At 40.0% G+C, this 72,089-nt stretch overlaps 1 protein-coding gene and 2 long non-coding RNA genes across 10 annotated transcripts in view; 2 read left to right on the top strand and 1 right to left on the bottom strand.

The window, feature by feature from the left end:
- The first annotated feature begins 52,146 nt into the window (after nucleotides 1-52,146).
- Foxg1 (forkhead box G1) lies at nucleotides 52,147-61,326 on the top strand. 8 transcript variants are annotated; one of them, XM_085697684.1, is made up of 5 exons: nucleotides 52,147-52,283; nucleotides 53,167-53,219; nucleotides 56,253-56,349; nucleotides 57,610-57,882; nucleotides 58,787-61,326. In XM_085697684.1, the coding sequence occupies exon 5, from the start codon at nucleotides 58,972-58,974 to the stop codon at nucleotides 60,409-60,411; it is 1,440 nt and encodes a 479-aa protein (XP_085553810.1). In that variant the 5' UTR covers nucleotides 52,147-52,283; nucleotides 53,167-53,219; nucleotides 56,253-56,349; nucleotides 57,610-57,882; nucleotides 58,787-58,971; the 3' UTR covers nucleotides 60,412-61,326. The 8 variants fall into 8 exon arrangements, with proteins under 8 accessions (XP_085553810.1, XP_085553805.1, XP_085553813.1 ...); XM_085697679.1 differs by having other exon boundaries at nucleotides 57,177-57,882; XM_085697680.1 differs by lacking the exon at nucleotides 52,147-52,283 and adding an exon at nucleotides 52,315-52,510 and having other exon boundaries at nucleotides 57,177-57,882.
- A 2,493-nt stretch (nucleotides 61,327-63,819) lies between these two features.
- LOC125387965 (uncharacterized) lies at nucleotides 63,820-69,463 on the bottom strand. The gene is made up of 3 exons (XR_007228054.3): nucleotides 69,334-69,463; nucleotides 66,291-66,442; nucleotides 63,820-63,927 (listed from the first exon to the last, which is right to left on the bottom strand). It is a non-coding gene; the product is annotated as an uncharacterized LOC125387965 (long non-coding RNA).
- LOC125387964 (uncharacterized) overlaps nucleotides 63,908-72,089 on the top strand; it is a 17,023-nt gene continuing 8,841 nt past the window's right edge. Inside the window, exons 1-2 of the long non-coding RNA XR_007228053.3 lie at nucleotides 63,908-64,402; nucleotides 64,861-64,934. This is a non-coding gene — a long non-coding RNA (uncharacterized LOC125387964). The remainder of the gene's footprint in view (nucleotides 64,403-64,860; nucleotides 64,935-72,089) is intronic.

The following is a 72,089-nucleotide window of genomic DNA, read 5'->3' as shown; positions in this document are numbered from 1 at the left end:
CCTTGTTATTTGGCTTCTCTAGGCTTAATGTCCTTTGTTTATGGCTAGAGTTCACTCATGAGTGAGTACATACCATATTCATCTTTTTGGGTCTGGGTTATCTCACTCAGGATAGTGTTTTCTATTTCCATCCATTTGCATGCAAAATTCAAAATGCCATTATTTTTACAGCTGAGTAGAAATCTAATGTGTATATATTCCACACTTTCTTTATCCATTCTTCCATTGAGGGGCATCTAGGTTGTTTCCAGGATCTAGCGATTACAAATAAAGCTGCTATGAACATAGTTGAACAAATGCTTTTGTAGCATGATTCTGCATCTCTCTCTGAATGTGGCTGACAATGAGGGCGGACTGAGAAGCCAATGATAATGACACCGGATTTGGATTCTACTGCATGTACTGGCTTTTGGGGAGCTTAATCTGTTTGGATGCACACCTTCCTAGACCTGGCTGGATGGGGGAGGGCCTTGGACTTTCCACAGGGCAGGGTACCCTGATTTCTCTTAAGACTAGAGAGCAAGGGGGAGGGGGGTAGTGGGAGGAAAATGGGAGGATGGGAGGAGGTGGAAATTTTTAATAAATAAATAAATAAATAAATAAATAAATTATTTTTTAAAAAGACTTGGAATAAGAACGAAAGTAGGAGATCCAAACAGCATATACATATTCTGGGCCCAGACAAAGCCAGAACTACATAAACCTCCTAAATATTAAAAGAGGCATGGATTGGTTACTTAATTCTTTATAGAGAATAGAATACTTTTCATCCCATATTAATTCACCAGATATTTGTATCCTGCTAATTAAATGCAAGATAAAAGGTATCAATAAAGTAAAGTTTATATGTTTGTAAATCAAGTCTATGAATGGCAGTCTAGCTAAAGAGAAAATTGATGATATTACAGATCTTTGGATTTTCATGATCCAGAAAAATTAAAGTTGATAAATAAAAACAGTAAGTTTGATTTGTAGAAAAGTGCAGATCAAATTTCTATGCTAAACTTACGAATATAAAAGAACATTTTAACATATTCTAAGTAACTTAGTAGTGTTTTATGAATCATCACAATAAAGTGTCAATAAAACCAGAATGCCAGGTTCCTAGATTGTCTCTACCACTCACTGCAGATACCTTTAAACAAATTAATAAATTTTCCTAGTCCCAATCTTTTCATCTGCAAAATGGAGGTGATAGCACCTATTACCTTGATATAGTAGCCAACAGCTCAAGTGATCATTATAGGAATTAAAAGACAGAAGACTAATGTTTTTATAACATTACACATACATAAATGTAAACTGTTGTATGTATCCTCATGCATAAAAGTATCCATTATACATGCATAAATGAAAATCATAACCTAAAGTTTTTCAATTTTAACTTTAATTGCCACATATATGATAATTTCTTCAAGGAAAAGTTGAAAATCTTCAGTCTCTTTTCTTACTGTCTAAATGTTTATTTCTTTTGCTACATACTTTTGGAATAATAAATATATTAATCACAGTAATAAGGCATAAATTAATTTCAATTAAATAATTGCATTGAATATATTTTTCCTAATTATTTTGTACTTCATCAGAAATAAAAATGGCAATGTTTACTATGTATTTCAACCAGTATTGGGATATTTTTTCTTCACTTAATTCAGATTGTTTTTAGACAGCTGCTCAACCATTATCCACATAAACAAAGAAATTTATTACAGGGGAGCTTAATCACATTGACTCTGCTTTCACAGTGTTATATTATAATATCACAGTTTTTCCAGACTACCAGTGTTACAATCCATAGGGATGTCAACATTCTTCATAATCATCCAACACTTAGTGAGAAGTGGCCAGATTCCATACATCTTTGTCCAGGGAGCACTAGACACAGAAAGCACCTTAGAGCACATGTTACAACTCCCTCTTTTATGGGCCTAGAAACTGATGCCCATCGAATGACTCAAGAATAGAGAGAAGTCTTTCAACAAGAGGAGAATTCAGGCTTCACTTCCCTACCTATCCCTGCTTGATGTTTACAGGGGCCTGTCCTCAAGTTATGGCCAAGTTGCTAGAAAACTTGATTCATTGTAGAACTAATGGATGTGATTCTAAAGCATTGTTATGGCCTTTTGTAAAGTTGTATTGAGACCTGAAAAACGCCCTGTCTTCAATTCCACTAAAGATACAGCACTGTTAATAGATAAAAAAAAAGAAAATTGATGATATCCATAGCTCTATCTAAAGTTTGTGATGGAATCATTATGTTATCTTGATTAAAGAAATTGCTCTCTTTTGGTCAATCTGCCCCAACTATTATCTGAGAACATATAATCAAAAAGTACTAGGTGACATGTTCTAACAAGAAAAAGATAGATTTATAAGTTATTAGAAGATATTACTTGACCCTTTATTTACAGCTGAAAAAAAATAAAAAAACAAACTGCAATAAGATCTTTTGCAAGAAGACACTATTGAATGTTGAACATCTCATAGATGACAGGCAAGCAGCTTTTGTCCTCCAATCAGAATATATGTATAACCTAATACACTTTGACTTTACACTCTGACAATCAAGAATTGTTTGTAAAATTAGGAACTTAAGCACCCACCCATGAATATTATCATAGTAGGTGTAAATCTTAGAATTTCATGGGATTTCTTTTTTCAGTATTTTAAGTTAAAATTTCTGATTATTTGCCTTTTCTCAGATTCTTATTGTAAATTCAGCCAAAACTAACCAGGCAATGAAAGAATGCTTAAATTAGAATTTCTGCATCCCAACTTCAATTTGGGAAAAAAAAAACAAAAAAATAATGTCATAGAGTCTCGTATGCAGTCCAGGCTGGCTTCAAAGCAACATTCTTGTCTCTGTGTTCCAAATATTAAGATCAGGTGTGAATTCCCCTCCCACCAAAACACATACACATACATTTTTCCCAGTACACTCTAGCATTGAGCTGCATCATTAAATGTTTACTTGATTTTTAAATTTTTCTATTATTTTATTAAAATAATCTTTAGACTTAAGAACAAAATTGGCAGACTGTGAACATTCAAACAATCAGAATATAGAGATTTCTGTTGTGCTACTTTTCTTTGTCATAATTGAAAGATCATTTCTCAGCTTCTTCATTCAGTAAACTGATTATTTCCCCAAGAGCAATAGGCTGTCCAAAATAAACAAACAAACAAAAACTCCCAGGCCAGGCAAAACAAGTCCCCTTTTGAGTTGTTGGTGATAAGGTTTCAAGGGACTCTCAAAATGTAAACTGTTGTTGTTCCCTTTTATTGCCTCTTAAAGTAATTTCTTATTACTAAAGACACCATGTATTTTGTACACAGGATCTGGAAGATCCCTTCTGATTATGAGTTGAAAGGGTTTTTTTCCCCCAATGATGCCTTGAAACTTTCTAAGGGATGAAAGAAACCAATAGCCACACACATGAAATATGTAATATTCATATATGTAATATGCATGAAAAACAACAATGACCAGCATGATACCATAGCTCTCAAGATTCAGTAGTGGCAAATACACCATGGCAGTAACCTCACAGCCATCTAACTGGTCTCAAGGATTCCTCAATAGGAGGGAATGTATTCCTGGTATTAGAAACCTGGCCAACTACCTGGTGCTAATGAAACAGTGAATCTTGGAGAGAACCTACAACTTCCATTTTACTAAACCAAGGTAATTCTTAACTGTATTCTACATAGCTATTCTTATACCCAAAAAGAAGTGTAGGTTTCTCCCCTCATCAAAGCAACATCTCCTTTGATGTGAACAGAGTTCTTGAAAAAAAAAAACCAAAAAACAAAAAACCATGACTGATAAAAATACAGAGAGCAAGCAATTGTATGGTTACTAGATGCACATGATGCATCATCAACACAGCTCCTGCAACTAAGGCACAGAGATCATAGCTGAAGAGGTAGGTGTGATTGTGAAACCAGAGGACACCACACCAATGAAGTCTCATCAACATGACTTCCTAAATAGGACCCGAATGAGGAAGAAACCAATAGACAGACTATCATGGAAGGGGGAAATCCCACAGAACCTCAACCCTATACAAAGAACTATAGACAACCAAGAAATGCTGATAACAGGAGAAATAGTCTTCCCCATGGAAAAGCCCCCAGATTTGTTATATAGTACAAAGTGCTCAGTTTTGAAATCCTAAACATACAGGTAAGATTATACAGACTGAACAGGTTGTAGTTATATATTTAGCAATACATATATGTATATTGTATATGTAATTTTGAGGTATATATGTTGATATATATTTCAATAATTTAAGAAATAGAGTCCATACATTGAGAGGGGAGAGGGAATGATTAGAAAGGAGAGAAAAGTGGGGTAGAATAATGTAATTATATTTTAATTCCAATGTTTTAATTCATTTTAATACTTTTGATTCTACTTAAAGCTCACTCCTTATGGTTTATGAAAGGTAAGCAAAACAGTGGTGATAATTCAGATTATAGCTTTAATTATTCTCAAAACTAGAAACCAGATGTAGAGTAGAGATGCCTTTGAACATGAGGTAACAGGAGTCTGAGAGCCGCATAGCAGTGAAGGAAGCTCCCCATTATTCCTGATGGACTTCCTGAGAGAAAGCCCTGAGAGCAGGGAGAAGCCCAGTGGAGTCTGTCTCGGAAGGTTAAAGCAAATGCATAAATCAGCTAAACTGAGGTTATTCCTGAATTGAGAATTGTTCTGTGCTCTAAAGGTGGTACACATCCAGTGTTATGCACTGTTGGGCCTGAAAGAGTATCCGTATTTATGATAATCAGTACTGGTAGAAAACTAATGGCTTGATAGTTTTCTGGTGCATGGTATAATCCTCAGACAGAAAGAGAGGACAAGCTTTGTCAACCATTCACCGGGTGATTCAGGCTATGCTGCAGAACAAACATCACACACAGGCAGCCAAAGTTGAACAAAAGTTCTCCCCCTAAAATAGATTAGTGCATGGTTTAAGATCTAGATCCGGACTGGATGCACAACACTGTCAAAGAATGTTGTATTTACTTACCACAAGAAAGGGGTTAATAAAATGAATCCAAGCCTATGCAATGTGCTAATCTACCATGGCTGACAGCACCTCTCCATCCCATTCGATGCTTCAGTGGAGGATTTTTGCTTCCCTCTGTGAGATATGAACTGCAGAATGCAAGGACATGTCTGAGAACCACCAGCATCTGCACTTATGCAAAAGAAAAGCACACATTGAGTATAAAACTAGGGAGATAATTCCAGAAAAATCCAAAATTTTTGGAATTTGTATTTTAGACAGCCTATGTGAAATATCTCAAGAGAGAAACATGGCAAGTCCAAGTTCCCTTCTTATGTGACCTACAGGTTAAAATAGTGCACATAGGGTCTGCCTTTATGAATAACTTTCAAAGACTGTAACTTGGACACACCCTCTCATAGCTTCATATTTTGTTTATTACTTGTGACACCTTGAGGCTATCATTTTCTTATAGTTCCTCCAATTTTTTCAAACCTACAAATTTTCTAAATGAGAATGCATACATGATGTATGGGTGCATGACTGTGTGCACACGCACACACACCCACACATACATAGAGAGACAGAGGAATCTGTCTAATTTGAATAAATCATAAATCATTTACAATGACTACTTTTATTGAAGGAACAATTATAATTATAATCAAAGCATTTAAAATTATAATAGTATCTCGAAACACTATAAATTTACAATATCGTATAATTAAGCAGCCAGTCTTTGCTGGTTATAAATGACTAAATCTCTGACAATTTTGAAATATACTCTCGCTTTATTTTAAGTCAATAAAGATCATGGAAGAGTTCATCTATGACGGTAGAATCAACTGGTTGTCCTTAATTATTCTCCCTTTGACAATGAGGGATTAACCACTCTTTAGCTTCCTCTTAATTATTTATTTGAACTCTTTGCTGTACATTCCCTTTAGAAAAAAACTTTCTATCATAAAGCACAAAAATAGAAAATTTGTCGCTAAATCTCTGAGGCTCATTAGGGAAATTTACTCAGCCAACATTCGATATCATGGTGTCCAGATGGCAAGGAGCCCTGACTTTCCCGTTGGTTGACTTCTGGGTGCTGAACTAGAGGCTGTTGAGAAGGACTTAAAATTGTAGCTGTTTTTATTAAGACAACTAATTAAAAATGTTTCTGTCAAAATATAATTTTCTTTCATGCCATCACATCAGCATGCAGTATGTCATATGGCCATTATAGATATACTGTGTCCTGTGGAATAAATGTGTTTCTAAAAGTTGAAGTATTTGAAACCAATCTGATATAGATTTCAGGTTAAAGGGAGCTACACAATATTTTTCTCAATGACCTCTTGAAGTAAACAGCTATCCCCTAATGGTTATGCTTCTTAGAAAGTGATTATGTACTTTTCTGTGTCGTTGAGGAAATACAAAAGTAATAATAGTCTATTAGGCTACAGAGACCAATGCTATGACAAAGATCACAGTGTAAGACAGCAAAGTGATTAGATTTTCAAAAAATTGAAAAACATCTGAAGCCTCCGTGAGCAAGTAGGAAAGCTGTCAGTGAAAGGTACTCCACCCAAGTGAAGATGTGCTTATGAAAGATATCATCATCTCCCAGTTAGCCTGCGAAGTACTAGATGTGTTCTTAAAGTGACTACCAATTTTAAAACTTCAAATATCTCTAGACACATAGCACCAGCGATCTTATACATTTGGAGTTTGTTACATTTTCATTATTTAAGAATTTTTAAATTTAAGTACATTTTTATCACGTTCTTCCCCTTCTCCAAGTCCTTCCAAATTCTCTCCTGATCCCTACCCACCTAACTTAAGTTCTTTCTTTAAAAGAAAATAAAAATCAAATACAACAGCAAATCCCTCCTAAACCAGAAAACAAGATAAAACCATATCCCCAAAATAAACAAACCATAAACCTCCAAACTATAACTTAATAAAAGAACACAAAAATACCATGGAGTGTTCTATATATTGGTCAACTACTTCTAAACATGAGACCTGTCCTGGGGCATTTTGATATACCCAGTGTCACTCCATTAGAGAAAACTAATCTTCCCTCTTCCAATAGGTAAAAGTCACAGTTTAGTTATTAACCTTTACCCTAATGGGTAGGTTTTCATTCATTCAATCACTCATTTAAAAAAATAACAAAATGAATATGTTAAGATAAACAAAAACTGTCACATCGATTTCTGTCCAGCAAGGGGGACTGATCCTGTAGTAGAAGATCCAGCAGAGGGGTAAGTGTGCTCCTGACCCGCGGCAGAAGCCCGGCAAGGGAACACAGACTTTCCCCAACACCCTTATCTCCCTGGTCATTCTGCAGGGGCTGCTTCACCCTTCTAAGCCCTCTCCCCTGCTATCCCATCCCAGCTTTCATCCAGGAACCCCTTCTCTTCCTCCCTCCCTTCCTCAGGGCCATAAAATCCCCCAGCTCAGCCTGTGGGAGCACTGGGATGGGGTGGTGAGTGCAACCAAGAAGAAAGGAGTTCCTTTGTTTTAATAACCTGCCTGTAGCAAGGTAGGCCTTTAGTCAGCGAGATTCCTGGCCAGCAAGGGGCTCTGATCCTATAGCAGAAGATCCATTAGAAGGCAAGGTCCCTGGCCAACAAGGGACCTTACCCTGTACCAGAAGATCCATTGGACAGCATTTGAAGGAAGGGATGGGCAGGCGTCAAGGAAAGAATTCCTCCAACAATCTGAAAAACAACATGAAAACACCAGATCCCAGCGATCTTACAACAGAAGGACTTGCACATCCTATTCCGGAAGAAGGGGAAAACAGTGTCATTATGAAAGCAATAGAGTCCCTTAAACAGGATATGAATAACTCCCTTAAAGAAATGGAAGAGAAGTATAACAAAAAAATTGAAGAAATGAGTAAATCTGTAAATGACACCCTGGGAAACCAAGAAAAAACAATCAAACGGGTAATGAAAACAGTTCAAGAATTGAAAACTGAAATGGAGGCAATGAAGAAGACACAAACCGAGGGCCAGCTGGATATGGAAAATCTAAGTAAATGAACAGAGACTACAGAATCAAGCATAACCAATAGAATACAAGAGATAGAAAAATGAATCTTAGATTCTGAAGACACCGTAGAGAAAATAAATGCTCTTATCAAAGAAAACAGCAGATCCAACAAATTCTTATCACAAAACATTCAAGAAATCTGGGACACAATAAAAAAATCTAAGAATAATAGTGTAGAAGAAGGAGAAGAATTGCAGATCAAGGGCTCAGAAAATATATTCAACAAAATTATAGAAGAAAACTTTCCCAACCTAAAGAACGATATTCCTAGGAAGGTTCAAGAAGCATACAGAACACCGAATAGACTGGAATAAAAATAACCATCCCCTCACCATATAATAATCAAAACACAAAACATTCAGATTAAAGAAAGAATATTAAAAGCTGCAAAGGAAAAAGGTCAGTAACTTATAAAGGTAAACCTATCAGACTTACACCGGACTTCTCTATGGAAACCATGAAAGTCAGAAGGTCCTGGATAGAGGTACTGCAGAAGCTAATAGACCATGGATGCAAGCCCAGACTATTATACCCAGCCAAGCTATTGCTCACTATCAATGGAGAAATCAAAATATTCCAGGATAAAAAAAATTTAAACAATTTGTAGCCACAAATCCAGCCTTACAGAAAGTAATAGAAGGAAAATCACAAACCAAGGAATCCAACATTCCCAACACTGCCTACAATAACTCAGACATCTAGCAACCCTTCACAAGCACAACTCAAAGAAGGAAAATACACAAACTCTAGTACACACAAAAAAAAATAACTGGAGTCAACAACCACTGGTCATTAATATCACTTAATATCAATGGACTCAATTCACCTAGAAAAAGGCACAGACTAAGAGATTGAATACGAAAACAGGATCCAACATTCTGCTGTTTACAAGAAACACACCTCAACCACAAAGACAGACATCTACTCAGAGTAAAGAGTAAGGAAAATGTTTTCCAAGCAAACGGACCTAAGAAACAAGAGGGTGTAGCTCTAATAAAGCTGACTTCAAACTAAAATCAGTCAGAAGAGATGGAGATGGACATTTTTTACTCATAACAGGAACAATTCATCAGGAGGAAGTCTCAATCCTGAATATCTATGCCCCTAATATAAAGGCACCCACTTATGTAAGAGAAACACTTCTAGAACTCAAGGCAGTCATCAAACCACACACACTAATAGTAGGAGACTTCAACACACCTCTCTCACCAATGAACAGGTCAATCAGACAGAAACCTAACAGAGAAATAAGAGAATTATTGGAGGTATTGAATCAAATGGACTTAACGGACATCTGTAGAAAATTCCACACAAATAGGAAAGAATATACCTTTTTCTCTGCAGTTCATGGAACCTTCTCGAAAATTGACCACATACTCAGTAACAAAGCAAACTTCCACAGATACAAAAAAATATTAGTAACCACCTGTGTCTTGTCAGATCACCATGGATTAAAGTTAGAATTCAACAACAGTGCTACCCCCAGGAAGCCAATAAACTCATGGAAGCTGAAAAGTCAACTACTGAATGACCCCTGGGTCAAGGAAGAAATAAAGAAAGAAATTAAAGTCTTCCTTGAATTTAATGAAAATAAAGACACAACATACTCAAACCTATGGGACACTATGAAAGCAGTGCTAAGAGTTCATAGCACTAAGTGCCCAATTAAAGAAAATGGAGAAAGCACACATTGGAGACTTAACAGCACACTTGAAAGCTCTAGAAAAAAAAGAAGCTGATTCACCCAGGAGGAGTAGAAGACTGAAAATAATCAAACTGAGGGCTGAAATAGAAGCACAGAAAACATTCCAAAGAATCAATGAAACAAAAAGCTGGTTCTTGGAGAAAATCCACAAGATCGACAAACCCCTATTCAAACTAACCAAACGACAGAGAGAGAACATGCAAATTAATAAGATCAGAAATGAAAAGGGGGACATAACCACAGACACAGAGGAAATTCAGAGAATCATTAGATCTTACTACAAAAGCCTGTATGCCACAAAAATTGGAAAATGTAAAAGAAATGGACATTTTTTTAGATAAGTATCATATGCCAAAGTTGAACCAAGAACAGGTGAACAATCTAAATAGACCTGTTAGTCGCGAAGAATTAGAAGCTGTTATCAAAAATCTCCCTACCAAAAAAAGTCCAGGACCAGATGGTTTCAATGCAGAATTCTACCAGAACTTCCAGGAAGAGCTAATACCTATAATCCTTAATGTATTTCACAATATAGAAACAGAACAGTCATTGCCAAATTGTTTTTATGAAGTTACAGTCACCCTGATACCAAAACCACACAAAGACACAACCAAGAAAGAGAATTACAGGCCAATCTCACTCATGAACATCGACACAAAAATTCTCAATAAAATACTGGGCAAACCAAATCCAAGAACACATTAGAAAAATTATCCATTGTGATAAAGTAGGCTTCATCCCAGTGATGCAGGGCTGGTTCAACATACGCAAATCTATCAATGTAATCCATCATATAAATAAACTGAAAGAAAAAAAACATATGGTCATTTCATTGGATGCTGAAACAGCATTTGACAAAATTCAACACCCCTTTATGATAAAGGTGTTGGAGAGATTGGGGATACAAGGATCATACCTAAATACAATAAAAGCAATATACAGCAAGCCGACAGCTAACCTCAAATTGAATGGAGAGAAACTCAAAGTCATTCCACTAAAATCAGGAACACAACAAGGCTGTCCACTCTCTCCATACCTCTTCAATATAGTTCTTGAAGTTCTAGCAATAGCAATAACACAACATATAGGGATCAAGGGGACTCGAATTGGAAAAGAAGTTAAACTTTCGTTATTTTCAGATGATATGATAGTGTACATAAGCGACCCCAAAAACTCTACCAAAGAACTCCTGCAGATGATAAATACCTTTAGTAATGTTGCAGGGTACAAGATCAACTCCAAAAAATCAGTTGCCCTCCTATACACAAAAGATAAAGAAGCAGAGATGGAAATCAGAGAAGCATCACCTTTTACGATAGCCACAAATAGCATAAAATATCTTGGGGTAACTGTAACCAAGGAAGTGAAAGACCTATTTGACAAGAACTTTAAGTCTTTGAAGAAAGAAATTGAGGAGGATACCAGATAATGGAAAGATCTCCCTTGCTCTTGAATTGGGATGATCAACATAGTGATAATGGCAATTCTACCAAAAGCAATCTGTAGATTCAACGCAATCCCCATCAAAATCCCATCAAACTTCTTCACAGACCTTGAGAGAACAATAATCAAGTTTATATGGAAAAACAAAAAACTCAGGATAGACAAAACAATCTTATACAATAAAGGAACTTCTGGAGGCATTACCATCCCTGACTTCAATCTCTATTACAGAGCTACAGTATGGAAAACAGCTTGGTATTGGCATAAGAACAGAGAAGTTGACCTATGGAATCGAATAGAAGACTCGGATATTAACCCACAAACCTACGAACACCTAATTTTTGACAAGGGAGCTAAAAATATACGATAGAAGAAGGATAGCATTTTTAACAAATGGTGCTGGCGTAACTGGATGTCAACCTGTTGAAGAATGAAAGTAGATCCATATCTATTACCATGCACAAAATTCAAGTCCAAATGGATTAAAGAACTCAATATTAAACTGACCACTTTGAACCTGATAGAAGAGAAAGTGGGAAGTAGTCTACAAGACATGGGCACAGAAGACCACTTCCTAGGTAGAACCCCAATAGCACAGACAATAAGAGAAACAATGAATAAATGGGACCTCCTGATACTGAGAAGCTTCTGTAAAGCAAAGGACACTGTCACTAAGACAAAAAGGCTACCTTCAGACTGGGAGAAGATCTTCACCAACCCCTCATCAGACAAAGGTCTGATCTCCAAAATATACAAATAACTCAAGAAACTAGACAAGAAACTAGAAACTCTAATTAACCCAATTAAAAAATGGGATACTAAACTGAACAGAGAATTCACAACAGAAGAACTTCGAATGGCCAAAAGACACTTAAGGTCATGCTCAACCTCCTTAGCGATCAGGGAAATGCAAATCAAAACCACTTTGAGATACCATCTTACACCTGTCAGAATAACTAAACTCAAAAACACCAGTGATAGCCTATGTTGGAGAGGATGTGGAATGAGGGGAACACTCATCCATTGTTGGTGGGAATGCAAACTTGTGCAGCCACTGTGGAAATCAGTGTGGCGGTTTCTCAGGAAACTGGGAGTCAACCTCCCTCAGGACCCAGCAATTCCACTCTTGGGAACATACCCAAGAGATGCCCTATCATACTACAAAAGCATTTGTTCAACTATGTTCATAGCAGCACTGTTTGTAATAGCGAGTACCTGGAAATAACCTAGGTGCCCCTTAGTAGAAGAATGGTTAAAAAAGGTGTGGAACATATACACATTAGAGTTTTACTCAGCGTTAAAAAACAATGACATCTTGAATGTCAAATGGATGGAAATAGAAAATGCTTTACTGAGTGAGGTAACCCAGACCCAAAAAGAGGAATATGGTTTGTACTCACTCATAAGTGGATTCTAGCCATAATTAAAGGTCTTTGAGCCTATAATTTGTGATCCTAGAGAAGCTAAATAAGAAGGTGAACCTGAAAAAAAGCATATAGTTATTCTCCTGGATATTGGAAGTAGACAAGATTGCCAGGCAAACTTGAGTGCATGGGGGGCGGGGGTGGATGTAAGGGGGTTAGAGAGAAGGGAGAAGGGGAGGATTCGGGATAGCTTGGGGAAATGGGATGGGTGGAATGGAGGAAGGATGATATGGGAGCAGGGAAGTAAATATCTCAACTAAGGGAGCCATTTTAGGGTTTGCAGTAGACTTGATTCTAGAGTGGTTCCCAGGTCCAAGGAGAGGTCCCCAGATTGTTCCCTGGGCAGCAGAGGAGAGGGTGCCTGAACTGGCCTTATCCCATAGCCATACTGATGAATATCTTGCATATCACCATAGAACCTTAATCTGGTGATGGATGGAGATAGAGACAGAGACCCACATTGAAGCACTGGTCTTAGCTCCCTAGATCCAAATGAGAAGCAGAAGAAGGGAGAACGCGAGCAAAGAAGTCAGGATCACGAGGGGTGTGTCCACCCACTGAGACGGTGGGACTGATCTTAATGGGAGCTCACCAAGGCCAGCTGGGCTGGGAGTGATGGAGCATGTGATCTAAATGGACACTCTGAATGTGGCTGGCAATGAAGGCTGACTGAGAAGCCAAGGACAATGGCAATGGGTTTTTATTATACTGCATGGACTGACTTTGTAGGAGCCTGGTTTGTTTGGGTGCTCACCATTATAGACCTGCATGTAGGGAGGCGGATCTTGGACTTCCCACGGGGCAGGGAACCCTGACTGCTCTTAAGACTAGAGAGGGAGAGGGAGGTGGGGGAGGGGGGAGGGGAAGGGAAAAGAGAGGCGGGGAAGAGGTGGAAATTTTTAATAAATTAATTAATTAATTTAAAAAACTGTCACATCGAAGTTGGACAATACAGAACAACAAAAGAAAAAGAGTCCAAGAGAGGGCACAAAACTCAGAGAGTCATTCCCTCCCACACTCAAGAATCCCATAAAAACACTCATCTGGAAGCCATAAGCTAAGCACGGAGGACCTGGTACAGACATTTGCAGACCCTGTGCTTGCTGCTGCAGTCTCTATGAGTGTATATGAACTTGTTTTCTTGATGTATTCTCTGCCCTCTGACTACTACATTCTTTATGCCTCTTCTTCCACAGGTTTCCCTGAACTCTAAGGGGAGGGATTTGATGGAGCTATTCCATTGACTGTTGAATGTTCCAAGGTCTCTTACTCTCTGAGTGATGTCTGGATGTGGGCCTCAATATTTATCCCCATCTATTGCAGAAGAAAGTTTCTCTGATGATAGCTAAACAAGGCACTGATCTATGACTATAGAAGTCATTTTGTGACTACCTCTTTTTATATCAACATTATTTTGTTTTAGTGGTGGTCCCTGAGGTGTCTACTCTCAAGATCTTGGTCACCCAAGCAATGGAGGATATGTGTTCCACCTTATGGAGTGGGCCTTAAGTCAAATCAGTTATTGATTGGTTACTCCCGTAAGCATTGTGTCACCACTACCCTAGCATATCTTTTAGGATGTACACTGTTGTAGATTAAGGGTTTGTGACTGGCTTAGTGAGTACACTTCTCCATTGAGCCTACAGAGTAACTTGCAGTATCTAAGACTCAAGAATATAAGTGTATTATGCACCAACTCAATATCTCCATCTTCAATGATTTCTGTAGGTATTTTCTTCAGCAGTGAGGCCTTGCTGACAGTTTGCAGAAAGAAACCCATAGTCTTTGCAACAGCCTGGGTTGTTTAGAGATTCATGTGGCCAGCAGATTAGGAGTCTTTTAATGACTGCTACTATTTCACTAAGGGTTGTAGGTCTAATTAAATTGCTTATCTCATCTTGATTGAATTTGGTAACTGGTGCCTATTGAGAAAATTATCCAGTTCTGTTAGAAGGCCCTGCTGTTTAAGGTTGCAATCTACCTTGTCCAGACAGTTCTCTAATTTTACTGCAAAATGGAAGACTCCGTTGCCCCAGCAGGGCTTTCCACTCTTTGTCAGATCTTACTGGATGCTTTCTCTGAGCTTAGATGCCTGACTTATCTTAAGTGTGACCTGTGACACAGTTCCCTGCAAATGGTCTCCCCCTGCCATCCATATGATAATTGTTGTGCCCCCATCTGTATGATGGGACTGGCTATGCTGCCAAAAGCAAACAAAGCATCCTATGAGCACCTATAAGGCAGTACTGCAACTGCTGTCCCTGTCCTATAAATTCTCCTTACTCCCTGAAATAAAATTGAACTGTCTCACTGAAGATGGCTCCTGAAGGTTTTTTGTTTGTTTGGTTGGTTGGTTGGTTTTTTTGTTTTTTTCCTTCTGTCATTCAGTGATACAAGTCCTGCTCTTGCTCCTGTTCCCTTTGTCCTTATAGCCTGGTGGCTAAGGTGACATGAGAAAAAAGGAATGCCCACACATTTCTTTTAGATTTTCCAATTTGGTAAAGAACAGGTTTTTAAAGTATGTCCTCATGATTCCCTGAATTTCCTTAATGATGGTTGTTATATCCCCCTTTTAGCTTCTGATTTCGTTAATTTGGATATTCTCTCTGAGCATTGAGTTAATTTTGGTAAGGCTTTGTCAAAACTCTGTTTCATGGATTCTCTATAATGGGTTGTGTTTTTTGTCTCTTAGCTCTCTTTGACCCTACGAGCATGCATGCATCCAGTTTCTCCTCGTTTGGTCCCAGAAAGAAAAAGGCGCCACAACCTAAAAATCTCTAGTGCTTACCTTCAGAGATTTCCACAAGGGACAGGGGAAGACAGACTGGCCAGAGATCATAACCTGTGGACCCCAGATCTTAGAATTTGGGAATAATTCATCAAGAAGACAGAAGACTTTGAACAAATTGAAACTTTTCTTAGAAAAACTGACATCAGGGAATTAGCAGGATGCTGACTCTAAACTGTGTCCCTGAGGGCAGGGGCAGCAGCCAGTTTTAAAGGGAAAAACCATTAAGAGACAGCTCGTGAGTCCCATCCCCTCTCTGGGGACTCTGTCAGACATTGGGTATGCTCTCCAGGGAGTATCTGATGCACCTGGTCTCTGGGGCTCAGAGGCAACAGCCCAGTCATCTGACTCCCAAGCCCCCACTACCAGGAGCTTTGGGGGCATCTGCGTCCTACGGATCAGCATTAGAGGCAGCTGATCCGCTTGGTTCTGAACAGGACCATGTTTTACTGTCACACTTTTCTCTTCCTTTCCTCTCCTGGTGGTGCACTGCCAGTTTCTCCATCTCTGTCCAGTTGGATTTGTGGCTTCCCTTTGTGTACTCACTATTGTTCTCCTCTCTTACTCCAAGTTAGTGGGACTACTCCATCTTTGGACCCTAAATCTCCTCTAGACCTTGTTTTACAGCACTTTAAAGACTTCAAGAAAAAGGTCCAGAAATCAAGATTCCATCTTTCCTGGAATGCTCCGCACTCTATGTCAACTTATCTCTAGGTGGCCTGATCATTGGATCTTATGTACTAGGGAGTCAAATGTCAGTTGAATGTGGATAATATTAAAATTGCTTAATGTTGTTTTGCTTTGTTGAACTATGAAACTTTGTTTGGCTTACAATTTTTCAGAGCCAGATTTTCTTTAAAACTTCTCTGTCCATGTATGTCCAGGGTCAAAATTGGTGGGCAGAAAGAGCAAAAGAAAAGTGTAAATTTACTGAGTAAAATTAAAAATCTACAATATTAGCAACAAAATGTTAGCTCAAAATTTTAACAAAGGATTCATAATCAAGGGGTTAAATAGACAATCATAAAACAGTGTTGTTAGTTCTAGGAAAATATTCAAATGTGCTAACATTTAGGGTTTTTTAATCTTTAGTCCTTCTGATTAACATTTTGTTAACCGAAATATGTCAACCAAAAACATGTTTTTAAAGTTTAAAGCCTCACCCCAAGAAAGGCTCAAGACTGCACTGGAATCTGGAACACCCAGTGCAGCCACGAACCAGCTAAAATTGGGGCCCCAACTATTAAGCAACAGAAACTGGAACATTCCTATCTTATGATGCAGTAAGATGACCATAAACCATCTGGTGAGACAACATAGAGCAATTTTTTAACCTATGGGCTGTAATTTTTTTGGTGTCAAAAGACCTTTTTACAGGAATACCCTAGGTTTGCCTGCATGTTGGTTGTTTGTATCACATTTCATAACAATGAACCCTAAAAATTTGAAAAACATTGGACTAAAGGTTTATGACTAACCCACTTGTTTTTGTTAACATTATAAACTGTCACTACTTTGGCAAACTGAGTCATAGAGGGAACTGTTGTATTCATAAATGGTATACTAAATAAGATCAGGAAAGTTCCCAGTCTCCTCAAAGTCTACTTTTATGAGTTAAGAATCTTATCTTTACACTAATAGTCACCTCATAAAGGATCAAGTTCTTTGATACGTTCAGATTAACTTCTTATACACATTTTGAAAGTTAAGACTCGGGGTGCTCAGAACTGTGCTTACAAGATAATGGTTCTCAAGCCATTCAGAGATCTGGGAATATAGCATTTTAAATGTTTAATTAAAAAAAACAGTTTCGCATGATAGAGAGACATGCTGGCTCCTGGAAGCATCCCTATCTCCTCCAAAGAAGATGATAGACACATAAGAAGATTCCACCTGGATCTTGCTTTAAATACAGCAAGGCTGGCCACTGGTTGGGGAAAAAAATTGCTCTTCACTTTAACTGTTGTCTGGATCCTGTCCAGAATGTGGATAAGCAGAACAGTGGAGATATTGGTTGTGCAACCTTGCCTAGAGAAGGTGGGCCAATCTCCCTCCCCATAAATTCATGTTCCACAAGGAAGCCTGTCAGATCTTCTGGGCCTGGCAGTCAAAGACTGATGCTGCCCTCAGATCTCAACCCAATGACCATGGAGGAATCTGGGATAGCTATTCAGTAAGGTCTCTGTCATCTGAGTTGGACCTTTTCGGATCTCTGATAATGTTTGCCAAATAGACTGGTGATAGAATGCCAGTTTAACAGTTCCTTCTCGCAGTGCTGCAGCCGCCTTGTTAGCTCATTAGTCAGTTAATTAGTTAGTTGAAATTAGTAATTTTTTGTTGTTGTTGTTTTAAAAGGACAGGCTTGTCTTGTAGACTAAGATTATGGTAAAAGATATGTGTAACATTTCACTAAGAGAACATGTTTCTCAATGCTGTTCTCTAATAACCATATATGTCTCTGGTGAATGATTAAAGTCCATAGAAGGTCGCAGTTCTGGTGTGCTAAAATATTCTAAGGTATATAAAGATCTGATGATGTGAAAACTTAAGTAAATTTTGTGGATCAAAAGAAAAGTTCAGGGTGAGGGGAACACTCATCCATTGTTGGTGGGAATGCAAACTTATGCAGCCACTGTGGAAATCAGTGTGGCGGTTTCTCAGGAAACTGGGAGTCAACCTCCCTCAGGACCCAGCAATTCCACTCTTGGGAATATACCCTAGAGATTCCCTAGCATACTATAAAAGCATTTGTTCAACTATGTTTATAGCAGCACTATTTGTAATAGCCAGAACCTGGAAACAGCCTAGGTGCCCCTCAATAGAAGAATGGTTAAAAAAGGTGTGGAACATATACACATTAGAGTTTTACTCAGCGGTAAAAAATAATGACATCTTGAATTTTGCATGCAAATGGATGGACATAGAAAACGCTTTACTGAGTGAGGTAAGCCAGACCCAAAAAGAGGAACACGGTATGTATTCACTCATAAGTGGATTCTAACCATAATTAAAAGTCTTTGAGCCTATTATTTGTGATCCTAGAGAAGCTAAATAAGAAGACGAACCTGATGAAGATTATTTAGCTATCCACCAGGAGGTAGGAAATAGTCAAGAGTCCCAGGTAACCTTGGGTGCATGGGGGGATGGGTGGGAGGGTTGTTGGAAGGGGAGAGGGTTAGAGAGAAGGGAGTAGGGGAGGAATGGAGAAAGCTCGGTTGACCGGGATGGGGGGAAGGGAGGAAGGATGAATATGGGATCAGGGAAGAATATATTTCAACTAAGGGAGTCATTTTAGGGTTTACAGGAAACTTGATTATATATGGGATCCCAGGTCCAAGGAGAGATCCCCAGATTGTTCTCTGGACAGAGGAGAGGGTGCCTGAACCGGCCTTGGCCCATAACCATACTGATGAATATTTTGCTTATCACCATAGATCCTTCATCTGGCGATGGATGGCGATACAGACGGAGACCCACATTGGAGCACCGGACTGAGCCCCCCAAGGTCCAAATGAGGAGCAGAAGGACGAAGAAAATGACGAAGGACTGCGAGGGATGCTATCACCCACTGATACAAGGGGTCGGATCTAATGAGAGTTTACCAAGGGCAGTTGGACTGCGACTGAACGAGCATGTGATCCAACCAGATTCTCTGAATGTGGCCGGATTCTCTGAATGTGGCTGGCCCGGAGTCTTTCTGAGAAGCCATTGACAATGACACTGGGACTAGTTTCCTCTGCATATACTGGATTTTTGGGATCCAGTCTGTTTGGATACTCACCTTCCTGGACCTGGAGGGAGCGGGGAGGAACTTGAACTTCCCACAGGGCTGGAAACCCTGACTGCCCTTAGGGACAAAGAGGGAGGAGGAGAGGGAGGGGGGGAGTGGGAAGGTGTTGGGAAGAGGGGCGTAAATGGAAACTTTTATAATTTAATACAATTACTTTCAAAAAAAAAAAGAAAAGTTCACACTTTTTAACCCAAAGTTATGACATTTTTATAACTCCAAGGTGTAAATCTGTTACAGCTATTTTACAGACACCCATTAGCTGATTTTTCTACAACATGGATTTCAATACAATGGTAATGCTAATATTTCTAAAACTTTCAACTCCTTTGATAAACTAAAATTCATCATGTAAGCTTCAATGAACCAAAGTCATAAGGCTTGGATCCACTTGTTACAAGTCAAATGAAAAGGTTCCAAATGTAATGCTTTTCTTTAAGTTTCTGAATTTTAACCTCTGCCCCTAATATGTATCTCCACAGATTTTCACTTGGCTGACAGACACGCTCTCCAGGGAATAGCTGCAAACTACAGGTCGCTGAGCTCTGAATTTGCTGAAAGCTGATGTGAACCAATCCAGCCGATGTGACTGCTCTCCATCCCTTCACCTGGATAGGGTAATCAGAAGTTTTTGATAATGTGCCCCCATTGCCCACCCTTTCAGTCTTCCTGAAAACTGACAACCGATGGCCAAGTTCAGCTGGAAGCAGCTACAAAAGAGAGTACATCATCTCTGAGTCAAAAGGAAATTCCATGACATATGGTGACAAATGACTATCTATAATGCCAATCGATAACGGGAGTGGTGGGCCTTTAGTTGCAGTTCTATTAATCATGTCTCATGACTGTTGAACTCTATCTTCCTTTTCAATCCAAAGAGAATAAAGGCAGTTAAATTCCTAGTCCTGCATGCCAAATGTAGTCCCCACAAGACCTGGAACTTGGAAATCAATGATTTGATGATCAGCTAGAAGAGGGGGAATGTTAGAGTACAATCAGCAGCAAAATCTCCATTTTGTCTCAGTCTGCATTTTTACCCTGAGCCGCTACCCACAATTTCCTGAGGCTAGACTGTAGTCACCCAAACCAGTCTCACAGGAAAATCACAGTCATTCCACTTCTTTCTGATTAGTTGGCCCAGAGCCAGTCCTAACGAACAACCAAATCAACCAAACTCCACCCCCACCACTCACTGGACTCTGTCTATCCAAGACCCACTCTGCTACTCAATTGCATGCACCTGAACATCCTCTCCATGTCAGCTCTCTCCTGCAACCCCAGCAGAATACATAGGAAAAGCTCCAAGCCACACCAGTTAGAAGAACAAGCACAAGCACAATCCACACCAGTTGGTAGATCAGATGAGTAAATGCCAGTGTAAGAATATACTCGACCACTGAGAAAGAAAATATGGCATCACCAAAACCCAGAGATCCTATAGCAGAAAGACCTGAACATTTTGGTGCAGCTGAAAGGCAAGAAAACAAGGATAAATGATATATGAAGATGATAGAGGCCCTTAAAGTGGTAATAAAAAAATTCCTTTAAAAATGAGGAAAGTACAAGCAAAAAAAATTAGAAGAAATCAATACATTCCTAAAGAAAAACATAGAAAGGCAAGTAAAAAGAAATAAACAAATGGGTGACAGAAGCAATTCAAGACTTGAAAATTGAAATTGAAACAATAAAGAAAATACAAACTAAGGAAATTCTGGATGGGCAAAATTTGGTTAAATGAACAGAAATTACAGATACGAGCATCACCAACAGAACAGAAGAGATGAAAGAGAGCATCTCGGCATTGAAGATATGATAGAAGAAGCAGATTCATCATTCAAAGAAAATGTTATATCTAATAAAGTACTAAGCTAAAACGTCCAGGAAATCTGGGTCACCATGAAAATAAAAAACCTGAGAATAATTGGAATAGAAGAAGGAGAAGAATCTCAACTCAAAGGAACAAAAACATATTCAACAAAATCATAGAAAACTTTCCCAACCTAAAGAACGACAGGCCTGTGAAGGTACAAGAAGTTTAAGAACACCAAAAGACTGAACCCAAAAAAAGTCCCCTTGCCACATAATAATCAGAACACTACACATACCAAATAGAAAAAGAATATTAAAAACCGCAAAGGAAAAAGTCCAAGTAACTTGTAAAGACAGACCTATCAGAATTACACCCAACTTCTCAATGAAGATATTAAAAGCCAGAAGGTCCCAGACAGGTGTTTTGCAGACACTAATGGATCATAGATGCCAGCCCAGAATACCATATCCAAAATAAAGTTCAATCAGCATAGACAGAGAAACCAACATATTTCGTGAAAAAAGCAGATTTAAACAATATCTATCCACAAATCTAGCCCTACAGAAAGTACTAGAAAAAAAACTGCAACTCGAGGAAGCTAGCTATATCCACAAAATCACAGGTAATAAACAATCTTAAGCCATCAAAATTCAAAGAAGGGAAACACACACAATTCTACCACCACCACCCAATCCAAAAAATAACAGTAAGTAGCAATCGCTGGTCGTTAACATCTCTTAATATCAATGGACTCAATTCACCAATAAAAAGAGATGGTCTAGGAGACTGAATGTGAAAGCAGGATCCATCCTTTTGCAGGTTACAAAAAACACACCTCAACATCAAAGTCAGATATTACCCCAGAGTAAAGGGGTGGAAAAAGATTTTTCCAATAAAATGGACCCAAGAAGCAAGCTGGTATAGCTATCCTAATATCTAACAAAATAAAATTAATCAAACAAAAATTAATCAATGGAGATGGAGAAGGACACTTCATACTCATCAAAGGAGAAATGCATCAAGAAGAAATCTCAATTTTGAAAATATATGTCCAAAATACAAAGGCACCCACATTTGTAAAAAAAAAAATAGTAAAGTTAAAACCACATCTCCAACCCCACACATTATTGGTGAAAGACTTCAACACCACATGCTCACCAATAGACAAGACTGCTAGAAGAAACTTTACAAAGAAGCAAAGTAACTAGTAGATGTTATAACTCAAATGAACGTAATAAATATCTACAGAAAATTTCACACAAAAACAAAAGAATATACCTTCTTCTCAGCACCTCATGGAACCATCTCTAAAATTAACCACATACTCGGTAACAAAAGCAAACCTCCACAGATACAAAAAAAATTGGAGAATAACCCCCTCTATCTTATTAGATCACTGTGACTTAAAGTTGGAATTCAACAGCAACACTAAATACAGAAAGCATACAAACTCATGGAAATAGAACAATGCTCATTTGAATTATCCCTGGGTCAAGGTAGGAATAAAGAAAGTAATTAGGGATTTTCTATAATTCTACATAAATGAATTCATGACATACCCAAATGTATGAAACCCTGTGTAAACTGTGGCAAGAGGAAAGTTTAGAGCACTAATTGTCTACATAAAGAACACTAGGAACTTAACAACACCCAGAAGCTCTAGAACAAAAAGAAGCAAACTTATCCAGGAGTGGTAGATGGCAGGAAATATTCAAAACTCCAGGCTGAAATCAAGATTTGAACCAATGGAAAAATGCAATGAATCAACGAAACAGAGAATTGATTCCTTGAGAAAATCAACACAATAGACAAACCTTTTTCCAAACTAACCAAAAGAAAGAGAGAGAATATGCATCAGAAAGGAGGAAACATACCAGCAGACACTGAGGAAATCGAGAGAACCATAAAGTCATACTCAAAAAGCCTGTACTCTACAAAATTGGAAATCTAAAAGAAATGCACAAATTTCTTGATAGGTATCACATTCAAAAATTAAATCAAGACCAGATAGGCAATTTAAAAAATGTTGTAATGCCTAAGGCAATAGAGTCAATGAAAGGCTCAAAACCAAAAAAATTCCAGGTGCATTTGTTTCAGCATGGAATTCTATCAGGATTTCAAAGAAGAACTAATAATACCAATATTCTTCAAAGTGTTCCAAGTAATAGAAACAGAATAAATATTTCCAAATTCTTTGTATCATGCCACAGTTACCCTGATACTCAAACCACACAAAGATGCAATTACAAAGACCAATCTCCCTCGTGAACATTGATGAAAAAATACTCAATAAAATACTATCAAACCAAATCTAAGATCACATTAAAAATCATCTACCATTGTTAAGTAGGCTTCATCCCAGAGATACAGGAGTGGTTCAAAATATGAAAATCTATCTGTCAATATAATCCACACCACAAACATTGAAATAAAAAATCACGTAATCATCTCATTATATGCTGAAAAGGCCTTTGATACCCTGATACCCAAACCACACAAAGAAGCAATTACAAAGGCCAATCTCCCTCGTGAACATTGATGCAAAAATACTCAATAAAATACTATCAAACCAAATCTAAGATCACATTAAAAAATCATCTACTATTATTGAGTAGGCTTCATCCCGGAGATAAAAAATCACGTAATCATCTCATTATATGCTGAAAAGGCCTTTGACAAAAAAAAATCTCCTAATGATAATGATAAAGGTTCTGGAGAGATCGGAGCATACCTAAACATAATAAAGGGAATACACAACAAGACAACGGTCAACATCAAATTACATCAAGATAAACTTAAAGCAATTCCACTAAAATCAGGAACAAGATGAGACTATTCACTCTCTCCATATCTATTCAATATAGTACTCAAAGTTCTAGCTACAGCAATAAGAAAACAAAGGGAGATCAAGAGGAACAATTTGTAAAGGAAGAAGTTGACCTCTTGTCATCAGTAGATGGTTTAATAGTATATATAAATGGCCCCAAAAATTCTACCAGGGAACTCCTACAGCTGATAAAGACCTTTAGTAATGTGGCAAAATACAAGATTAACTCAAAAACTCAGTAGCACTCCTATATAAAAATGATAAATGGGTTAAGAAAGAAATCAGATGAACAACGTCTTTTATAATAGCCACAGAAAACATAAAATATCTAAGGGCTAACTCTAATCAAACAAGTGAAAGACCTATATGACAGGATTTTTGAGCCATTGAAGAAGATATCAGAAAATGGAAATATCTCCCAGGCTCATGGATAAGTTGGTTTGACAGAGTAAAAATGGCCATCCTATCAAAATCAATCTACAGATTTAATGCAATCCCTATCAAAATCCAACACAGTTCTTCACAGATCTCAAAAAAACAATATTCAACTTTATATGGAAAAACAAATGACCCAGGATAGCTAAAACAATCCTGTATAATAGAGGAACTTCCAGAGGTATCACCATCCCTGACTTCAAGCTCTACTATAGAGCTGTAGTAATAAAAAAGAACTTGGTATTGGCATAAAAACAGAAAGGTGGATCAATGGAATCAAATTGAAAAAGTGGCATACATCTACAAACTTATGAACATCTGACTTTTGACAAAGAAGCAAAACATTTACAATGGAAAAAAGAAAGCATCTTCAACCAATGGTGTTAGCATAACAGGATGCTAACACATAGAAGAATAAAAATAGATCCATATCTGTCATCCTGCATAAAACTCAAGTCCAAGTGGAACAAAAACCTTAACTTAAATCTAGGCACACTAAAACTAATAGAAGAGGAAGTGGGAAATTGCCTCGAACACATTAGCACAGGACACAACTTCTTGAATTTAGCACAAGTAGCAAAGACACTGAGAGTAATACTTAATAAATGGGACATCTTGAAATTGAAAATCTTCTGTAAGGCAGAGGACACTGTAATAAGACAAATCAGCAGCCTACAGAATGGAAAAAAATCTTCACCAACCCCATATCAGACAGAGGACTGATCTCCAAAATATATAAAGAACTCAAGAAAATAACACACAAATAATCCCATTTAAAATAATGTTGTACAGATCTTAACAGAGAATTCTCAATGGAAGAATTTTCAATAGCCAAGGAGCACTTAAAGAACTGTTCAACACCCTTAGCTATCAAAGAAATGCAAATCAAAATGACTGACCATCTTACACCTGTCAGAAAGGCTAATATCAAAAATGCTAAGGACAGCCTATGTTGGAAAGGATGTGGAGTAGGGGGAACACTCCTCCACTGCTTGTGGGAGTACAAACTTGTACAGTCACTTTGGAAATTAGTATGGCAGTTTTTCATAAAACTGGTAATCAATCTACCTTGATATCCAGCTATACCAATCTTGGGCATATACCCAAAGGATGTTCAAACATACCACAAGGACAGTTGCTTAATTATATTAATCGCAGCATTATTCATAATAGTCAGAACCTAGAAACAATCTAGATGCCCATTAACTAAAGAACAGATAAAGAAAATGTGATGCATTTACACAGTGGAATATTACTCAGCATTAAAAAAACAAGGCTATCTTGAAATTTGCAGACAAATGGAAAGACTTAAAAGAAATCATCCTCAGTAAGGTACCCAGACCCAGCAAAACAAACATGATATGTATTCACTCATAAGTGGATATTCGTAGTTAATGGATAATGCTAGAGTGAGAAACATTTGCTTCAGTGATGTAGCTTCTGGTAAGGCATCTTTGTTAAAGTAAGCAAACTCTCATCCATGGTTCAGTGAATAACCCTAATGAAATCCATTAAGTGACATATGAAGAGAAAAAACTGGCAAAAGTATAAGTAATTGGTAAGAGAAAAGAGTAAAATTAATTGGAATAAGAAGGGAACACAAAGGAGCAATAGGGTGAAAGTAATCAAACTGTATTATATACATGCATAAAATGTCATTATGAAACACATCATTATGTATAATTAAGCTATGATAATAAAAATAACTTTTAAAAAAAGACCTACAGGGCAGAAGATGCTATTTTATTATATAACATATCCTAAATATAAAGCACTTTATACCTATCTTTCAGTACTTATACAATATGTAGTATTGCTTCATATAACACAAAATTTCAGTGTCATAGTGTTTAGTAAACCTGCATTATGAAGACTTTAGTCTTTTAATCTACATATAGACAAGTCTTATTTTAGTAAACATATTGACTTGATCCTGATTTTGTTTGCTAAGAACACAAGTTTATACTTAAGCTGTTACAGATAATAAGCAAGAAAGAAAGGGGGGAAAGAAAAGGAAAATCAATAAGGTCCATGCTGTGCCCTATTGATTCAGAGTTGTGGTGTTTGGAAAGTGGCCCCTATAAGGTCATAGATCTGAATATTTGATCCCGAGTTGATGAAACTATTTGGGAAGAATTAGGAGGTGTGGCCTTGTTGGAGGAGGTGTGTCACTTGGTGGACTTTTGTGATGCAGTTCCTTGTGAGCGCTTTCCCTAACCCCTACTTTTGAATCAGATAAAACCTTTCAGCTACTGCTCCATCAAAACACCTGCTTGCCTGCTACCATACTCTGGAGCCTCCAAATTAGATGTTTATTTGTTAAGCTGCCTTGATCATGGTGCTGTGACACAGCAGTGGGAAAGTAACTAAAACAAGAAGTTTGCATGGAATGTTTTCAATGAGAAGATGAGTTGTAACATCTGAAACTCAAAAGTGAGGTGAATTGAAGATAAAGATTTGGAAGTTCTTGTAAACAAATGATGGTAACAGAAATAAAGGAAGTAGTGAACATCATTCAGATGGGCTGTCAGAGTAAGCAAAACAGAGAGATGTAGCTGCATTTTCAGAAAGGAATTTTCTACAGTGATGACTTAAAGCTCATTTCATATTGAATTGAATCATAACATATACCTTTGCTTGCCTTGGTTTTCTCAGTTCTTGCAAACTACAGACATACACAAACACACATCCACACATACAGGGTGCCAGTTTCAGAAGTGCTCTCATGGTATATGAAATACTCTCCACATGCCAAATTCTGTGCTAAGAACGTTTACTCCTTTAATCATCTGGGTTTTGAAACATAATCTTGCTATGCAGCCAAGGCTAGCCCCAAATGTATTATGTAACCCAAGTTTACCTTAAAATAATGATCTTCTCATCTCATTCAAGTTCTAGGATGTCATGGTAAACCACCATGTATGGTTTACAATCATCATAACTGCATAATATGTGTTATCCAGCCGAGTAATAAACTACCCCATAATTTTGTTTCCTAACAGAACAATCATTTATTATATCTCATAATTAATAAAATTGAATTCAAAAAATTAGGTGAGCTTAGATGGATAGTACAAATGCTGTCCATGAAATCTGCTAAACTCCCTAGAGCACATTCACCTAGTAGATGACTTGTGAAAGTTACAAGAGGTTGAATCAACACGTCAGCGGTGTTAGATGCAATATGGGAGAAAAGTGCCCACTTGATGCTGAGTGAGGCAGAGTAGCAGCTACCTGATTCCCAGCAAAGAATTTTGTTCTTCCTTGTCAGACTTGTTAGGAAGAATGTAGGCAGTCCAACGGAGATTTTTAGGAGAAATATTCAGAACAGGATAAACAAAATCTGCAGAGCTCCAGATAATATCGCCTCAAAAGACCCAGTAAATCATTTCTGTTGTAACTTATTGGTTAAATATAGCAAAGATCAATGCACATCCAAAGGGATGAAAAGTAGACGATAATAGAGTATTTATAATGATCTTTAATCCACAGAGTTCTATAGTATAATATGATTAGCATTATTAGCATTATTATTTGTAGATGGTGAAGCAAAATCCTTTCATGTTTAAAAAATTTACAAGGCCTCACTGATAGAAAGTAACTAAGTCATTATTTAAACACAACAGTTTTAACTAGAATGCCTTAACCCTTAATTATTATTTTCAATTGTATGTCATGTTTGGGAAACTCCGCCTTAATCTACAGCTCTAAAATAATTACTAAAATTATAAGTTTTTATTATTTAAAATTATAAAAAATTTAAAATATTGCTTTCAGGAAAGACAAGTATGGTATATTCTTTACCATCTGTGGATATTTAAGAAAAACTCAAGAGGAATGTGTAATGTCATTACCAGAAGACAGTAAAGAAAGATAGGACAGAAGGAAGCTGGGCCAATTAAGGAATGGTTAGAGGTTTTAAGTTTTACTGTTCATTAACACAAGAGAGTGACTAAGTAACTCAGAATAACTTATTGTAAACTTAGAACAGTAAGCAGGTAGGAACCTTAACTGCCCTTATTGAATAAGTACACTGTATTTATATCTTAAAGTTCTATACTGTACTCCATAGATATGTATAATTGTCATGCTAATCACATTCTTTTGAAGTTTAAGATTATGTACGGTAACCACCCTTATTTGATCATCTAAACCCAATTTGTATGCATGTATTTAATGATTGCATACTACTGTATAAGTTCTGCGAGGGATACTATCACCCACTGATACAAGGGGTCGGATCTAATGAGAGTTTACCAAGGCCAGATGGACCGTGACTGAACGAGCATGTGATCCAACCAGATTCTCTGAATGTGGCCGGATTTTCTGAATGTGGCTGGCCTGCAGTCTTACTGAGAAGCCATTGACAATGACACTGGGACTGGTTTCCTCTGCATATACTGGATTTTTGGGATCCAGTCTGTTTGGATGCTCACCTTCCTGGACCTGGAGGGAGGGGGGAGGAACTTGGACTTCCCACAGGGCAGGAGACCCTGACTGCCGTTGGGGACAAAGAGGGAGGAGAAGAGGGAGGGGGGGAGTGGGAGGGCGTTGGGAGGAGGGGCGTAAATGGAAACTCTTTATAATTTAATAAAATTACTTTCAAAAAAAATAAATAAATAAGTTTTTCAATTAAAATAATAGTCACTAAAATTGTTTATATATAATATATATTGATGTGTATATCTAATTTGTTAAAGAATGCACATGCATGTAGCAGAAAACCTAAGATTTATAAGATAACACAGTTATCAAGAAGCTTACATTTTTGTGGAGGCACTGAGGTGTAAGATGTAAAAACAAAGTCACTAACCCGGATGACAAATCAAGCACTGTAGCATGGCTTTGTTGTTTCAAACAGAGGTGGGAAGTGCTCTGGATTACATTGATCTCAAGGAAGGTGTATTTTGCCATGACTGCCTCCATATCCAAAGGGTAGCTATATAAGCACTGTTCAACGTTTCACATACAGCACCCTACAGAAAATATTTCCAGCTCTCGGAATGATGCCAGCTTCCCCCTTTCTACCTCTCCTAAAAGCTGCTTCCACTTATGTTTGTATTTGTTCCATTTCTATTCTTCTCACAAAGCTATTTGTCTTGTTCCCTGCTGTTTTTCCGTAGCATGGAGTACAGAAAAAAATGTTCCCTTTTACATAATATGGTATGTACACCTATTAAGAAATTGTGAACCTATTAAGGAATTCAGTGTTCAGTAATTCTCTACTCTAGATAAGGCACTAAGAAGAGAAGAGAAGAGATAGATTAATGAAACATCTTGGCCCCTATATACAACTATTATAACTTATCTTTTACATAATTTTGACATTCTTGGGAATGGAGATATGGCTCAGTGGATAAAGGTGTTTGGTGTGCACATTTGCAGGTCAGAGGTCAACTTGCAGGAGTTGGATTGCTCCTTCCACCATGTGCGTGGTTCCCAGGCATTGAATGCAGGTTTTTAGGCTTAGCAGTAAATGCAATTAGCTGCTGAGCTTTCTCACCAACATCTTTCTAATCTCATTACATAAATGACCTTCTATGCACCATCCTTCTCATTTCCTTGTACTATTGGCCTTTACAAAGTCATCAAATATTTGCATAGTTTATATAAGTCAACTTCATGAGCTTAATTTTTACTTGAGAGATCCTAAATACTATAAAAGTTGAGTTACTTCTTTGTCTGAGAATTTTAGTTTTTTGTATGTTTTTGCTTGTTTGTTTGTTTTATAGAGACAGGGTTTCTCTGTGAAGCCCTGGTTGTCCTGGAATTTGGTCTGTAGACCAAGCTAGCCTCAAGTTCACAGAGATATTCCTGCCTCTAACTCCCAAAAGCTGGGGTTAAAAGTGTGCCTCACCACTTCCATCTTATCTGAGCATTTTTAAGGTTACCCCTTCAATGGCTTTTGTTCAATTTGAAAAGACAATTAGCATTCTCATTCTGCCTTTGTTTTTTCATTTCAGAATAACATAGCTTCAAGTTTTCTTCTTGACTGAGTGATGTTAAGGTTTCCATTTATTATTTTAGAATTTTATGCACTATATATTGATCATTTTCACTCCATCACTCCTCTTCTAACTTCTCCCAGACCTACCCTACTCAGTTGTTAAAAAAAAAAGAAGAAGAAGAAGAAGAAGAAATTTACAAGTAAATGGATGAATTGGAAAAAAACATTTTGTGGGAGGCAACCCAGACCCAAAAGACAAACATCAACCATTTTCTCTCATTAGTGTGTTTGATTTGTCTCTGGATTTTAGAATTTATCACCTCTTAATTTGGAACTTTTAATTGCATTTACAAATGCTTGTACAATATCTTCCTCTAAATCACGTTCTCTCAGGTCTTTCTTCTTTAAGAAAAAAAACTCACCATTGATGTGAATCCTTTAACAGCCTGTGAAATGTTATTTCAGACTTTGAAGTTTTTAATTTTCTTTTTGCAATTGAAAAGGGTATTTTATACAATGTGTTTGTTTTATTTTTCATTTATTGAAAATAGATGTTTTTCATACAATATCTTATGATCACAATTTCCCCTTCCCCAACGCCTCAGAGATCTCCCCCCACCTTCTCTCCTATTGAAATCAACACACCATTAGGGTTATTAGAAAACAGATCAGCATCTAGAGAATAATAATAAAATAAATTAGGTAAAAATAAAAATAAACATACTCGAATAGTACAAACCACCAAATAAACAGAAGAAAATGAACCAAAGAAGCATCAGATAAAACATGTAAATGATCTCCCTTTGCCGCTACCGCCTCCTGCTGGAGAGGGAGCAGACACCTTTACCAGAGGAGAGATGTCCTCCCCAAACCAATGCCTGAGTCAGTTGAGAGAGCTGGAGCACTGTCCCTGCTTCTCATCAGCTGCAGCAATCGGGGGAGGGATCCCTACACTTCACCTGGGCACCACATACAGTAGAGTTGGCCCTGAAGACGTAGTTATGGGAGAAAGGGACCCTGAGGACATGAAAGCAGGAAAACTCGTCCTGCCGCTTGCTTAAAGGAGTGAACTAACCAGAACAAAGCTGGAGAGCTCACTCTGGTGGTGAAGATGGCTGGTGGGGGACGGGGACCACACTGGCATGCTGACCAACCCTATAAGTACCCAGGCATAGAACCAAGGTTCTGTGTTAGGTAGTTGGTGAAGATGGCTGGTGGGGGACGGGGACCACACTGGCATGCTGACCAACCCTATAAGTACCCAGGCATAGAACCAAGGTTCTGTGTTAGGTAGTTGGTGAAGATGGCTGGTGGGGGACGGGGACCACACTGGCATGCTGACCAACCCTATAAGTACCCAGGCATAGAACCAAGGTTCTGTGTTAGGTTGCCACAACATCAAGCCCATCTGTGATTAATCTGCTCGAGCACAGGAGTAGGAGTATGCAACATGAAGGGCCAGCTTGTTGGTGTTTCTGTTCCGCCCAGTACCCCATAACCGGCAAGTCCCAAAGAAAATCAGACAAAGTCTACATTAGGTTATAAACTGATTGACCCATTAGCTCAAGCTTCTTGTTAACTCTTGCAGTTTATATTAACCCATTATTCTGATCTATGTTAGCCATATGGTTTGGTACCTTTTTCAGCAGTCAGCTCACATGTTGCTTCTTCAGTGGTCTGAGCAGGAATGGAGAAATGGACTTCCTCCTTCCTAGCCTTCTTCTGTTCTCATTGCCCTGCCTATCTGGTTGACCCGCCTATACTTCCTGCCTGGCCAATCAGCGTTTTATTAAAATACATGATTGACAGAATACAGATAATTGTCCCACACCAGAAGTAGTCCTATGGACTCGGAGCTACAGGATATCCACAGCATGGGGCAGTCATAAGATATAGCAGAAACCAGGAGCCTCAAACAAGAGCAACGATTCTTTGCAATGAATGCCTTCAAGTAAAGATATAGTGACATGTGTGGAAAAACAGAAAAAGGGGTTTACTGCATGACTCGCTTTGTCACACTGTAGCTTCCATAATGAGATTTTTCCCTTTCTTCATATTTTAATGTTTTTCTTCTCAATTTTATTTTGTTTTTTTGGGAGAATTCAGGAGCAGAGGGCACATGCAAGAATAAGAGGGGACAGGAGATGGGTGGGATCAGTAGCAAGATGTGAAAGATACAAAGAATAACTTAAAAGAAAGTTTAAGAAGAAAAAGAAAATCATGTAGACACAAAGACACATACTTTCATATGCACAGGAACCACCTGAAAACACAAAACCAGAAACCATAATATCTGCAAAGGACCTATAAGGTTAAGAAAAATATTCTGTCAAAATCTTATAAGACATAGAACCTACAAAGGTGACATTGAGTGTCTTTTATTTTGGCCATCTACTTCTGAGCATGGGGGCTACTCTATTTTTTTATTTTAACATTTTTTAAATTTTACATACTAGTCCCAGCTACCCCTTCCTCCCCATCTTCTCCATACCTCTCCTCATCCCACCCCCATCCACTCCTCAGAAAAGGTAGGGTCTCCCTTAGGGAATCAATAAAGTCAATAAAAACTTCTGACTAATCTATCTCATAGCAACTAATGACATGATGAAAAATGTGAAGTAAACACATAACAACTGCATTACAACTGTGCTTTTGAGCTTATCAAAGAATCTCATAAAAAATCCTACACATTTCCACTAAAATGCTAGTAAATATAACCTTTTAAATAAATAAAATTACCTAGCAAATTTGTTTTGAATACTTAAAGAATAATAGAATCACACAAGGCAGTAAATTTGAAGAGTACATGAGACATGAAAGACATGGTAAAGAGTCAATGGCAAACACATTCAAATCTTTTGCAAGGTTTGTGTGAGTCCAAGCAAAAACCAAATTCAGAAAGAAAATTAGAATCTTACATTTTCTATCTATAAACTTCTATCACTTACATTCCATTCACTCTTGAAAATAAATCTGAGTTAGACTGGAAGATATTTCATGCTTCATGGGTTTTAGCTGGATTCTCACTATGCTACTCAGACTGGCTGCCAAGCCTGGTCTCCAAAAGATCCTTTTCCCTCTGCCTTCAAAGTAACTGGAATCACAAGCAACCAGTACCAAGTCCAGCTGAACCTGAATTTTAGCTAGAAGGTGTACACAAATATGCTTCAAAAATTAAGCTCAGTATCAAGCAACATTTAAGTAATAAAATGAAGTATGATATTGAGACCTTGTGATGCTCCAAGGATTTTCACTGTGTGCTGGTCTCTAGGCCTCTTTTGCTACAGAAATAGACACACGCTGTCAGGTCTAAATCAGGAGTGACTTTTGTAAATCAGTTAAACATGTGAAGAGTTGTATGAAAACCAGGCAATTTCTAAAGTCTGTCAGATTTATCTGTCTGAAGAAAGGACTCCCAGAAGAGGAGCAGGGAAATTAGAGAACCCTTGGGTGAAATCTGCAGCGATCTTCTGCCAGTACCAAGGAAGCAATGATGCAAGTGCTAACAGTACTAAAAGACTCTAATGCTAAACTGAACGTGGAAGAGGGACTTCAGGATCAATTGGTTTAAGAAGGTCCATTTGAATAGTTTGATAGGAAAACTACAACTAGAGCTTATTTCAAAAATTGGCAAGCCATTGTAACTATGCTGATTTGTTTCACTTACTCATAGGTATGTGCCTTAGAACCCTTTAAAAGAGCTTACAGACATGAATTAGGACTTAATGATGAGGGTGTGTTCTGAGACATGCATCATGAAGCTATTAAGCCATGCGGTTTGTATACTTACATGAACGTCTAGCTGTTATGGCCTATTAAGCACCTAAGATATACAGTATTACTTATTGCTCTTAGGCTGTAAGCTTGTAGAGCATGCTACTTTACTAATTAACTATAGTGGTTGTAAATATATTTAAATCTAAACATACTTATACATTTAAAATGTAGAGTAGAAATATGGGATGCATCCTAATTACGGTTTCTATACTGTGAAGAAACACTATGACCATGACAACTATTAAAAATGTTTTCCTTCGTAAGACTTGCTTTGGTTATGGTATCTTTCACAGCAATAGAAACCTAAATAAGACACTGACAAAACACTCATATACATATAAACATTTTCTTTTAAGAACAAAATATGATACATCTTTTCCAATAGGAAAACAATAGGAAATCATATTCTTAAAGGAGAAAAATAGTTGAGTCCATTTTGTTAACCAGAAAGAACTCTGCTGCACAATGACCAATGTAGTAAACTGTAAAAGCTTATGAAATGTGGGTGAATAGGGCATATAGTTCTCTCCAGAGAAGAAAGGTTTTATTGGTATGTAGGTTTCAAGTCATAGGTACACATCTTCAGTGGAATGCCACCTGTGAGAACGTTACTTTGTCACCTTGAATGTTACACCGTTGCCTTGACTGTTACATTGTTGCCTTAAGCTGATAAAGTGTAGCTGGTCCTCTTCAAGAACAAAAAAAAAAAGGAAAACATTTAATTGACATGGCCAACTTACAGTTCAGAGGTTTAGTCCATTATCATCATGGTGGGAGCAAGACAGCATGTGGGGAGACATGGTACTGGACCTGAGAGTCCTTATATCTTGACCCAAAGGCAATAGGAAGTGAACAGAAACACTGGACATGGCTTGAGCATATATGAGACCTGAATGCTTCCACAGTGACATACTTCCGGCAACAAGACCAGACCTAGTCCAACAAGGCCACACCTTGAAATGTTGTCACTTCCTTTGTGGGCCATTTTCCTTCAAACCACCATAGTATGAAAGACTTATTTTAGCCCCCAACTCCAGTGGAAGCACCCTGTTCAACCCAAGGCCACACAGACTACTAGAACTCTACTCTACAAGTGTGCAGGCCCCTCACACGCACACACACTGTCAGCGCCCCACCACCCTGACTCCAATTGCCCATTACTTTCTCATCACTGTGTTCTCTTTTCTCTCAGATACTATTAGCCAGTATATTTTCCAATGTGATGCGCATGTGAGTGAATGTATGTATACGTAGATGCAAGTCTGAGAGTAAGATTTATAGATTGATCACAGTCTGTATTATTTAGCATCCCTGACACAACAATATAAGAGAACCAGGAGCTAGATATTATGATCTATGCATTTCAATGTAGAAAAAATTTAATCATAATTTTAAAAACTAGTCTTTATAAATTTACCTGTTCTGTTTTCTTACAGTAAATTTGACATACAGTAATATGAAATTAAAATATATAAATAAATATAAAACAATATAAGTGAATCAGGAGCTAGATATTAAGATCTATGCATTTCAATGTAGAAAAATTTAATCATAATTTTAAAAACTGGTCTTTATAGATTTACCTGTTCTGTTTTCTTACTGTAAATTTGACATACAGTAATATGAAATTAAAATTTACAAATACTACTTTTTACTTGTTTTCATCACCTACTTTCAAAAGATGGTTTGATTCCCTTTTAGTTTATGTCATTTTAAAATAGTATGTTGAGACATTTCCTCATAAAGTAGCAATTACTGCAATTATTTTCATGGATTTTGTGTAGCAATCCAAAACATGCAGTCCTTGATGAAGTAACACTTAATATCTGCATCTTTCTTTATGTTCATTTTTTCCTTTTTGTTTTCATTACCAAAATGTATTTTCAAGCTGATGAGGGGGGTAGTGGAATTAGGGATAGGTTGGCGAGAACCAAGAGTAAGGGTAGGGAATGTGGGCAGCATAGCTGGATAGGTATTAGTATGCTTACAAAAAAAGAAAAGTAAACCAATCCAGCAACACTGTCCTGCCTGTAAATATGCTGGGGCAATGGTGGCACAAATCTTACGACTATAACAAACCACTATTTGTTTTTATTAAAGACCCAATCTGCAAGATGGTGTTACAGTGAGCACTGGGGTCCTTGTTCTTCTCGGCCACCTGGCTAGCTTACACTCGAACTAGTCACACAGAAACTGTATTCATTTAAACACTGCTTGTCCCATTATCTCTAACCTCTTATTGACTAACTCTCACATCTTGATTTAACCCATTTCTATTAGTCTCTATATATCACCACAAGGTCGTGGCTTACTGGAAAAGATTCAGCATGTCTGATTCTGGCAGCTCCATGGCGGTTCTCCGACTCTGTTTTCTTCCTCCCAGAATTCACTTCTGTCTCTCTGCCTACTTAAGTTCTGCCCTATCACCAGGCCCAATGCAGTTCCTTTATTAACCAACGAAAGCAACACAAATACAGAAGAACCTCCTAAACCAAGATGGAACCTATATCTGACACTCCTTGTATGACCAAGAACCTGAAATTAAATAGCCTAGGGTAAAACCAAATTAGTCTTAAATTTTTTAATTAAAAAATATCAATAAAAATGTTCCTAATGACCTATAAGGATGATCCCAACTAAGATTCCTAGCAGTGGTAGAGAGGGTGTCTGAATTGGCTATCTGCTGTAAGTAGACTGTTAACTTCCTCATTTGCCATCAGAGATACTCTATCCAATAACTGATAGAAGCAGAGCCAGAGATCCACAGACAAATATTGTGCTGAGTTCTGAGAGTCTTGGGTAAGAAAGAAAGGAGGAATTGTACCAGTCAGGGTGGGTCATTCATAACAGGGGAACCCACAGAGAGAGATGGCCTGAGCTTGTGGGAACACATGGATGCAGGACCAACAGCCAGAGACCAACAGCCTAGGGACAGACCTAGGCCTTCTGCATGTGTGTGACAGTTGTGTAGCTTAGTATCTTAGTAAGGCGTCTAACAGTGAGAGCAGGAATCCTCCCTGGTGCTTAGTTGGTTTTTGGTAACATGTTCTCCATGCTGAAATACTTGGCCCTGTCTCAACATAAGAGGAGGAGCTCAGTCCTGCCTTAACTTGATTCTCCATCTTTGAGCAAGTCCATGGGAGGCCTCTCTGTAGACCGAAGATTCTGTCCCACCGAGTCCCACAGACACTCAGTCTCAAATAAACACACAGGGGTTTGTATAAATTATAAACTATTTGGCCTATTACTATAGTAATGAGGCTTATTACTAACTAGCTCTTACAACTTAAATTAATCCATAATTGTTACCTATGTTTAGCCATGTGGCTTGGTACCTTTTCTCAATAAGGCTTTTTCATTTTGCTGCCTCTGCTTCTGGATAATGACTGCATTTCTACCTTTCCTCTTCCCAAAATTCTCCTACTCTGGTTGCTCCACTTATCCTTCCTGCCTGGATTCTTGCCAATCAGTGTTTTATTAAAACAATGTGAGTGACAAATATTTACAAGTCCAAGAGCATGATCCCACAGCATCTATCATTTTCTGAGTGGAGATGGAGGAAGAGTGGATGGGGAGGGGCTAGATGGGAAAGGGAAGGAGACAGGAGGAGAAGAGGGAGGAAAACTAGTTGGTATGTAAAATAAATGAAAAATGTTATTTAAATTAAAAAAAGAAAAAATATTCCTAATAGCATTCTGCTATACTTGTCAATCAGTGTCTTTCTTGCTCTAGGCTCAAAGGAGCTTCTGCCACCAGCAGATGGGAACAAATATAAGACCAACAGTCAGACATTATACTGAGAGTGAGAGACTGGAACTCTAAGCCCTAAATGGAATGTCCCCATCAAATACCTCCCCTTAGTTCTCAGAGAAACCTGTGGAAGAGGAGGCAGAAAGAGTGTAAGAGATAGAGGCATGGAAGACCAAGCAAACAAAACCTCCTAAATGAACATGAGCAAGGCACATATGAACTCACAGAGAGTGAGGCAGCACATACAGGACCTGAACTGATCTGAGCAAGGTCATTTGCATATATGTGTGTGTATGTGTGTGTGTGTACAAATATATCCCTCTCTCCTTATACATACACTATATAAATATATATAGTGACTTTCAGTTTATGAGATTCTTGAGTGTACAAATAAAGTTTTTCTCTTTTTTCTTGAGTCTTTTCTTGGGTTCTTTTCTTTCTAGTTGTTTATATTGTCCAATTCTGATAATCTTATTATATTTTATATTGTTTTATTATTCTCCCTTAGAAATCTGTTTGCTAATTTTTTAGTGAGAGACAGAAATGGAGTAGATACAGATGGGAGAGGAGATTAGGAATAGTTGGGAGGCATGGAAGAAGGGAAACCTGTAATAGTGATAGACTGTGTGAGAAAAGAAAATCTATCTTCAATAAACAAAAATAAGAATAAAGAAAGAAATCAGGGTAGGGATAAGCTAGAAGGGAGTGGTGGAGAGTGTCCAGTGATGGGAGAAACACTGGGTGCACCACTAGGGTTTGCATAAAACCCCTCCCTATAACAGGTGGTCTGCTACTGAGCTCAGGATAAAATGGGAGACTGACATTGAAGGGGCAGGGATAGGACAAAGACGGCCTAACTGATTCTCAGTCTAGGATGGCAAGTAGGTTTGCAGTGAATGCTTGCAGGAGCTGGTGGATGAGACAAAGGGTGTTTATACCTACTACAGAATCACCCCCTTAGGAAAGAATGAATTGGTCTAAATAAGTTCACTATTTTGAAATTCTTCCTATTAAATATGACTTTTTAACTCAATTTGAGTAATTTTATCTGTCAGGCAATAGTAATTGTAGATGCATAATAGGATATCAAATAATTATTCTAACATAAAACTTATAATTAATCTTGGGAGATATTAATAAAATGATGGGTGTGGTCAATTGACAGAATTAACCAGACAAGCTCAAAGATAAATAATAATACTATATTTAATAATTGGAAAAACAGAGAAAATTCACACAACCAGTGATCCCACGAACACCAGGAGTGTGGAGAGAAACAAAAAGAGAGAGAGCGTGCACCTGGATGCTTTTATCCTTTTTTCTTGGCTTCTGGGGGCCACACCCTAAACAGAATGTGATTGGTTGAGCTTCCCCATCATCTCCCTCTTTTGTCTAAATATGATCGAACCAAGCCCAATACAACTACATATGGTAGGAACAGATACCAAATATAAAATTACAAACAACAAACAATATTAAGTAGGAGACACATAACAAAAGTTCTACTAAGCATTCTATCTCAAGGAGTCTAAATAATGTACTGAAATTGAGTTTAGCTAAATCATGAGGAAGGTAACTATAATTATCTAATCTTCAACTCCATCAAAGATCTGAGAAGGAAAGTAATATTACTTGAGCAACCAGGAAGTACAAACAAGAAACTTCCAAAATGTGCAACAAATGACAGAGACAACTGACTACCTGGACAATCACCCAAAGTCTCATTTGCAATGTTGAGTCAACCAATTTTGGCTAAGGCCTGACATAACTGACATGCCATTTTCAAAGGCAAGAAACTTTTTTGAACTATCTTACCCTGTCTTGACAGGATAAGACAATCCTGTTTTTATTCATTTACGGATACTCTGTGACTCTGTCAGTGGTCGAGGTATGGGCTTTTCTTTGCCCAAAGGCCAGTTCTGCCAAGAAGAAGACAAGCTCCAAGTAGAGAGTCTTTGGTGCTCAGTGTTCTCTTGGGAGTAGAGCAGTGTTGCCAGGAGTGATTGTGTCTCATTAGCATGGAACTCTAGGTTAGATTAAAGGCCATTTTCTACAGTTCTTCGAAGAGGTTGAAGATTATATTATCTATATTAAACATAATCTCTATGTATCTAAAGAACCTGATTGGCCTAAATATAAATATGACAAACATATATGATTATTGATTTATAATTCTCGATACCTATCTAATTTGAAGACTAAGAGAATAAACAATTGTGCAATAAATGAAGACAATGAGCTTCAAATGTAAACAATGTATATCATTACATAAATAATATATAAGTATCTTAATCAGAGGTAGAAATGTACACTGCAATATGGTAAAAATATGTATATATATATATCAATACTATATATATATATAAATACATAGCAAATGTTTTAAACAGAGGTAGAAGCATACTCACATACAATATTCAATATACTTTAACTTTTATATCAATATACAAGAGTCAATGCCAATATAATTTTCTAAAAACAGTAACTCATAAATACCAATATATTATTATCCCATCACCAATTAATTGCTCTTTTTTAAAGATAAATGATAATATACAAATAATTGGAAAAACAGAAAAAACTCACACGACCAATGATCCCACGAACACCAGGAGCACCAAAAAAAAAAACAACAACAACAAAAAGAGAAAGAGAGAGCACCTGGATGCTTTTATCCTTTTTTCTTGGCCTCAGGGGGCTACACCCTAAACAGAATGTGATTGGCTGAGCTTCCCCATCAATAAAAGAAAAACAATTTTATGAAAAATAAAAATGAATAGATTTGTTGATATTTCCATACAAAACAATCAAAAGTTGATTATTTTTTTACTTGCTCATTTTGAATATGTGAGTGGCTTTTATGGATTCATGTTAGAGCAGTTGGTCCCCAGTTGGTGGAACTATTTGGCAAGAGTTGGGATGTGTGGTTTGTTGTATGAGTTATGTCACTGGTTTTGTTGTGCTTTGGTTTGAAAAGATTCCTAGGGTTGAGTCTCTCTCTGCCTGCCGGTTGTGCATCAAGATAGAAACTTTCAGGATTTCCTTAGCTCTAATATTATGAATTCTAACACTCTGAAGTCATAAGCCAATTAAATATATATAATTTTATTTTACATTATAATAATTAATAATAAATAATTTATAGTAATTTATTTTACATTATAAAATAAATAGGTAAATAAATAAGGTCTGATGTAAGCAAAAATGAAAGTTGTTTCAAATAGCTTGAAAAAAAGAGAATGTATTTCTTAGACTAGAGAGATGGTCCAGTGGTTAAAAACACTGTCTGCTCTTCCATAAGATATAGGCTTGATTCCCATTACCCATATAGTGGCTCACAATCATCTATAATCAGTTCCAATACACTTGGCACCCTCTTCTGGCCTCCACAGGCATTAGGTATGAACACACATGATGCACAATCTTATATGTAGGCAAATCACCTGCACATATAAATTAAAAATGAATAATACAATGTTTTATTTACACATATTAAGCCGTGTGATATGTAAATCTGATCTGACATGCACACCCATGTTGTGCAGAAGGTATAGCACGTCTACCTATTGGAAGACAACTGTACTAACTTCCTCATTTTACCCCTGTTGCTTTGATAAAAAAAAACTGACAAAAAACAATTGTGGGAGAAGAGTTCTATTTTTCTTCACAATTTCAGATTAGAGTTGGTCATCCTGGGGAAGTCAAGAAGGCAAGAATTTAAAACAGTTACATTATATCCATAGTCCACAACAGAGAGTGGTGTCGGAGGCCCTTCTATATTTGTGTTGTTTTCATTAGTTATTAAAGAAACCTGCCTTGATAGGGCGGATCTCAGGTAGGTGGGGAAGACAGAACAGAATTCTGGGAAGAAGGACAGAGCGGTAGACGCCATGACTCTTCTGCCGAGACAGATGCTAGTTATACTCATGCCCGTAAGCCACAGTAAAATAACGACACACACTAATGGAAATGGGTTAAATCAAGATGTGAGAGTTGGCCAAGAAGAGGCTAGAGATAATGGGCCAGGCCGTAATTTAATTAATACAATTTCTGTGTGGTTATTTCGGGGGTTAAACTAGCTGGGCAACAGGATGCAGCCGGCTTCTCCTACAACAAGAGAGAAAATGAAGCTGTGCCTACTTACCAGCTCTCTCTACTCTTCAGAATCCAAACCCACTGGAATGGGGCTAACCGGTTTTAGGCTATGCCTTGCCACATCAAATACACTCGAGATCCCCCAACCTTCAGTTCATCAATAAGATCTTTCTATTACATTTTCTTCTCCCAAGAAGATCCATGTGTCTTCCTCCACTGTAACTGAACTATTTGGGTTTAAGAATGGTAGCTTGTTTATCATTTACTTAATGGCTATTATTCACATATAAGCAAATATATACCATATTTACCTTTCTGTGTCTCGATTACCTCACTTGGGGTGAATTTTTCTAGTTCTATCCATTTACCTGAAAATTTTATGATTTTACTTTTTTGTTTGTTTGATTGGTTGGTTGGTTTTTTGAGACAGGGTTTCTCTGTAGCTTTGGAGCCTGTCCTGGAACTAGCTCTTGTAGACCAAACTGGCTTCAAACTCACAGAGATCCACCTGCCTCTACCTCCCAAATGCCATCACCTGGCCTGATTTCATTTTTTAATGGTTGAGTAATATTCCATTATTTAGATGCATCATATTTTTCTTATCCATTTTTCTGTTTAGGGTCATCTAGGTTGTTTCCAATTTCTGGCTAATATGAAGGAAGCAGCAATGAATATGGTTGGGAAAGTATCCCTGTGGTGAGGTGAAGCATCCTTTTGGTACATATCCAAAAGTGGTTTAGCTGGATTTTTTTAATTACATTTGAAAGATTTGTTTTATTTTATTTTTAATATTTATTTTTATTTATTTATTTATCATGTATACAATATTCTGTCTGTGTGTATGCCTGCAGGTCAGAAGAGGACACCAGACCTCATTACAGATGGTTGTGAGCCACCATGTGGTTGCTGGGAATTGAACTCAGGACCTTTGGAAGAGCAGGCATCCATCTCTCCAGCCCATAGCTGGATCTTGCAGTTAAAGATTCTCTCCAGACTTGGTGTCATGGGTGTGTGTTTGCTCATTCCTGGAGTAGTCACTACATAAGCCACAAGTTTACTTGTGGAAATACAGAGCAAGGGTGCCTATTTTCATATCAGTGGACTTGATGTGGAATGGAGAGATACATCTCTGAAATCAATACTCACTACGTGTCCGAGGGCTTGGAGAATATAGTTTAAGGAGAAGTTTCCTAGAAGGATAAAAGCATCTGGGTTTCTTGTGTCCTGTTACCAGTATTATATTCTCAGCACTTGCAATGCTGTTTGACATATAGCATATGAACAATATAAATTTGTCAAAACAAAGAGAACACTTATGTACTATTTCTGGTCCTTATATAATTCTCTGTCTCTTTATAACATTAGAGATAAAATACTTAATCTCACTTATGAGTAATTACAAAAATTACTGGGTATACAAAAATATCTGCTGGGTATTACACCAGTTGAAATGCATCTTGATTTGATAGTTAAGTAGTTCTTCCAAGTAGTCTGGTCCAAATACTTGACGGTAGAAAAAGCCAAATACTCTTCTTCATGTAACTTAAGCAAATGTGTAGAGTGAGGAAATGGAGAATAATAGGTGGACACAAAAAATTCTGGGTTCCACTTTTTGCTGTGCAATAAAAATTTTCTGTATATGGAAAATAATCTTTCCATATCTTCTTTGAAGTCAAAAAATGCTGAGTTAGTATGAATGCAGACAACTTGTCTGCATAGGAGGCTGACTGCCAGTTGAGGGCAACAGAGAGCAATGTGGAAGAAAATCCAAGATGTCAGCCACAACTCTGCAGTGAAAGATCCCACCCATCTGTAAAACAAGTCAGTAAGACAGCCAGCAAGAAAACAACCAAATGCATTAATAAATGGCATAAATATCCATGGAGACAGACAAGAAACAATGAAAGGAAATTCAGAATATTCAGGACTCAATTCAGCACAGTTTCCAGAAGTCCTTGGTTCAGTCATCTGTCTCCTGAGCTGCTGAGTTGAATGATGTCTAAGATTCCTTACATCTCTGAAGTTTAGTCTCCCAGGTTGACTAACAGAGACCTCATGTGGACAGTCTTTCTGCAATGGTGATACCTCCTGTAGGCAAAGAATTAAATGATTAGCATGAAGGCGAGAAAATCTCCATACAAACAAGATGACACAGACAGAGCTGGGTGTTTTATGTATAAGAAGTATACATACACACACTGACAAAACTAAAAAAAAAGAGGTCATTTACTTGAAAGACAACAAGGTTGAGGGGTGTTGGAGGGAGGAAAGGGAAGTGGAAAAGATGTGATTGTATTATAACCTCAAGATGAATGGCCTAAGCTAAGAAGCTCAGCCTCTTGACCTGGTTTTCTTGAAAGTTCCTGGAAGAAAAGATACCTTGTGAATCTTATATAATACCAGCACCTCCAAACTTCAAGTCCTACATCGGAAATGCTCTCAAATTCAAAGCTTTTCAATGTTGGCATGCCATTTAATTAGTTTTCGACTTTAGAGCCTTTGAGATTTTTGGTTTTTCAGATTCAGGATATTCAACCAGCAAGGTCTGGTATGTAATTTCCCCCTCTGTATGCTGTGAATATCATTGGTTAATAAAGACACTGCTTTGACCTATAGGAGAACAGGGCAGAACAGAGTCATGTAGCCCTGCCAGAGACAGACATCAGAACTTTACCCAGTAAGTCACAGTCTTGTGGTGATACACAGATTAATTGAGATGAGTTAATTTAAGATATGAGTTAGTCAGAAATATACTTAAGCTATTGTCCAAACAGTATTGCAAATAGTATTGTTTCTGTGTGAATATTTGAGGTCTGAGCTGCTGGGCACCTGGAAAACAAGCAAACGGCCTCCTATAACAAAGGTCTATGTAAATATTCCAAAAATCTGCCACACATCATGCCCCAATCATTTTGGGAAAGAGACACCCTACACAAGCTCAAGGGCGTAAGGTATTTTAGTTGCCATTCCCAGGACTAAGAGGAGCAGAAGGCTATATAGGGAACAGAATAGCACCTGAGACAGAAACCTTTGAAACATCCAAATTTTCCTAGTAATGAACCCTGTGCCTTCTATCAACCCAGAGAGTGTGGAAATGACACTCCTTGTGTCTGTGCGCAACCTCCATGAGATGGAGGAAATGTATATCCTGAGTGTTGTGTGCTTTCATTGAATAATCCTCTCCTTGTTAAATTTGTTCACCATCCTTCCTAGTCAGATGGAAGCTGGGAACATTTGACTGTCAGCTCCTGAAGGAATTTATTCAAAGGACCACAGAAGCCAGGAGAGATGTAGGCTGTTTGCAGTCAAACTACTTTGGATCTGGTACCTAGAAATATTAATATTAATTTATCATTGCCATGAGGATAAGGGAACTTGTTAGAGGAACTCAGATACAGCTGCTTCAGCTTTCTGTTCATTCTAATCAGAATTCTCACATGAGATTTGTGATGGACAGTGAGAGAGAGCCAAGTGCCTGCCCGTGAATTACTAAATGGTAATTTAGAAATGTAGAACTGCTTTTGCTATTTAAAAAAGAAAGGAAAGGAAGGAAGGAAGGAAGGAAGGAAGGAAGGAAGGAAGGAAGGAAGGAAGGAAGGAAGGAAGGAAAGAAGGAAGGAAGGAAGGAAGGAAGAAGGAAAGAAAGAAAGAGAGAGAGAGAGAAAGAAAGAAAGGAAGGAAGGAAGGAAGGAAGGAAGGAAGGAAGGAAGGAAGAAAGAAAGAAAGAAAGAAAGAAAGAAAGAAAGAAAGAAAGAAAGAAAGAGAGAGAGAGATGATATGGTAGAAATAAGAAGAAAAGGACTTACCAAGTCTTATTCATGATAAAATGCCTATTGGAAGAATTCAGAAGTGATACTGAATTTCCATAACACCATCTCAAGGAAAGATTACAGATATCAGTGTTGGCACCAGAAAACTATCTTGAAATGAGAGTTCATGGCTCATAGATTATTAGACCTTCATATACATATATACATATGTATATATGAACAGGATGAACATGTGTGTGTGTGTGTTGTGTGTGTGTGTTTTCATTTTGTGTATAAAGAAACAAAGGTTTGAAAAGCAGCATGGCTACCTCACAGTCCCCCATAAGCAATCAAGAATTCCAGCTGTTGTGTTTAAGACTGTCCACTTAGGTTTTAAGCCAGTTGGTCCCAGTTCCACAGGGAAATCATGGGAAGTATTAATAAAAACAAAATGGGAAAAACACAACTAATAACCCTACAGCTTGGGTCTCTTTGCTCCAGAAACCAACGGTTGCCTTGCTGACAGGAAACACACTTCAGCAAGTATATGCACAAACCACACCCACACATATGGCCAGCATGCAAAGTCACGGGATTGAGACGAATTCTCCTACCTCAGTCTAAAGTGTTAAATGTCAAGCAAATGCTAAAGTTGTTATTCGGAAAATTCTTGGACTGTCTAGTTTGCCATCTCTAAGACTGCACCTGTGCCCACCAAGTTCACTTACAATCTTTTCTACAAAAAGAAGAAGTGGAGTTCATCCAGGCGTAGGAATTCTGTTACTTTGAATTTCAAAACATTTGAGCAATGATGATATAGAGAAAGAACCGAGGTGGTTAATCAAGATATGGTAAGATTTAGTGTGTTCCTGACACTGACTAAATAGTCATATTAAATGAATAATCAATGTCTGCCTCATAAATAAATGTCAGACATGTCCACTTGTTTCGATTTTAATTTTTTATGTGTTTATATCTCTTGTTATCAATTCTTGTTGATAATTGGTAAAGTTAATTTAGTAAAGCATAAACTTCCTTGGATTAAAACTTGACTTGGTAAATCATAGTTTTGTTTATCTGTGTTTATGTTATAATATAAATTTTGAAATTACAGATTTCTCTTTGCAATACAAAGAATTAGAAAAACCCCACTGCACCCTTAAAACGCTCACTTTCCTCGTTACAATTTAGCCTTATGGCCACTAGATGGCACTGCTGCTATTTGAATGGAATTTCATTTCCAACTCTTAAAAAAATGTGGTTTGGAAATGATTTGGAGTGTCATTTCTTGGGAGTTTGTACAAACAGAAGATACCTGCCACTTTGTATATTAACAACTACAGAATTTTCTTTTCAGATGAAGAAGAAACCCAACAAAGGCGACATAACTTCCTAAGGATTCTTAGGGAAAGAATGTAAAGTCAGGAAACAGATCTTGAATCTGCATATCACCAACTTCTAAGTGGCAAGAACATTTCATCTGTGAATCATAAACCCATCACCAAACCCACTATATAACATTTATTACACATCTAATTTTACTCAGCTTTTTACTGATGATCTTCTTAGAAACTAGATACGTGAGTCATGGGAACTCATGACTTTGGCCAGAATTCCATGAGAAAGTAAAGTATAACAGGGTGATTCCCATCTCTAGGGTGCAGTGCTTCATGGAGGCGGATACTTGCAAATCCCCCAAAAGTTCTTTAAACTAGAGAAACACCGCCTACACATGAGGCCATGAAAGGGGACAGAGCATCTCTGGCGATTTGTAGTGACATTTTTCTTCAGAGTATTGGAGGGTAGAACAGTGTACCGTTTCAAACATCCTGATCTTCAGTGACAGACTTGGACAGGGAGAAAGGAAAGACAGGACTGGAGAAAGGATGAAATCAGCTTTACTGTAAGAGGCAACCAGGAGCTAGACCTTAGTATACTCCTGCTTTCTGGAGAGAACCAAAACTGTCCAGTTCCTCCCGGGGTGATTGACAAGGGACAGAAAGGGGAGGGAGCTTCACACACTCAGCTAAAAGTTGTTGGACCCCCTTTCCAGACCCCATCTCAAGAAAAGAGGAGAAGGGAGGGAGGAGTGAACGTGCCCTGAAAAGAAAACAAGAAAAAAAAAGAGCCAAAATTGCAGCTAGCCTTGGGAAAATCTCCACAGATGAGCATTAAGCAGCTCCCATTAGCAGCCTGCACACGTAGAGGCAGGCTAGCACGCTGTTAATATAATGCAGGCGAGGAATGATAGACCTGGGAGAAGAGTGGAAGAGCTAGTTTTGCATAAAACAAAACAAAAAAAACCGAACCATTTCTGATGACTTGAGTTTTTAGGGCTGTTGGGTGAAATGACTTTAGAACACTCAGGCCTTAGGTCACAGGGAAGCCTGCCTGTGGAACATCCGTTTGGACACTGTGGTTGTAAAAATATACATTCAGCTACCTTAAAAACAAGTTATATATACACCATGAAAATAGTTTCTTGTTTCATGACTCTGAGGTTCTATTGGGCCAGAAGAAAAGAAAGAATAGTCTCACAGAGGTATCTGAACTCCAGAGTGGACCGTCTGAGACGACCAGTTTAAAAAAAAAAAGTCCCTGCATCGCCTTCGCTCTGTTTTGCTCTTCTTACTCTTGGGGAAATTTCGGTAGATACTAGGAAAGAGAGAGAAAGGGAAAGAGGAATTGAAAGGTGAAAAATCTAAGAACTGGAGAGAATGCAGGAGGGAAGCAGGAGGGATGAAACCCAGCGGAAGTGTTCACTACACTTATTCTTCAAACTGAATTCTATCACCCCGCTCCTTTCTCGGCCTGCTAGTAAACTGTAGTCTGAAGAGTACTGTAGGTTACTTGGGGCAGATAAAATCAAACTTTGGAGTGAAGCGGAGACAGCGGAAAGCCTGCCTGGATCACCATAGGGGCAGCAGTCGCGGCTGTTAGTCGCCGCTAGCGGAAAATGCAGCGCACACCAGGGAATTTTCCACGTAGAGTCCCTCGCCCTGATTTAGGGTATCCCTGCCCAACGCTTAAACTAAAGTAGATGGGAGGGAAGGGTGGCTTTTATTCCTTGGAGATCCAGGATATCCAGCAAGACTAAAAGGCAAAAGATTCATAGTTCCACCAAGCTGAGCCTCAAATTCTCCCGCTCACTGCAGACGTTTCTTAAAACTCCAGGACTGTGCAAAAATCGAGATTTTTCTCTTGGGTGGGTCTGGCTTCAGGGGCACAACCAAACAAACTCTGCATTATGGATATTTCCTACAACCTAGCTGGGTCGATAAAGGACTCAGTGGACTAGTCAGATAAAGGCAGGAGTGCAGATCTTTGTGTGCCGGCGGCGGAGCAGGGTGCCGAATGGACTGTGGCTCTGCCTGCTTTCTCTATACAAACCGGAGAAAGAGGGCAGATCGTGATTCCCTCTTAAGCCTTTCTTTTAAGGGACTTAAAACCTGGCTGCTCTAGATGAACCCCGGGTAAAAGTGGATCGTCTGTCTCTCCAGAATCTCCCGAGCCCCGACCCGCTTCCCCAGCGCGCTCTCTGCCACTTTCCCGGGAGTTCCTGTACTAACCGAGAAAGTCGGTGCTTTTGTCAACTGCGCATAACAATTACTAAGAAAATATTGTGACGATGTTGTGGGGCGTAAGGGGATATGAGGGAGTGGAGTGGGGGAGTTAGTTTGGACAGCGATTTGCAAAGGAATATTAACTTTGATTCCCCGGGTCACCGCAGGGGTAAAAGGGTTGGCGGTGCACTACACAGTTGTTCCTCTAGGTGGCGGACTTTAGTACCAAACAACCACTAGGCTATGCGTTGACTTCAAATAGGATTAAGCTTCTTGGTGGTTAAAAATAATAGTAGTAATAATATATTGGTGTGGGGCTGTTTTTCCCCTTTGGGGTATTTATTTATTGCAGGGAAAAGTCATTGATTTTCCTAAGCAAACTGTGTTTCTCCTTCGCTTGGTGGAAAATAAAAAACTGTTTGAATAAATAAGTTATTTCTGAACATTTTGTTGTCAAAGTGTTAAATGTTCCCGTCATTTTTATTCAAACACTAACATGATTACAGCCAATTATATATTCACCAGTGTTCTTTATTTTAGAGTAATTGTACTTGTCACTAATAAAACAGAGGCATAATGGATCGCTACTGTTCTGGATTTTCAAGCAATTTTGTGTAATTTGATTGAATTATACATCTTATCTGCTACTTTTTTATTTTTATATTTGGAGATCCTATTTTCTTGAAAATTGCAGCGCTATGCTTGTTTTACTGCTTCTCCGGTAACGTACATTTCGGTAATGCCGAGAAATAGAAAGAATCTCTTTGAAATGTCGGAAATCAGTTGGCTACACACACACACACACACACACACACACACACACACACACACACACTTATTTCAGCAACGGGAAGACTTGAACTCTAAGTATCAAGGGAGTCCGGGCAATGGCTGTGGTTCCCTGACAAGTTCAATGCCAAGGAAACTCCCTATTGCCCCGAAGGTAGTCACCTCCCTGCCTAGATGGAGTCTTTGGGGCTTTATCTCTTTCCGGTAATGATACTGTTGGATGTCTGGGGCTTCAAACATGCCGAGGCAAGCCGACCAAGGATTCTGCTCATATGCAGTATGTATCAAGGGGATGGGAAATATAGAACACAGCTGAAAGATAAACTGTATACACCACTGTAATTACACAACCCTCAAGTGCCCTACCTAACAACTCGTCCTCCACCTCCCCACAATTACAACCATTATGGATTTGGGCTTTCCTTTGGGCTTTAGATATACTTAAAGGACTAGCATCAATTTACATCCCGCTTTACATCTTTACGTTTAAAAAAGAAATGGGTGAAACATTCCCATCTACTCAGTGTCCCTATATTGGAACAAATTAAGGAACGAACCTGACAGCAGCCGGGCAGGACTGTAATCTTATAGGGCCATCTCCGAAACTGTAGGAGCAGAGAATATGCAGCTCTCTTCCCAGGAAATCTTTTCAGCTTCTAGGACACAACTCAAACGCCCCGCTAGGAGCTGCCGCTGTGAGATGGAGCCAAAGACTCTGACAAGTGGCTTGTGTATGACCCAATATTTATCAATAACAACAACAACAAAATCAAGTGAAACCAAGGCTTGGGAGTTTGAACTGCCTACGGAGCCTGGCTGATACACACGGGCGAATAAAGTCTCTGGAGACCAGTTGGCTCCATTTGTCTGCCCTGGGGAGCAATCCCAGGGCAAAATCCAGTGCTAATTGATCTCAACCAGCCGCAAGATCAGCTGTAAATGTTCGAAGGGACAAAGAAAGAGCAGTGTGCTCTAAAGATGCTCTGTGCACTTTTTTTCAAGCAAATAGGGGCGTGTAATCAATAGCATGTACATGAATATAAATAGAGAAAAAGAATTACTTCAATTAATTAGGAAATAATGTTTCATGCACAATTCCAGACCTCCGCAATACCCAGATTCTCTCACTTACGAGTTATTTTGTGATCTGGACCTAAAACTCCCTCTATGAAAACCTTCAGGCCCAGTTTGTGATGGAAGACAGTTAGCAGCATATACTTAGCTTAATTGGGGGCCTTTCTCTCCTCTTTGGGGTATTTATTCTAAGGCCAAAGGGTGGTTTGCTTGGGCAGAAATCCGAGCAAGCAGAGAGCCTGGCCCTGCAGGCGGCCGGCAAGCCTTAAGCGGAGAAAGCGCGGGGGTGAACCTCTCTACCCGCGCTCGGAGACCACGCGGCCGCCATCAGCCAGCCGTACCGCCTGCTCTGGCAAGAACTGGACTTCCTCTGAGTTTCCATTTCCTAGTTGACTCTTCTTTCTTATCTAACAAGTTCACGCTCTGGGAGAAAAGAAAGGAAATGGAAAGAAGGAAGGAAGGGGATAGGAGGAAAGGGGGAGGGAGAAGTGAAAGGAGTGGGGAAGAGGGAGAAGGCAGAAAGAAAAAAGAAAGACAGAAAGAGACAAGGAGTCTCTTTGCTGGGACGGTTTTGTCACAAGCTCAGAGCCAAACTTGCCCGACTGAGCTTTCATCTCAGACACGGCTTTCTCTCTCCTAGTCTTAGGACAAACCCAGAAGGGGGGAACACCAAATTTGGCTAAATAGATCCACTCGGGATTATTCAATATAAAAACGTCCCACCACCTTTGCTGTCAGTTCTGAAAAGGAATTGGGCTCTTTTAGTTCTCATTTGGTCACAGTAGCAGCTTGCTCCTGTGTCCTGCTCCATCTAGCTTACTCCGTCGGATGTCTCCTTCCTGCGTGTGGCTTCTTGAGAAGATCCGGAGAGAAGTGGTGTGTAACTGCTCTCCCCCACTGGGTTCAATACTCCTTAGTTTTTATTGAATATTCGAATTAACTTCAGCACCACGCACCGGTATTTCAGCTCAGAGTTGTGCACTATATCAATACATGCTCACAACCTTTAACTGGTTTCCTCCCCGCGCCACCCCCCCTCCCGCCCCCCGCGTTCACCATGGCAGATGACCTATAAAGCCCAAAAATATTGATCTGTTGGTGCATACTTCCAGTCTGATGTGCAAAAACCAGACATCTAAACTGAAAGTTGCCTTTTCAGAAGGGGAGGGGGACCTGGAGATGAAACCTAAAAGCAAGGCCTCTCTCCGGCTGGATTGCACTTGGCAGGCGTGGACGACAAAGGAACTCAGGGTGAGCGCGCAGGGAGGAGAGGAGAGCAGAGGCGTGCTGACTGGCAAGTCCGTCGGCGAAGCTCAGCCGCCAGGAACCTCGGCCCCACAGCCATTGTTGCCCCAAGAGGGTGGGCAGACTGGACCTTTGGCAAATACTCGTGCCACAGGTTTGGTTCTGCTTTGGGTTGGGTAGGGTGGGGCTTGGGGAGGACCTAGAAGATTCAGCACTAGAGAGCGAAGAGGCAGGTGGGTATGAATTGTGCGCATTGGTTCGTCCTGGAAGTTTTTGTGTTTTGCTTGGTTGGATTTTTGTTTGTGTTTGTTTTGTTTGGGGGGGGGCATAGTTTTAATCTTTGGTAAGGAAGCACACATTTTATCGGTACACAGGTTGCTTGCTTTCTCTACTGGACTAAGGGAGGTTTGGGGACTGGGGTTCTCCGAGTGCCCTCAAGCAAGCACTTTTCCCTCTCCTTATTCCTCTTCAGACTTGGAATGCGCATGAGTTGCTCTCTGTATTATATCCATCCATCTCACATACAACCCTCGGCTGCTGTACGCATTCTGTGTGCGGTTAACTGTCAAGGGATGACCGCTTCCAGGCTGACCATCTAATAGTTGGACACTGTTTTTTTTTATTTTTGTTTTTTCAGTTTTCTCTCATAACTGGACTTTGGGGGCCCTTCTGGAGGGGTGCTTCAGAACATAGGGGATTTGTTGTTTGTGTTCTCAGGAAGGTGATTCAGGATCCCACTGAAAGTCACACTGATGCTCTGAAATGCTAAGATCAGTGATGGTACAGTTAGGGTCTCCGGGCCAGAGGAGCTCTGCACTTTTCCAGACTGCAAGCTTTTGTTTCACAGTGTATGTGTTTACAAAACCGTTTTCTTTCTTTTCCTTTCAAGATGCATTGACGGACAAACCAGGGAAGACAGCTTAGTCATACATGCTGGATTTTGTAAGTCTATTTGCTTCCTCTTCAGAAAGACTGGGATGGGGTCCGGAGAACTCGGAAGCCAAGCCTTGTCTTCCATTTCCAGTTCTGGGACCCTACTTCCACTCTTTCTTCTCTCTCCAGTCTTTCCTGTCCTCTTGGGGGAAGTAGACTGTTTTGATTCCTTGGGCAGCTAGGGGAAAATCCAGGCCCTTTCAGGGCTGGCTTGCCCAGGTGGTGTGTGGCTTGCCCAATTGGATCTGCTTTTTAAGTGGAGCAAAGCCTCCCTGCCTACTTATCAGGGGCTCGACTTCTTAAACTATCCACTCTCAAAAAGTCCCAAGCTGCTGGAAAATAACAGAAAACACATAAAAGGTCAGCAGGCCTTCCAATTCACCGGAAATGTTCGGGTATTCTACAGAGAAGTTGTTGAGAGAAACTCAAGGGGTCTTGGCTCTTGGATGATGACATTATGCTGTGAGTCTCTCTGGGGTTGTTGGGACCAGGAGTTTTGGGATGCCAGTAGATCTTACTTCACTACACATGGGGGACACATGGCTATATCAAAGAGATGTGCCCAGAGACCACCGCGGTTTTCCAAGAAAGACCACTTCCTCTTCTTCCTCCTTTGAACTTTCTGGTTTCTGAAGTGGTTCCCTAGCTTATAGAAGTTAAACATTTCGACTCTCAAATATGAGGCTCTCCCATAGATATTTTTTTCTCAAGGTTCTCAAGCAAAATTGCCAGTGCCACAATGTTATGATGGAAGGATGCTGGAATGACAGGCCTAGTAGACGCTTGTCTTAATCATCGGCTTCTTAATTTAGTTTTAGAGCTGTGTGTGTGTGTGTGTGTGTGTGTGTGTGTGTGTGTACCCACTCCCTGCACATATGCGCGCCCTCGAGGACATTAAGGGTGCGCGCGTGAGCCTGCTGAGAGCAGCCTCTGACAACCTGCAGCTCCCTAATGAGTGACGAGGCAGGGCTGCTGAGGAAAAGTAACACTTCCCTGGTGTGAAGACCTCTTACTGAGAAGTTTAGTTCACTACAGTTCTCGCAAACCTAATCGTATAACCTGTAACCAAAACCCACAGAACAAGGCTACAACACGCTAAAGAGTAACTTCTAATCACTGAATGTTAGCACCATTACCTGCTGTTAGGAAGCGATTACAGGCAAGTTGGCTCTAGGGAGGGCAGACTTCATTTGTTACAGAATCTCTTCAAAATACCTGGACGGCTCAGCATGGGATCTGCTGACTCCCACGTGTCAAGGGGTCACAAACGGTCCTGTGCATTTGTAAGAAGAGAACTTTAGCTAGAGTTAGTCCCTGCTCCCGAGGGAAAGGTGGAAATAGATAAATATGGCCCACCCTTGTTACTAGAAGGTAAGGAAGGCCCAAAAGCAAAGACTAGTACCCAAGGAAGACAACATAGCATCCACTCTCATAAATGAAAGGAAAAGGAGCTGCTGCGTCCTGCTCAGATGAAGTACACTGTGGAGTCTTGGAGCTAATATAAAATCTATAAGAAATAATGTACTTCATTCCACAAGAACCTCTTCCATTGGAATTGTTCACTATACAATTCTTGTCCTCCTTTGGGGCTGGGTGGGTGGGTGGTGGATGAGAGCTGAGGCCTACAAGTTCACCACTATGTAAACCAACAAATCACATATTTACTCCGATATGCTGTTATGCCCACTACTTCACCAACACTACACATTTGCAGATTTATAAGGGTGAGGTTAAATTGATTAGGAGGGAAACTTGTACTGATGGGGGAATTTGTTTCCGGTCTGAGACCACTGGCTGCCTGCCCTCTGTCTTCTGAAGGTAATCACAGAGGCTGAAAACAGGGCTTTATGTGCTGAGGGAAGAGGCCCATGGTGGACGTGGGCAGGACTTCAAATCCAATTTGCACCCAAATTGGTTGGTAGGATATACAAAGCCCCATCCAGAGACTTTCAACTTCACAATACTTTGTCCAGAAGCCCCTTCCCCTTCTGTTTCAGCTAGCAGCTCATCTAAAAAGAAACCATTGCTGATACAAATATAAGTCGCTGAGTAAACAGTGCATGTTTTGTTGAAGAAGGCTGATACACATATGTGTGTGCATTCTGATATATATATTCCCATCTCATCATAAAGAGCAATTAAAATTATTCAAAGGGATTCAAGCTTGCTTTTTCGGAAACTGCAAATAATCTTTGCATCAGGAAACTAGTTTTAATATCATACCAAACTGTGTTCTATTTTTTTTTACTGTAATACATCCTGTTCTGAGAGACTTGCATTCATGCAACCTTAATATAACACAGCGCATCCTTAATTTGCATGCAAAAAACACTTTTCAGGCCACTATATGCCTTGACATATAAAATCAGATTATTGCAGCTCTCACTTTTCAAGCCTCGGTTTTTTGCTTTTTGAAAGTAAACAGAAGGAAACCTTACTTCCCCTGCTAATTTCTTCTGCAGGATAACAGAACAATGCACACTTAGCTTTAACCTAAAAAGCACCTCCAAACATTAAAAATTCATCAGTCAGGGCTGGTGTTGTATTCAAGGAACACTCCTCCAGTTCACTGCTGAGCTCAGATTGGAATAAAATGTCCAATGTTAACAAACAATACCCACGTTTGGCACTTTGTGTATTAAATTGATCAAACAGATTTTAGGAGACACAATGCACAATTTGTACAGACCTGATTGAGTTAATATAATATCAGCAAATTTTACATCGAAATGATTCTGTTTCTTTTCTTTGTGTTTAAAACCAGCACAGATTACAAATTTTAATGATCTGAAAATGTTTGGTATACAAAATCATGCTTATTTCAGTATTAGCAAAAACACAAGAAATTCTTCAACACAAACACCCAGCTGTGTCTATTTTAAAAGCAGTTCAATGACAGCTTGCACTTATGAGCATGCAATCAGCTAATTTCGCTGTTTTTTTCTTCTGTGTTAATCAACACTTTCCTTCCTGCATATCAGAGTACAAATAGTATAGTTACTCCACATCAGTAAATGTTTACGTAACCTGTCCTTTCCCAAGAATCCGGTTACACCGAATCATTTCACGCTAGACCGACTACGAAAACGTACCGGGCCGTCCACCTCAGAGGGAGCCCCGTGAGCCATTATAAGCGGTGGTGAGAAGGGGGGTTGGGGGGATGGGGAGGAGTAGGTGGAGGAGTGGAGGGGAGAGGAAAGGAGGGAGGGAGAAGGGGTGGGTTAGTGAAAAGGGAAGAAGGAAGAGGGGAGGAGGAAGGAAAGCAAGCCAGTTGAGGAACTACTCTGAAGAATAGGCCTGAGGAGGAGAAAGAGTGGAAAGGGAAATGAACCGGACGTCTCAGCCTCACGGATCTCTCTAGCTGGGCTGGCAAAGGCCGCCTCCTCGCCAGGCTCTGTGAGAAACTCCAAGCTTAGTCATCAACCCTAAGCTTAGAAATCAACCGTTGGTGCCGATGTGGCTTGCAAAGTTGATTGCTAGAACTCTGGAATTGTTTTTTTTTTTTATGTATACCTTGTTTTAAAGTAAGCGGATATGTAGAAATAGATCCAACCAGTGGAAGGATATTCGGGGACAAATATTCAATGATCCCTCACAGTATTCCTAACAGATACACTAAAAATCGCTATTTATAATTGTGTATATATTTTTCTCTCCAAAGTTTATCTTTCCTTCCTTTCCCTCTTCCCGCGCCCCATTTCAAAGTTGGGGATGGGAACAGTGGAATCATTCCCTATTATTCTGAGTATTCATTTATTACGTTTTTATGCTAGATGTTAACGTCAAACATAGGCCCTGTTGGTTTTATTTTTCTTCCTTCCGTTTTTTAAAAACATCAGGTCTGCCAGATCATTTAGCTAAGAGCTCATCAAAGTGAAGAATGCTCGCATGGCTAGAGTATTTTACCTTAAAGAGGAGGGGGAAAGTACTCGTGATCTATGTGTCTCCACCTCCCTCTTCTCTTAGGCTACGTCCTTCTTACAACGTGGCGTGCTTCGAGCCCTGAGGGCTGAGACGCTTCTGGTCTGCCTGCTCCGCTCTAAATTCCAGTCCCTGGGAAATGCTGGGCCTTAGCCCTGGCCTCAGCCAAGGGATCCTTTCAAAGCCCTCGAATCACAAGCTATCCACTCATTTCAACCTCCCCACCACACCATCCCTAAACTCCAGAAGACGGGACTGTCAAATCCACGTTTCCCAGGCTCCTGGGAGCGTTCCTGCAGCATCCAGGAAGGGCAAGAGCTGCTTTCAACATAATGATGCTTCAAGATTGAGGTTTTAAAGAAAGAAAGCATTTGTGAAATGGGGGTAAAGGAGCAAACATAGGATTTCTTTTTTTAAAGGAAGTAGCCTCCCACTCCTATATTTTCTTCAATGTCAAGCGAAATGAAAATATTTCCAGGGTGATCGATCGCGGCGGCTACCGGCTTCCAATACTGCCTAGAAGCTGAAGAGGAGGTGGAGTGCCGAGGAGAAACCGCCACACGGTCACCAGCGCGTGAGCGCGGATCCTGGCGTGGAGAGAGACATACGGAGCGCGCACGTGTTACCTGCTTTATTTCGGGACTGTTTGGTACTGTGTTCGCGCTGGGCAGCTCTCCGCCCGGAAGGCCGCCCCCGCACGCCGCCCTCAGCCCCACTTCGCGGCCGAGCTCGCCGAGGGCCTCAGAAACCAGTAAGTACCGGCCTGGCCGCGGCCGCCCCCGCCCCAGATCCCAGGCTAGGCTCCCCCGAAACCCGGCTCTCCCGGGACGCTAGCCCGTGGGCTCCAAGGGCGCTCCCAGGGCTACAGCGTTTCTAAGGTTCACGCCCTCTCCCGCACCCTCACAGCTCGCCCCTCCGCCGCGCCCCCGCTCTTAGAGACAAAATTGGATACAAACTTTAATCAGTAAGGATAAATATTGACGCGCAAAGGAAAATAATCCCATACAGGGAGGAGGCCGCACGCAAGCGGCCGGGGCCCGGGTCGCACGCCCCGCGCTAATCCTGGCCGGGTGGGCGAGCTCCCGCCGATCCCCGCGCGGCTCCGGGGCCCCGGCCCCGCCACCCGGAGGGGGCAGGCGCAGGGGGCGGGTCAGGGGCGGGGCGGGGGTGGGCGGGCCCTGGACCGCCGATTGGTCGACGGCCAGCCAGACGCTCCCGCACGCCGCCGGTTCTGATTGGTGCAGCGGTAGGAAAGGTTAAACCAAAAATTTTTTTACAGCCCTAGTGTGCGCCTGTAGCTCGGAAAATTAATTGTGGCTATAGCCGCCTCGATCGCTGTCTCCCAGCCTCGCCGCGGCCGCTCCGGGACGCGCCCGCCCGCCGCCCGGCTCTCCCCCCCTTCGGGCTGCCGCTGCTGCTGCTGTGACTGCTGCGGCGCGAGGAGGAGGAGGAGGCAGCGGGGGAGGGGGAGGCCGGGCGCGGAACGGAGCGGGGCGCTGCACCCCGGGCGGCGGGTTGCTTCTGCCTCTTGCTTTTTTTCTTCTCTCTCTCTCTCTCTCTCTCTCTCTCTCTCTCTCTCTCTCTCTCTCTCTTTCTCTCTCTCTCTCTCTTTCCACTCTCTCTCGCTTTCTCTAATTCTTGAGGGGTGGTTGCAGCTTTTGCTACATGCCTTGCCAGCGCCGGAGTCTGCGGTCCAACTGCGCTGCTGCCGGAGCGCTCAGTGCCGCCGCCGCCGCCGCCGCCGCCCGCTCCCCCCGCGCCCCGCTTCGAACCCACCGGCCGCCCGCCGCGCCGCTACCCGGCTACTGCGCCGCCGCCGCCGCCCCCCGACGCCTGGGTGATGCTGGACATGGGAGATAGGAAAGAGGTGAAAATGATTCCCAAGTCCTCGTTCAGCATCAACAGCCTGGTCCCCGAGGCCGTCCAGAACGACAACCACCACGCGAGCCACGGCCACCACAACAGCCACCACCCCCAGCATCACCATCATCATCATCACCACCACCACCCGCCGCCGCCCGCGCCCCAGCCGCCGCCGCCGCCCCAGCAGCAGCAGCAGCCACCCCCGGCCCCGCAGCCCCCGCAGGCACGAGGCGCCCCGGCAGCCGACGACGACAAGGGCCCACAGCCGCTTCTGCTCCCGCCGCCCGCCGCCCTGGACGGGGCCAAGGCCGACGCTCTGGGAGCCAAAGGCGAACCGGGCGGTGGGCCGGCCGAGCTGGCGCCCGTCGGACCGGACGAGAAGGAGAAGGGCGCGGGTGCCGGGGGGGAGGAGAAGAAGGGGGCGGGCGAGGGCGGCAAGGACGGGGAGGGGGGCAAGGAGGGCGACAAGAAGAACGGCAAGTACGAGAAGCCGCCGTTCAGCTACAACGCGCTCATCATGATGGCCATCAGGCAGAGCCCGGAGAAGCGCCTGACGCTCAACGGCATCTACGAGTTCATCATGAAGAACTTCCCCTACTACCGCGAGAACAAGCAGGGCTGGCAGAACTCCATCCGCCACAACCTGTCCCTCAACAAGTGCTTCGTGAAGGTACCCCGCCACTACGACGACCCGGGCAAGGGCAACTACTGGATGCTGGACCCGTCCAGCGACGACGTGTTCATCGGCGGCACGACCGGCAAGCTGCGACGCCGCTCCACCACGTCTCGGGCCAAGCTGGCCTTCAAGCGCGGGGCGCGCCTCACCTCCACCGGCCTCACCTTCATGGACCGCGCCGGCTCCCTCTACTGGCCCATGTCGCCCTTCTTGTCCCTGCACCACCCCCGCGCCAGCAGCACTTTGAGTTACAACGGCACCACGTCGGCCTACCCCAGCCACCCCATGCCCTACAGCTCCGTGTTGACTCAGAACTCGCTGGGCAACAACCACTCCTTCTCGACCGCCAACGGGCTGAGCGTGGACCGGCTGGTCAACGGGGAGATCCCGTACGCCACACACCACCTCACGGCCGCCGCCCTCGCCGCCTCCGTGCCCTGCGGCCTGTCGGTGCCCTGCTCCGGGACCTACTCCCTCAACCCCTGCTCCGTCAACCTGCTCGCGGGCCAGACAAGTTACTTTTTCCCCCACGTCCCGCACCCGTCAATGACTTCGCAGACCAGCACGTCCATGAGCGCCCGGGCCGCGTCCTCCTCTACGTCGCCGCAGGCCCCCTCGACCCTGCCCTGTGAGTCCTTAAGACCCTCTTTGCCAAGTTTTACGACAGGACTGTCCGGGGGACTGTCTGATTATTTCACACATCAAAATCAGGGGTCTTCTTCCAACCCTTTAATACATTAACATCCCGGGGACCAGACTGTAAGTGAACGTTTTACACACATTTGCATTGTAAATGATAATTAAAAAAATAAGTCCAGGTATTTTTTATTAAGCCCTCCCCCCATTTCTGTACGTTTGTTCAGTCTTTAGGATTGTTTACTATTCTAACAAGGTGTGGAGTGTCAGCGAGGTGCAATGTGGGAGAATACATTGTAGAATATAAGGTTTGGACGTCAAATTATAGTAGAATGTGTATCTAAATAGTGACTGCTTTGCCATTTCATTCAAACCTGACAAGCCTATCTCAAAGGGCTGCCAGATTTCCATGTGTGCAGTATTATAAGTTGTCATGGAGTTATCTGGTGGACGCAGGCCTTGAGAACAACCTAAATTATGGAGAGAGTTTAAAAATGTTACACTGTAATTTGTATTTAAGAATTTGTAGTAAAGGTGCCCAAGAAATTATATTGGCCATTTATTGTTTTGTCCTTTTCTTTAAAGAACTGTTTTTACCTTTTGTTTACTTTTAGACCAAAGATTGGATTCTAGCAAATGCACTTGGTATACTAAGTATTAAAACAAACAAACAAGCGAAAAAGGAAAGTTGTTTAGTTGGCAACACTGCCCATTCAATTGAATCGGAAGGGGACAAATTTAAGGATTGCCTTCAGTTTGTGTTGTGTATATTTCGATGTATGTGGTCACTAACAGGTCACTTTTATTTTTTCTAAATGTAGTGAAATGTTAATACCTATTGTACTTATAGGTAAACCTTGCAAATATGTAACCTGTGTTGCGCAAATGCCGCATCAATTTGAGTGATTGTTAATGTTGTCTTAAAATTTCTTGATTGTGATACTGTGGTCATATGCCCGTGTTTGTCACTTACAAAAATGTTTACTATGAACACACAGAAATAAAAATAGGCTAAATTCATATATATCTTGATATTTTTGTCTCTTTTATTAAGTAGAGCTAATTTGCAAAAATACCATTTGATTTATAGAGAATTCGAAGGCTTTTTTTTTTTAGCCAAGTTGGAGTTTAAAATGCTCCTTTAATTTCAACTGAGATGAAAACTGAGAATAGTATCCTTTTTCCCTTTGTGAACAGATTTTGCCAGGAGCAGGCTACTTTATAAATACTAGCTTTAAATGAAACATAGGCTTTTCAGCTGATATCTTTGTTTTTGTAGATATACAGCAAAAAAGATATTCAATTTTATGTGCATAGCTGTTTATTCTGTGCTTATATTAAATTCAGTTGATAGAATGCCCTTTATATATATTGTTGCAAGTATCTTGTTTATAGAACTTGGCTAATTATAATTAAATATGTATATATAGTTAGTTCGAAGTGAATAATTAACACATTATATATGTGTGTATATACATATACATATGTATATATGCATATATATCCCTTCCGTTCAGGTACAATTTGCGCTCTGAATGCTGCAAACATTCTTTTTGTTTAAATATTTGTATTTATCCTTTCTCAGTCAGCATTTATTTTTGTGGCTGTTGACCCACACTGAACGAATTCTAATAAAGATGTTCTGAGTTGCAATGTAGAGTTTGCTGCAGTGATCACCTGTTGTAACGACTCACAAATGTTGAGATTTAAATTTTAATTACAACAGCTTGAACTTCTCATTATTCAGAGTAAGACCCTCTATCTTCCCTCTCCAGTTTTACAACATAGAGGTATTTGTTTGATTCTCTTTTCAATATATGTGTGTGATTTAATTTACAGATGTGTTTTCTTTTGCTTACATTGAATCATTTTTTTGCCTTAGACACAACATGCATATATATGAGATATAGTGCATGTATGTATATATATGCATATATGAGAAACAAAGCGAAAACTTTTTCAAGTTGTTTCAGACAGCCCACTTGCTATATTTCCAGAAAATAATTAGAGAACCTGAGTTAAAGGTTTAGTAATTAATTGGATCCTGTGTGATTCTGTGGAAGACAAGTTGTTCATTTGTTACATTTGTATAGTCTGAAATGTGTTCTGCAGTAATACAATAAGCTGGCTACTTCTTACAATGGGCCCAGTGAAAAATAATCTGTCCCTATGATGTTATCAGCAAACACTTAGAGACTTGCTCAGGGAAGTGTGTGTGTGGGGTGACTAGTGAAGAAGCACCTTGGCTAAAATTGATTTGAAATTCAGAATAGCTGGTGTTGGGAAATGGGGGTGGCTGGATTGTGAATGGAGAGAGAAAGAAGGGGAGTGAAGGGGAACGGGGAGCAAGGGGGAGGAGAGGGGGAGAGCTCCCAGGAAAATTTGAAATGCTGGAATCAAATGTAAAAGAGAGGAATAGACAAAAAATAGACTGAGATGGCTAGTTTGATAGTCTCCTTTAGAGAGACAAGATTCGTTAATGAGAGAATAGATTCAACATAGATTGAAGTTTCCTGAAATCTAACAGTTGATTATAGTGAGCCACAAACGAAAGAACCCCAAATTACTGTTTTAAAGAACTAGAAGGCCAGCGTGGGCTTAGGGAAAGGAAAGATTCATTGCACAGTTGGGAAGCAAACTAACTCAGAGAAAGGCCTGCATTTAGGCTGGGGGAAAAGAGCATGATTTATTGCTTGCTTCTGCTTTGGGGTTGGTTTATGGCATGGGTATATACTACCACAGGGGAAAGACAGGATTGCAAAAGTTGAAAAGAAAACTGAATTCACACAGTCGAGCTAAAAGATAAAGATAACGAAGAAACATTTTTATGTGTGCTTTCCCTCTGGCCAAAGTAAATTCATTCTTATCTGTGATTTTATAAACTGTTTATTTAGAAGATAGACAATTTCAGTGGCAACTTTTTGTGCTTTCAGGTACACAGTGAAGGTGACTTTTTGTGTTCCTAGACCTAGGTATTGGAGCAGAAGTGTGCACATGTCTGATTTACAAATGTAGTGATGCTATTGGAAGTTTGTTTGTTAGGCTTCCTAGACATGAAAAAATATATATATATAGAGAGAAGTTGGTAACGGCTTTCTGAAGCCCAATGTGTGAACATTTCTTATTTCATTTATCTTGATCTAGCCTACTCTCCCCTTGATATCCTCTTTGAAAAATAACAATCTGGTATGGCATTGGTACATTTAATTTTGCTTCAGACTGGTGGATACAATGTTTTACTGTGTACTGTCACCAACTTTTACCGGTTACAGTTAGTTCATTCCAGACCAACACTTCAAAACTTTTTGAAGATTATTTTCTTTCAAACTTATAATTGCTTAAAATGAAAGGGAGGCTGCCCCCTTTTTTTAATTTTGGAAAAGAAAATGATCCCAATTTAATAATAGAAATGCCAAATGATAATAGTACACGTTGAGTATTTTACTTTAATTGACATAATTGAAAGTTAGCACGATCGTTAACACATAAACAGAGGAATGATATAAAATGCAGCAGCGAGGGAGTTTCTTCATCTAGTTGCCAAATTGGAAATCAAGGAAGTCTGAACTGTTCAACACGAGTGTGCATAGAGTCAAAGTACTTCTCCAGTGGTCTGTATGACTGGAATCACAGGAAGGGCAGAGAGGAAGAAAAAAAAAATCTGTCTTGAAGTTTATTTATTAAAATATGTATGCAAGTTGGTACATATTTTATCCCAATAGATGGGTAAATCATAGAATTATATATAAAATATGATTTTTTACAGCGTGTATTTTTTTTACTCTCTCACTAAGAAATTTGCATGCATTGAAATAACTTCAATTTCAATACGCTCATTTTGTGAACAGCTAACGTAGTTGGTTGCTTTTAGATAAAGCCTGCTGGAAAATTAGGTTAACAAAGGGTGAAGGTGAAGAGCTGGAGGTTTCAGAGCTGGTTGAGACCAGGCTGCTGAGGTTGTGTAACCATGCCTAGAGGGCGGGGTTCCTGTACATTCCTACTTCAGCAGATAACCTGCCCCCAGCACCACTCCAGTTTCTGCCAGAGTGATGGAAGTCTCCAAAGGAAAATCTGCGCAGCCCTTCCAAGAAGCAGGGTAGGTGAACACTGAATTTTACTTTACTCTTTCATTGGGCTTCTACTGAAGGACAGATCCTGGAGTTACAAAAGGAAAACGGGGCCCTCTAGATTCTGTCTCACAAAAACATTCCCTTATTCTTCCTACCTGTAAGAGTTTAAAGGTGTTAGTGATCTTTCAGTTAGTTGAAAACTCCGTTTTCAGTTTTCTTTTGCTTCCGATTTCCCGCTTTTTCCTCCACCCAATTGTCCTGCCCTACCATTCCTTCACGAACTCCTCCCCCAACCACAGTTAAAAATAGCCATCTTTTAGTCTTCAACTCCTAAATTGACCCTTTTCCTCACTCCATCCCTCGGTTCCTGAAGACCTTGTCCTGGAAAGGTAGGCCCAGGGGTTCTGGGCTGCTAATATATATGACGTAGTGTTATGTTTTGTCTTTCTCCCTCCCGATTCAGTGCCCCCACCCCCAACCCAAGGTTCTGCTTGATGTTGTCGGAAGGCTGCCAAAGGAAAGGACTGGAGAACTGTGAACACTCTCACCCGGGGATCGGTAAGTGAAAGTCCTCTTTGCCTCATATGATGGTGGTGGGTGATTACTGTGTCCCACGGGCTGCTGTGGTTGGACCCTTAGATCCAGACTCTTGTAGGCTTAAGTGTTACTTTTTTTTTGAAATTGTTCCTAGTGAGTGGATTCCCACAGTCATAGGTGGAAGAATGCATGATTTGTCCACGTGGGCAGAAATCATGGTGGATGCTTTGATAACAAAGATTTAGATATTTCAAAGGAGGAAGAAAGGATGGCAAATTTATATGGAGTGGGCAATGGGAGGATGTAGCAGGTTCAGAAATAGAAGAGTAGTCGTTTAATGGAAATAGGAATTCTGAATTTCATGGTTGCTTCAGAAAACGAGGGAATTTAACATTCAAATTACCCTCGGCAACAAGATGAAACTTTCTTTATAATCATACACCTCCCCTCGACCTTTTCTCTTCTCTCTCTCTCTCTTTCTCTCTCTCTCTCTCTCTCTCTCTCTCTCTCTCTCTCTCTCTCTCTCCCCTCTGTGTGTGTGTGTGTGTGTGTGTGTGTGTGATGCTGTCCTCGGTCCTACTTTCACACTGCCATTGCCAACTCACGCGGGCTCTCTCACCAGCTCCTTGGCCTGGGTCAAGCCAGGGTCTCTGCAAGATTAAGAGGATCTGCTCCAGGTCTAGTTCAGGCGGTTAAGGGAAGGAGCCTTCTTGGTCTCTTGGAAAAACTAGGGAAATGAGCACCGTTCTGAGCTTGACTTCGTCCCTACTGGGAATACCTCAGTTCCCTGCTCTGGAAATCTCAGGCAAATAATTGATTTTTAATACACACTTAAGAGCCGGCGCTTTATGCTCCAGAGCCTGGCTATCCCAGGGTGGCTGTGAGCTCGCCAGCCTCTGGCTGGCTCCTTCCGAAACTCCTGAGAGGCCCGACTTACGGTGTCGGGATGTCCTGCCCTGCGTCTCTCCGGATTCGGGCTGACTTTGGATGGGGAGCCCGGGCTGGACTCTGAGCAGAGAGGCCGGGGTCTGCTGGCGCTGTGGGTCTCGGGTTTGGGACTAACAGCAGAGCATGGACCGGAACCAACCGCTGAGCTATCTGGGGCCGCACAGCGGTGGGCTTACGGGTGTGGACACCCGCTCGGATCACCGCCACCGGCCTCCCTGCCTAGGGAGCCAAGCCGCGCTGCCGGCAAGCAGCAACGCGAGGGCGCTATAGCCCAGGACACGGTCGCAGCGTGGGGAACTGGCCTCCGGAGCTGAGGCCCTGTGGTTTCAAACCTTTCCCTTTCTTCTTGGACTTCTTTGATCGCTCCACCTCTCCCTAGAAGTTGTTAGTCTTTGTTTGCCAGGTGCAGATTCAGATCTCAGGACTCACCCGGTGGTTGGTAAAACTGATGTTACAATAGCCCTCTATCACTTCTGTCTGGTTCCCCGTTTCTGCCCACTCCACGGATATTTTGGAAGGAGCCTCCGGATAGGAATTTCTTGACCGAGAGGAGCAGCCTGGAGTTGGAGAGAGAAAGCGGGCTGGGGAGCAGATTGCCGCAGAAGCACGGCGGTTTGTTAGGAATTAATCTTCCTTTCGGGAGAACTGGACAGAAAAAGATGAGGAGAGATGCAGAGAGCGGTGCTTCCACCTGCACCTCCCACCTCCCTCTTCCAACAGTTAGGCTTCCTGGTTGAGCCTCCACACCGCTACATCCTAGCCCTATAGAAAAACTTAAAATAGGCAGAAATTCCAAGACCGAGATCCGAGGAATTACTTAAGATCACAACAAATAATTCAGAATTCTGTATGTGAAACTGTCAGCAGAGATGTCCCACACCTTTCCCACAGGCCCCTCAGCATTTAACTAAATTTAGTATCGCGGAAAAGCCGCATAGGAGGAAAGAGCAAATAGCTCTAGGCGAGATTTGTTGCTTCTGGTGGGTATGAAAGAACCTGTTCAATAACTACAGGTTTAGATATTCATTTTCGGCTTGAGTTGGGTTTTCCTATATTGTTAGCATCCCGGAGTTGAAATAGCCACCTTCTCTTATTCCTTCTCTCTTTGTGCGCCTTAAGGAGCGTGGTATCTCCCCGCATAGGCAAATTTTGTTTATTTGTTTGTTTGTTTTAATTCCTTTGATTGAAGAGGAAGACTGGAAACTGTAATGGGGTTAGAGAGAATTGTGTCTCCGTGGGTTCTTTCATTTTCTCATGACTCTGAAATTTAATGACCTAATCATTGTTGTTTGAAGTTAAATTATCTGTTAAATTAGCCCTAAACAATAACTGATGATATTTTCCTTTTGGGTCTGGTTGCCCCTGAATTCTTGTTCCTAGGTGGGTTTGACAGGAGTCAAGGAAAATTCTTGAATATACACTATTGTAAAAACAGTCTGACTCAAGGCTTATGTGCAGCGATGTTAAAGATGAAATTTTTTCCCAAAATAATTGGGCTTTATAAATTTGAATGTTTTTTTTTTAGAACTTGTGCTTGAGAAACCTAGACTCAAGTATGAATGTGGATGAGCATTTCTGTAGATGAAAAATACAAACACAATTCCCGTTACGTTACTGTCCAGAGGCCAAGTCTGAAAGAGATCACACACCCTGGCGGCTAATAATGTCTCACAAAAGAAAAATTGACTGTAGGAAAAGCTGCAACATTGTTTTAGATGTAAATTCTAGGAGTCTAAAATATTGCTTTTTTTGGAATCTGACATGTGTTCATTTTACATTCATGGTAAGAAACAGTCTTGAAATAGTGCAGATTTCTCCCCTTTTTTCTTCGATAAAGCTTATATATGGTCAGGAGAGAAGGCTTTCATGGCATATTGGGAGATCAACAGCTTTCTTGTTTAATATAAGGGGTAGCTAAGGAATCTTTAAACCCAATAGTATTCAAGCATTTGAGAAAACTTTGAAAATAAGAAGTACTATTGTGTGTCCTATTAAAATATTCTGAATGAATAATTAGAGACTGGGATGAAGGTTGAGAAATTCAGAGCAAGAATAAGGTGGTAATTTTATTATTTAATACTTTGATAATTTCTATAATTAATAATGTGCTTTTAAAGGTTGGCAAAGCTTTCTTAGAAAAAAAAAGAGTAGTCTGCCGACCTCATCAAAAATGTTCTGGGAACAATTAAGTAGAACCAGATATAATTGATAGCAAGTATTGCTTGTTTCTTTCTTATCTATATTTTTCTGAAAACAAATACTGTTAATTAAACATGGCAAACTCTGATTGCGGGTTGGAGGACTAAAATTGATCGTTTCTGTATCAATAGTGTTATGTATTACTACATTGATTTGTGTTTATTTATACAGAGGTTTCAGATATTTGCTTCCATATTTCAGAGTGTCCTACTTTATTTTTTATCACACATTGCTTTTAATGAAAGCGTTTATCATAGGAAGTAAAGCACATATAGCCGGTTCATTTCATAGATACACTTTAGATGCTGGGTGTGTGACCAGTTTATAAAACTGTTTATTCATACTTGTCTGCTAGCAATTAGAAGCCCGCTTCTGCTTAAAACCTCATGCTGTTTGAAAGCTTCCATTCCTTTCCTCGTACATTGTATTAATGTGTTTCGATAAGGTAGATACATGGTTTCATGATCTTAGGTTTAATAGAGTGAAACTTTTGAATAAGATATAATTTTCAATTGGCATGGCTGGATTAGCCTCACAAAAATAAACCAGACATGAGGTTTTGGCAGTGCTTTGTATAAAAAACCAAGGCGGAATCATTTCAATGTAGATATTGGACACTTACTGTAAAGCAAGTGCAGGCTCTTATATATGGCAGGGGTCCTTATGCAGAAAAACTATTATGGTTTCTTATATATTAAATACTTGTACACATGTATCCTATTGGTGTGCATGTGTTATTACAGCTTTTGGAGATAGCCATGCCTCTTGCAATAATACAGCACATGGATAGTATGTACCAGGATTCATTGCAGAACAAAATGGAAAAGCCTGAGTCAGTGTGTTCCTTCTAAGTACAAGGCAAGAGTAGGGCTTGAGATACATCAATGTTGGTCCTCTGTTGTCATTCCAAAAGATTGAAACCTTACTTGAAAATTGAAAAACAAGAACAAAAGTGGCCTACTTTGTTGAGTAATATTTAGTATTTAATCTGAAAAAATTTTCTCAGTATGGTGGAGTAGTCCTTCCTCTTTAACTATTGGGACTACAACTACCAAAAGGATCTTATTTTCATATTCATTCCTTCTACTGAATGCAAGGTACACAGTAAACAAATATATTGCATTTTTTCCCCTGAGGTCAAAGGGACCTGGGAAGGTGGACAGGGAATCCCCTTTTTTCTCAGTAGTTGTCCTTGGTGAGAAGAGGGGCACAGCAACACTAGGATCTAAAGTATGCAGAAGGTTGAAAAAGAAAAGGTGGCAGGGAGGTCTACCTTTATTTGTTTCTTTTTTCTTTTTCCTTGTGAAGTCTTTGAAGCTAGGTAGTGAAGTAGCAGTGTCGGGGAACCAAGAGCTAGCTCTAAGCATTCTAAGGCGGTTGAGATTCCTTGGTGTCTCGCGTTGAACGGGATTTTGCAGCCAAGACACTCACTCACCAACCCCTCCCCTAGCCTTTCACGCATGCACCAGCTAGTCCTCACGTGCGTGGTGTAGTGGACAGTGTTGACTCGAATTGCTCTCTGGATACAAGCCTTTCCTGTGAATGAACCCGAAAACACTCGACAGGTCGTGAATAATCGTTTTAATGAGTGTGCAAAGTGTGCGATGGGGTGCACCGAGTGGTCGGGTTAAACAAACAACTTGTACTCTGACCAAATCGGATTGTTAAAGTGCAAAGTGATGTCAGTACCATTCCCACTGCCTTTCGGAAATCCACAGATCTGACATGCAGGAGTCCAATTTTCCCCATTAAAGAAAAATAACAATATTTTTAAGCCGTGTGTGATCTTTAATATTAACCAGACCCAAACAAAACCTCATTGGAGACTCATAGTCATTTCGAACTGAAAATAAAATAAAATAGACACAAAGCAACAACAAAAAAAGGAGATACAAGGAGAGAAATAAGGACACATCAGGAATTCTGGTGGAGAACTTGTGCATCATATTTCACATACCCTTGGTGATCAATAGCATAGACACTCTTCCTTCAGTTGCCTATGCCCAGACGACTGAGATGGGAGTTTATTCCCATTCTAATACAGAGTCTGTACACCTGTGAGGGCTTTTCTGTTGGAAAATTAACTAATATGTAATGTCTGCATGTTAATCAGTGGGAAGAAGGGTCAATCCCACATCTCTGTTCAAGGAAAAGTCATAAAAGAATGCCAATGGGTCCTCTCTAAAACAACGACAAAGATTAGGGTTTCTCAGGAATCACACTCCAGTCAAAAGCAGTTTTGTTTCTCGCAATTCTTGAAAAGATCCACTTAAAATCACTTTCATGGACTCCCTTGTTCCTCCTATCTTCTTTTGTAATTTGAAATATTAAATAAGAGAAGAAAGTAAGCTTCAAGATGTTTATGAAAAGCAGAATCTTTGGCACATTCCTTTTTAAAAGTTAGCAGAGGAGAGAAATGTATAAGATGTCTCTTTGCCTTGCCTGTACTTTAGATATATTCAGATATCATACCCAATTTCTCTGTTCCATAATGTTGTAGGGAAATGAAGTTTGATATGTGTATTGAATTCAGTGTTATGCATTTCTTTATTGAAGATGGCAAGCATGTCATATCCCACGGTCTGTATAGTTATCAGTTCTTAACATTTCAGTTGGTATAGAAAGATGAAATGTTAAGAATATAGTACTAAGAACACATAAATATGGAAGCTCAGATTTGTTCACTTAACCCCTATGTTGTTAGACACATATCTTCATGTCTGTTTTTCTGACCATCTATGTCACATATGTTTATTTATAACTAATAGCAACTGTGTGAACTAATTGACCCAAAACACAGAGCTGAGGTATTTGACAAAGTAAGCAATGCTTAGCTAAGTCACTATACTTTAGTTGTCATAGTTACTAGTTTTTACACATATGTGTCAATTTAGCCTCACCTGTATACAATAAAGATATTAAAATTCTAAGCTCTTTATTGATTTTTCAAAAGATAAACAAGGGTTTGGCGATTTTTCCTAGTATGTAGTAAAGTTCTGTACCAGACTACCAATCCAGAATATCCTTTGGTTTTAAGTGAAATTTAATAAAAATTGACAATATTTGGACTGTAGTTATCTTCTGTGTGCTGATTGATTTAAAGAATGCACCCATTTTTGTTTGGGTTGCACAAGCAGCAAAGCTGGAGGGTGCATCTGTTTTTATGTGTATAGATGTGGTTAAAGAACTATACTATCAAAACATTAATTATATTTGAAAGAGCAGGAGCTTGCTGTAGAGAGAATTGCCATGCCAAACTTATGTCCTAGAGTGTGCCTGAGAGGGATAAAGTTCTCTCCTTGTCTCCAGTCTTTTCCTAGAGACTCAAAGTAAGAGCAAAGAGATGCAAAGGGCTGATTTGGAGGGGAGAGATGGTCCTGGGTACAGAGAATAAATGTGAAAAATCTGATGACATGGGGACCATTCATGGGATCTTTGCCTTTGCTTGATTTTTTTTTTAATCTTAACAAACAGATCAGAGATGAATTGGGGGGGAAAGTGGTTGGGTGACTAAAAGGTATCATTCAGTTATCACAGTCTTGATTTCCAAGTCCTACTTATTTCACAGCTGCAAAATTTAGTGCCCAAAATTTAGATTGTCTTCCTTCCAAATCCTACACTGGTATGATTCATCCCTGATCATTTATAGTTTTTGGCTTAATTACTAGTTTTCAGCTTTAAATTACCAATAAACTAATTAATTTAACTAATCTTCCTAAACTTCTGGTGAATAATCTAATAGCTAGAACAACAACAAAACAACAAAACCTGCAACAATAATGATAAATAAACTGTTAATAAGAACAGTGTAAGTAACAGTAGCAGAATTAACTTCAAAATAAACTTAAGGCCAACGGGAAGAAAACAGAACCTATTTTAGCCTCCAGTTTGTGTTTCATGGCTGCAGTTGAATGTTCCTCCGATGTCACATTTTACTGGTTAATTGAATGATTCCTGTCCTGCTATACTCAGCTTTCTCAAGGAAGATTCTTCGTCTACAGTGGTAGACCCTTGCAAATGTCATCCAGC

This window comes from Myodes glareolus, chromosome 11 (assembly GCF_982192425.1).
Source record: "Myodes glareolus chromosome 11, mMyoGla1.1, whole genome shotgun sequence".
NCBI lineage: Eukaryota > Metazoa > Chordata > Mammalia > Rodentia > Cricetidae > Myodes > Myodes glareolus.
Note: the sequence above shows the minus strand (reverse complement) of the source record. Positions and strands in the feature narration are given on the sequence as shown.

What these genes read in the sequence shown, in the direction of transcription:
- Foxg1 (XM_085697687.1), top strand. Translation starts at nt 58,972, where the DNA reads ATGCTGGACATGGGAGATAGGAAAGAGGTGAAAATGATTCCCAAGTCC.